The sequence below is a fragment of the Coregonus clupeaformis genome, chromosome 38 (genome assembly GCF_020615455.1).
Source record: "Coregonus clupeaformis isolate EN_2021a chromosome 38, ASM2061545v1, whole genome shotgun sequence".
Taxonomy (NCBI): domain Eukaryota; kingdom Metazoa; phylum Chordata; class Actinopteri; order Salmoniformes; family Salmonidae; genus Coregonus; species Coregonus clupeaformis.
In genome coordinates, this window is record NC_059229.1 from 486,998 (window position 1) to 556,737 (window position 69,740).

At 44.2% G+C, this 69,740-nt stretch overlaps 6 protein-coding genes and 1 long non-coding RNA gene across 10 annotated transcripts in view; 4 read left to right on the top strand and 3 right to left on the bottom strand.

Moving 5' to 3' along the window:
* Positions 1-891: 891 nt before the first annotated feature.
* Positions 892-3,717, bottom strand: wdr83os (WD repeat domain 83 opposite strand). Its single transcript, XM_041867525.2, has 4 exons — positions 3,579-3,717; positions 3,236-3,341; positions 2,408-2,505; positions 892-1,357 (listed from the first exon to the last, which is right to left on the bottom strand). Exons 1-4 carry the CDS (start codon positions 3,626-3,628, stop codon positions 1,291-1,293), a joined length of 321 nt encoding a protein of 106 aa, XP_041723459.1. The 5' UTR covers positions 3,629-3,717; the 3' UTR covers positions 892-1,290.
* Positions 3,307-12,057, top strand: wdr83 (WD repeat domain containing 83). 2 transcript variants are annotated; one of them, XM_041867524.2, is made up of 9 exons: positions 3,307-3,384; positions 4,180-4,295; positions 4,705-4,825; positions 10,077-10,182; positions 10,413-10,461; positions 10,685-10,811; positions 10,905-10,972; positions 11,082-11,305; positions 11,549-12,057. In XM_041867524.2, the coding sequence occupies exons 2-9, from the start codon at positions 4,193-4,195 to the stop codon at positions 11,723-11,725; spliced, it is 975 nt and encodes a 324-aa protein (XP_041723458.1). In that variant the 5' UTR covers positions 3,307-3,384; positions 4,180-4,192; the 3' UTR covers positions 11,726-12,057. The 2 variants fall into 2 exon arrangements, with proteins under 2 accessions (XP_041723458.1, XP_041723457.1); XM_041867523.2 differs by lacking the exon at positions 3,307-3,384 and adding an exon at positions 3,825-4,058.
* A 338-nt stretch (positions 12,058-12,395) lies between these two features.
* On the bottom strand, positions 12,396-13,179 carry LOC121553875 (persephin). Its single transcript, XM_041867264.2, has one exon. The coding sequence runs from the start codon at positions 13,177-13,179 to the stop codon at positions 12,619-12,621; it is 561 nt and encodes a 186-aa protein (XP_041723198.1). The 3' UTR covers positions 12,396-12,618.
* A 2,230-nt stretch (positions 13,180-15,409) lies between these two features.
* LOC121554069 lies at positions 15,410-18,654 on the bottom strand. Its single transcript, XR_005997619.2, has 3 exons — positions 18,271-18,654; positions 17,924-18,015; positions 15,410-17,594 (listed from the first exon to the last, which is right to left on the bottom strand). It is a non-coding gene; the product is annotated as an uncharacterized LOC121554069 (long non-coding RNA).
* Positions 18,655-18,753: 99 nt separating this feature from the next.
* On the top strand, positions 18,754-23,993 carry yju2b (YJU2 splicing factor homolog B). The gene is made up of 10 exons (XM_041867517.2): positions 18,754-19,078; positions 19,665-19,718; positions 19,922-20,004; positions 20,081-20,136; positions 20,254-20,314; positions 20,403-20,545; positions 20,885-21,057; positions 21,589-21,727; positions 21,881-22,073; positions 22,746-23,993. Exons 1-10 carry the CDS (start codon positions 19,076-19,078, stop codon positions 23,119-23,121), a joined length of 1,281 nt encoding a protein of 426 aa, XP_041723451.1. The 5' UTR covers positions 18,754-19,075; the 3' UTR covers positions 23,122-23,993.
* A 354-nt stretch (positions 23,994-24,347) lies between these two features.
* Positions 24,348-48,077, top strand: LOC121554067 (venom factor). 3 transcript variants are annotated; one of them, XM_045211687.1, is made up of 45 exons: positions 24,348-24,462; positions 24,669-24,698; positions 24,882-24,923; positions 25,015-25,053; positions 25,227-25,419; positions 27,756-27,930; positions 28,082-28,152; positions 28,263-28,354; positions 28,791-28,873; positions 29,030-29,117; positions 29,540-29,552; positions 29,701-29,790; positions 29,933-30,047; positions 30,235-30,350; positions 30,692-30,835; positions 31,483-31,698; positions 31,936-32,136; positions 32,504-32,659; positions 32,802-32,931; positions 33,883-33,951; positions 34,143-34,272; positions 34,398-34,546; positions 36,719-36,914; positions 37,678-37,763; positions 38,191-38,330; positions 38,702-38,911; positions 39,159-39,225; positions 39,332-39,418; positions 39,556-39,835; positions 39,985-40,144; positions 40,241-40,357; positions 40,995-41,148; positions 41,308-41,471; positions 41,719-41,874; positions 42,036-42,095; positions 42,234-42,324; positions 42,476-42,527; positions 42,752-42,839; positions 43,676-43,765; positions 44,400-44,505; positions 45,454-45,543; positions 45,696-45,779; positions 46,115-46,195; positions 46,967-47,114; positions 47,260-48,077. In XM_045211687.1, exons 1-45 carry the CDS (start codon positions 24,374-24,376, stop codon positions 47,405-47,407), a joined length of 5,286 nt encoding a protein of 1,761 aa, XP_045067622.1. In that variant the 5' UTR covers positions 24,348-24,373; the 3' UTR covers positions 47,408-48,077. The 3 variants fall into 3 exon arrangements, with proteins under 3 accessions (XP_045067622.1, XP_045067623.1, XP_045067624.1); XM_045211688.1 differs by lacking the exon at positions 29,540-29,552 and having other exon boundaries at positions 29,688-29,790; XM_045211689.1 differs by lacking the exons at positions 24,348-24,462; positions 24,669-24,698; positions 24,882-24,923; ... (4 more) ...; positions 28,263-28,354; positions 29,540-29,552 and having other exon boundaries at positions 29,687-29,790.
* Positions 48,078-68,476: 20,399 nt separating this feature from the next.
* The window catches only part of LOC121553960 (platelet-derived growth factor subunit A), a 14,687-nt gene continuing 13,423 nt past the window's right edge, over positions 68,477-69,740 (top strand). Inside the window, exons 1-2 of the mRNA XM_041867365.2 lie at positions 68,477-69,055; positions 69,471-69,567. Of these exons, the coding sequence (XP_041723299.1) occupies positions 68,990-69,055; positions 69,471-69,567 (163 nt within the window). The 5' untranslated portion in view covers positions 68,477-68,989. The remainder of the gene's footprint in view (positions 69,056-69,470; positions 69,568-69,740) is intronic.

The window sequence follows — 69,740 nt, forward strand, 5'->3', positions numbered from 1 at the left end:
CAAAAACGGGCCAGTTTGCATTTTGAAACCCCACAAAGGCACACATGGGAACAACAAGAGGGGGGGAAACATTACAATAAACTACCAAAGGGGAAAAACTCATTTACACCCTTCCAAAAACAGGCCAGTTGGTGATTCTATCCCCCCACCAAGTCAGTGCAAAATCAGGGGAAAAATCCTGTGGAGTTTGTTGAAACCGGTTGTCTCTGGCATGTGTCCCGAACGCAAAAGTGCCCAATCTGCTGAGGCTGAACAGCCCTAGGCTGGTCGGACGTGAGTTATAAGTCCACTAAATCAGCTTCAGATCCGGCTGACTCCCCACTCTACCTCTCTCTCTCCCTCCCTCTGCTCTGTCATCAGCAGGCACACACACACAGTCTGGAGGGAGAGAGCGTGTGTGTGTGGTGGACAGCAGTGCCTAGATTGCAATTAGACAGGGACAGACTGAGGGCTTGAGTGAGGGTTTATGTCCTGTGTGTGTGTGTGGTGGGGGGAGAGCTTTTAGGACTGAGGTAGCTATTCCCAGAGCTAAACTGCAGAGTGAGATTGTACACGTTACTGACTGCCTAGAGAGGCACACACTCACTTTTATAACAGTTGCTCTATGTAAGCTCTTGCGTCAGATTTTAGAAGGCAGTGGTGTTTGGGCCTAATGATCGAAGACGTTATCAGAATATGCATGTGTAACGGACCTGAATAGGTTAAACAAACTCCTCAGCTTGGTACCTTTTCGGTGGCACAGCTGGCTAAAGGTGTTTAATGAGGGTGGTCACGTGTGTTTGCGAGGCAGAGGCCCGGGTTCTGGTCTCAGTGTGAGCTGCAGCAGGATACAGTGATACAGCTAAGCACAGTGACCCCCGTCACACACATAACAGGACAAACAAAATACAGTGACTTTATAAAACCTATCTTTATTTCCAACTAACAGAGCTCAGCTTACAGCGGGTGAATCAGACAATTAAATAGAAAACGTGCAATATCTCCAGGAAAATAGAGATTTTGGAGAGTAAAGGGAGAGTTATAGCCAGGACCACCTGGTCTTCTTGTTCTTGCCTCATGTCCACCCTCGTGCTTCCTCTCAATCCATCCATCTTTTTCCCTCTCCCCTCTCTCTCTCTATCCCTCTCTCTCCATCCATCTCTTTCTCTCCATCCATCACTTTCTCTCCATCCATCCCCCTATCGCTCTCTCTCTCCCAGATGGTCAGTGGGCGAGTCAGGAGTCTGTCTCCCACTCTCAGTCTGGAACCGCCCCTCTCCTGCAAGGCCCCCCCCTGCCATTGGACCTTGGTTACCACGGCGGCGACATGGGCTGGGGGTTCTGGAGGTATGACATCACCACGGCTGAGATGGACAGCCTGATTGAAAGAAGAAGAGATTGAAGAAAAAAAGGGATGAGAAGAAAATAAAAATAAATTAGCAATAAATATTGAAGAGATTGTTCAGCAGCAGCATCTTTAATATAGCCTCAGTGCCATCAGGTTCAGTGGTTAGACCTTGCCCTTGTTTCACAGATCTAGGATCAGCTTACCATCCCTTAGATCTTAACCATCACTATTAGAAAGAGAAAAACCAAACCGACCTTGGATCAGTATATATAAGCCTAACTGGGCATTGGGCAACTTCATATTCTTCCATTATGATTACATTGCATTTGCTGCATATAACACTTCTACAAGATTTTGCTGATCCAAACAGTTTGTGTTACCAGCCAGGAGCGCATAGAGACTATCTTTAATAAAAACTAATCTAGGTGATGGACTGGGAGGCATCTACTACTGATGTCCTGACACACTCTACTTTACCTGGAGAGCCACACACACACTACTTTCCCTGGAAAAATGCCACACAGACACACACGCTCCCACAAAGTGAGTGGTATTATCTGCTGTAGTAAATTGTTATGGGTAAATGCAACACCTGGAGGTCACTGTTAAAAGCTTTTGGACATTAAAGCTGAGCCCAACTCGTGTCACAATGCCAGGTAGAGCCGAGCGTTGCCAAACTAACTTTACTTTTATTGCCAGGAGTGTATTCATTAGCGCAAACTGTAGCAAAATGTTTTTGCAACAGAAAACGTTTACAAATGAAAACAAGTGTTTTTTATTGGACACATTCAGGTTAGTCCCTCCTCCATTTGGTTCCTAGGGCATACACCACAGGTAGAACACTGTTGCCAAACTAACTTCCTGCTGCGTCCTGGTATTATAGTTAACACATTAACAGTAAGCCATTATGAGCCAGCTAATAGATAACTCTGCATTTTGGCATAACAGCAGACACTTTACTACTGTTACTCTTCATACTTCTCTATCTCTCTCCCTCATAGTCGCATAAAGACCCTGGGTAGGTTGGAAATATGAGACTTGATAAAAGACAGAACACACACACGTATTTGTTCTACTCACATGAAGCTGCTCATCATTTGTTTAGTGTCTTCTGAACTGCGTGAGTTAGCGAAGCTGATGAAGGAGCAGTACACTGCTATCCACGCACACCACTTTAACTGAAACACACAACACAGGAGGACCACTTTAACTAAAACACACAACACAGGAGGACCACTTTAACTGAAACACACAACACAGGAGGTTACTGACCACAAAATGACCTACATACTATACTTTATAATGTGTGTGTCAGCTTTTCTGCATGAAGCTTTAGAAGTGCTGTAGCGTAGACAGACAGTTACTAATATATTGTGTAAGATAATGTGCCTATGTGTAACAGGTTAAGCTCGTACTGCAATTTCAATCCACAGCTTGAAATGTCCCTATTAGCATTGCTGAATAAGTGCCTTTTCGATAACGCAACTGGCTAGTACCTTGTCAAGTGTGCGGTCACGTGTGTTTGCGTAGAAGAGGATCACTAGTTTGAGCTCAGTAAGGAGGACAGGGACAGTGAAGGAAAATACATTACTATGCTAGCACAGGGACCCCGGTTACATACGCCCTACATAACATTTTAGGACTAGACTGATTTCAGTGGCGGCGGCAGCAGTCAGCGCGCGCGCACACACACACACACACACTTCTAGCATGTACCACTCAGTTGAAAGGCTGGAGTTGTCCCCCAGGTGGTTGACTTTAATCCCGTAAATGGGGAGGGTAGGCGGGACAACAGTGGGGCAATTTCTCCTTGGGGAGGTTACACACACAGAGACAGAAATGAGATAATGGGGGAGGGGCGAGGTCATCTGTCTGTGTGTTTTGTATAAACAGATGTATCTGAGTCACCTTCAGCATCAGGCCACACATGCTGAAGATCATGCCGAGTAGGTTCATGTAGTCGGGAGTCGGATCTTCCAGGGTGGGGTTTGCGTCCGTACTGGGGGGCTTGTAACTGTAACAACAACCAATATATTAACGACCCTACCATCAATAACGTAACTAGCTACCTTACTTAGCTATACGTCAGTGTAACAACATCTAGTTAGTTTACAAAATGCTAGCTAGCTAGCTTTTTAGCTAGTCAATAATCGCGTTAGAATAGTGCTGATGACGTGTGCTTTAGCTAAGTAGCTACCTAGTTAGCAATGCTAGCGAGCAAACCCAACGACCTTTACTCAATTGTACTCACCGGATAATTTTGTTTACCCTTTGTGGGCCTGACATGTTGTTTGCGGACATAATGTCCTTCTTGTTGAGATATTTTTAAGGATTAATTTAGTGGCAAAACGGTGTGGAGTGGGACCCGTCAGCTAGCTCGATGAATGAAGGGGCGGGGCCTATCAGTTCCGCCGTGCGAGGGATGCATTTCAAAATAAAAGTTTTAAAGGACCCGAAGGACACTATCAATGCTGAGGGAGAATATTGGGACTTTTAGTTTGACACAAATGTTTTTACCCAGAATGCAACGCGTATCACAGACCGGAAGTAAACTACACTTTGCAAAAATATTAATGTTGTGGAGCATAAACTGGAGAAAAACTATTATTTGGAAGAATACAAAAAAGCATTTGTTCGTTTTTTGTTAGCTAACGTATCTAACAGTAATCAATATGAGTCAGTTTATGATTGCTCTCTCTTCAAACTAAAGCGAAGAAGCGAGGCGTTTCAGGTAGCTAGTTAGCCAAGTTTCATGATGCTCTTTCCATAGCACTTGCTCTTTCCACTACTAACGTGAATTGATGAGTCAGGAGAAAAATAATAGCTAAATGTTTCCATCTCTCATTCTACAGGAAGAAGTGTGAAATGTCGTTTCCCCAGCCCAAACCTGAGGTCCCCCAGCTCCCCCAACACCTTCTCAGGACCATAGACTGCCAGCAAGGGGCTGTAAGAGCTGTGCGATTCAATGGTGAGCACTCAAACAAACACCCATACCATAAGGTGCATTGACTGTTGGTCAACTTGGAGCTGCTTGTGTATGTCATGAGAGAGAATCTATATAATGTGTTTGGGGTGTTTTTTAATGATCACATTCACGCTCTTGTTGCCTCTTGGAGCTGCTTGTGTATGTCATGAGAGTGAATCTATATAATGTGTTTGGGGTGGTTTTTAATGATCACATTCTCGCTCTTGTTGCCTCTTATTTCATTCTCTCTTTTTCTCTCTCGACCAAACCCCCTCACCCCCCCCCTCTTTCTCCCTCCCTCCCACCCCCCTCTTTCTCCCTCCCTCCCACCCCCCTCTTTCTCCCTCCCTCCCTCCCTCCCTGTCTCTCTCTCCCCCACCCCCACCCCTCTTCCTCTCTTTCTCTCTCTCAGCTGATGGTAACTACCTGCTGTCTTGTGGCAGTGACAAGTCTCTGAAGCTGTGGAGTGTGAGTCGAGGGACACTACTGAAGACGTACAGTGGCCATGGATACGAGGTGCTAGATGCTGATGGGTCAGTATCTGTATTATTACACATCACTGTATCAGAAAGTAGGCTGGCCCTCTTTGGAGTCTTGTAGATCGATGCATTGCGCTCTTTTTGGTTATAAAGCCCTCTTGCACAAACTTCCACGGTACGTTACTTCATTGTTAATCTGCAGACGTACGAGCTACCAGACCCAGTCTCAGGGATGGCTTACTCAGGAGATCCCTTTGATCTCCAATGAGTTAGGTAAATCTGAATTTAGTTTTTTAAATCTCCAAAAACGATCTAAAATTGGATGATTTGGTGCCTCTACAGTGGGGGTCTCCAACCTTTTTTAGCATGAGAGCTACTTTTCTTTTTAAATAAACAATTCACAAGCTACTAATTTTTTTGCAACTCTTCCCTGGGCCTAGGTGTACAACAGATGTGTCTTATGTCAATATACACTACCAGTCAAAAGTTTGGACACACCTACTCATTCAAGGGTTTTTCTTTATTTTTACTATTTTTTACATTGTAGAATAATAGTGAAGACATCACTGTCCCCTGTAGCTCAGTTGGTAGAGCATGGCGCTTGCAACACCAGGGTTGTGGGTTCGTTTCCCACGGGGGGCCAGTATGAAAATGTATGCACTCACTAACTGTAAGTCGCTTTGGATAAGAGCATCTGCTAAATGACTAAAATGTAAAAAATATAAAAATCAAAACTATGAAATAACACATATGGAATCATGTAGTAACCAAAAAAGTGTTAAACAAATCAAAATATATTCTATATTTGAGATTCTTCAAATAGCCACCCTTTGCCTTGATGACAGCTTTGCACACTCTTGGCATTCTCTCAACCAGCTTCATGAGGTAGTCACCTGGAATGCATTTAAATGAACGGGTGTGCCTTCTTAAAAGTTACTTTCTGGAATTTCTTTCCTTCTTAATGCGCTTGAGCCAATCAGTTGTGTTGTGACAAGGTAGGGGGGTATACAGAAGAGCCCTATTTGGTAAAAGACCAAGTCCATATTATGGCAAAAACATCTCAAATAAGCAAAGAAAAACGACAGTCCATCATTACTTTAAGACATGAAGGTCAGTCAATACGGAAAATCTCAAGAACTTTGAAAGTTTCTTCAAGTGCAGTCGCAAAACCAATCAAGTGACTCCACGACTCCAACACCATCATTAAGTTTGCCGACGACACAACAGTGGTAGGCCTGATCACCGACAACGATGAGACAGCCTATAGGGAGGAGGTCAGAGACCTGGCCGTGTGGTGCCAGGACAACAACCTCTCCCTCAACGTGACCAAGACAAAGGAGATGATTGTGGACTACAGGAAAAAAAAGAGGACTGAGCACGCCCCCATTCTCATCGACGGGGCTGTAGTGGAACAGGTTGAGAGCTTCAAGTTCCTTGGTGTCCACATCACCAATGAACTATCATGGTCCAAACACACCAAGACAGTCGTGAAGAGGGCACGACAAAGCCTATTCCCCCTCAGGAGACTGAAAAGATTTGGCATGGGTCCTCAGATCCTCAAAAAAATTCTACAGCTGCACCATCGAGAGCATCCTGACTGGTTGCATCACCGCCTGGTATGGCAACTGCTTGGCCTCCGACCGCAAGGCACTACAGAGGGTAGTGCGTACGGCCCAGTACATCACTGGGGCCAAGCTTCCTGCCATCCAGGACCTCTATACCAGGCGGTGTCAGAGGAAGGCCCTCAAAATTGTCAAAGACTCCAGCCACCCTAGTCATAGACTGTTCTCCCTGCTACCGCACGGCAAGCGGTACCGGAGTGCCAAGTCTAGGTCCAAAAGACTTCTCAACAGCTTCTACCCCCAAGCCATAAGACTCCTGAACAGCTAATCATGGCTACCCGGACTATTTGCACTGCCCCCCCACCCCATCCTTTTTACGCTGCTGCTACTCTGTTAATTATTTATGCATAGTCACTTTAACTCTACCCACATGTACATATTACTTCAACTATCTCAACTAGCCGGTGCCCCCGCACATTGACTCTGCACCGGTACCCCCCTGTATATATAGCTCCCTACTGTTATTTTATTTTACTTCTGCTCTTTTTTTCTCAACACTTTTTTTGTTGTTGTTTTATTTTTACTTTTTTTGTTAAAAATAAATGCACTGTTGGTTAAGGGCTGTAAGTAAGCATTTCACTGTAATGTCTGCACCTGTTGTATTCGGCGCATGTGACCAATAAAATTTGATTTGATTTGATTTGATGAAACTGCCGCTCATGAGGACCGCCACAGGAAAGGAAGACCCAAATGTACCTTTGCTGCAGAGGATAAGTTCATTAGAGTTACCAGCCTCAGAAATTGCAGCCCAAATAAATACTTCACAGTGTTCAAGTCACAGACACATCTCAACATCAACTTTTCAGAGGGGACTGTGTGAATCAGGCCTTCATGGTCGAAACCACTACTAAAGGACACCAATAAGAAGAAGAGACCTGCTTGGGCCAAGAAACACGAGCAATGGACATTAGACCGGTGGAAATTTGTCCTTTGGTCTGGAGTCCAAATTGGAGATTGTTGGTTCCAACCGCTGTGTCTTTGTGAGACGCGGTGTGGGTGAACGGATGATCTCCGCATGTGTATTTCCCACCATAAAGCATGGAGGAGGAGGTGTTATGGTGTGGGGGTGCTTTGCTGGTGACACTGTCTGTGATTTATTTAGAATTCAAGGCATTCTGCAGCAATACGCCATCCCATCTGGTTTGGGCTTAGTGGGACAGGCTGTGTAAGGGCTATTTTACCAAGAAGGAGAGTGATGGAGTGCTGCATCAGATGACCTGGCCTCAACCAAATTGAGATGGTTTGGGATGAGTCGGACCGCAGAGTGAAGGAAAAGCAGCCAACAAGTGCTCAGCATATGTGGGAACTCCTGGTTGAGAGAATGCCAAGAGTGTGCAAAGCTGTCATCAAGGCAAAGGGTGGCTACTTTGAAGAATCTCAAATATAAAATATATTTTGATTTGTTTAACACTTTTTGGGTTACTACATGATTCCATATGTGTTATTTCATAGTTTTGATGTCTTCACTATTATTCTACAATGTAGAAAATAGTAAAAATAAAGAAAAACCATTGAATGAGTAGGTGTGTCCAAACTTTTGACTGGTACTGTACCTGGTAAAATAATGGTTAAAACAACTCTAAGGGGGACCCATAAAATTATATTTAGTATTTTCCTGAATTCTGTTTTCTCAGTTTAATTTTCTCCTGGTTTTAGAATTTGTTTCATTTTTTTGTTCTCAATATTATAATTATTCAAAGAGTAATCTAAAATTGATGTTCTGAGTCCATGTCAGTGCTTAAATCACATCAGAAAAAAAGAAATGTAGGTCAGATAAAAAAAAAAAATTGTTTTAGTGTAATTCCCCTTTAATTGCACATCTAGCAAGAGAGGAATGTTTCTGCTGAGCCTGCTGCTGCAGCACGTCATGGCAGGGTTTGCAAAACAATCGCCACCCAATTGATACAAATAATCATGAAATAGTTATGTCAGGTAAGCCTACTTCGCAGTTAACATTTACTTGAGAAGGTTTTTGGGGAAAGTCTTTCTGTCTGTCTACCCACAAGACGGTTATCATCATTGCTAACTGGCTACATACAGAGTGATAGACAAACGTGTGCACCAAATAGATGGGCAATATTGCTGGAAATTAATTGGCAGATATTGTGTTACGTTTGGATTTTGAAGCCAGTAGTGGCTAACCATGGGTGGGATAATGTCACTGAGGCTTTGATTGGATAGTAGCCGGGAGCTTTATGTTTGACAGTTTGCGATAGAACACATGAAGAAAATGCATGTACTTTCTGAATTGATTGGCGAGCTACTCATAGGTGGGCTGAGAGCTACTGGTAGATCGTCCATATATTTATTTATATATTCTACAGTGAGGGAAAAAAGTATTTGATCCCCTGCTGATTTTGTACGTTTGCCCACTGACAAAGAAATGATCAGTATATAATTTTAATGGTAGGTTTATTTGAACAGTGAGAGACAGAATAACAACAACAAAATCCAGAAAAACGCATGTCAAAAATGTTATAAATTGATTTGCATTTTAATGAGGTAAATAAGTATTTGACCCCCTCTCAATCATAGAACATCTGTGGAGGGAGCTGAAGGTTTGAGTTGCCAAACGTCAGCCTCAAAACCTTAATGACTTGGAGAAGATCTGCAAAGAGGAGTGGAACAAAATCCCTCCTGAGATGTGTGCAAACCTGGTGGCCAACTACAAGAAACGTCTGACCTCTGTGATTGCCAACAAGGGTTTTGCCACCAAGTACTAAGTCATGTTTTGCAGAGGGGTCAAATACTTATTTCCCTCATTAAAATGCAAATCAATTTATAACATTTTTGACATGCATTTTTCTGGATTTTTTGTTGTTATTCTGTCTCTCACTGTTCAAATAAACCTACCATTAAAATTATAGACTGATCATGTCTTTGTCAGTGGGCAAATGTACAAAATCAGCAGGGGATCAAATACTTTTTTCCCTCACTGTATATATTCGTCCATATATTTATTTAAATATTCTTAATTCCATTGCTTTACTTAGATTTGTGTGTATTGGGTATATGTTGTGAAATTGTTAGATATTACTTGTTAGATATACTGCACTGTCGGAGCTAGAAACACAAGCATTTCGCTACACCCGCAATAACATCTGCTAAACACATGTATGTGACCAATAAAATGTGATTTGATTTGAGATCTACCTGTTGGAGACCCCTGCTCTAGAGCAATTCAGACAGCTGATTGAGGAACTCTTTATTGAATAACGTTTTTGGTATAGGCCAAATTTGGGTTAAATAAAGCTGATCCTAGATCTGATTGAGTGGGAAGCGCTTAACTTCACTGAGCTTTCTCTTTCAGTGCGATAGCTAGCCAAATGCAGACGCCAATGCCTCTATGTTCCCTTCTATGAAGTAGGAGATATGCATTAGAGATGGACACATATAATATAGTTGCTAGATAAGAAGTAGCACATTTTTTACCCATTCAGTATTCTTGCTTATGTTCCCCTATCCATCCATCTGCCTTCTGTGTCCTTTACTCTCTGTCAGTCTGCTGTCTCTCTTGCCTCTGCGGATCAATCTCTATGTGATCAATCTACATGCTTGCTTGTGTAGTCTTACTCTATCCATCTGCCTGCTTTGTCCTTCACTGTCTCCCTGCTGCCTCTGGGCCCCTGGGGGAATATGATCTGAGATAATGGTGTGTGTCTTACCATTGATTCCTTCCCTAGTTCCTATGACAACAGCCAGCTATGCTCCTGCAGCTCGGACAAGACGGTGATCCTCTGGGACGTCGCCACGGGACAGGTCACCCGGAAACTCAGGGGTCACGCTGGGGTGAAGGAACACAATAAAACTATATTTTCTGTGTCACACAAAGAGAGAGAGTTTTAGAGAAAGGGGGGGAAGAGAAGCGGGTAGGAGAGGTCAGGTGGGTCAGAAAAAAAGATAGAAAGAGATGTTGATGTTGAAGGAATAGAGACAGGAAAGAATACAACAGCAACAACCTCTGACTAGAGCCATTTATATTCATGGATACGGCTCGGCCTCTGTCTCTCTGTTTGCAGAAAGTCAACTGTGTCCAGTTCAATGAAGAAGCTACAGTCATTTTATCTGGTGAGTTTCCTCATTCCTTCATCCCTCCTCAGCAAAGTGCATCTCAGTCACAGCTACAGCCAGGTCTGTGGCTTCAGCATTGTCCTGCTCAGCCACAACAGGACCCATCTCAGTCACAGCTACAGCCAGGTCTGTGGCTTCAGCATTGTCCTGCTCAGCCACAACAGGACCCATCTCAAGTGATTGCTTATGATAATGGTTCTCCGTGTGTGTCGTTCTTTAGGCTCCATAGATGGTACAGTGCGTTGCTGGGACACCAGGTCCAGAAAGTTTGACCCCATCCAGATTCTGGACGAGGCTCAAGATGGTGTCAGCAGTCTGAAGGTGTCTGAACACGAGCTGCTCACTGGGTCAGTACCAAGTCTGCACCTTTCTGTTCAATTCAGTTTCATTCTCATAGAAGAGTCCTCTAACTGTCTTTTCTATCTAATTTCTTTCTCCAGGTCAGTGGATGGGAGAGTGAGGCGGTATGACCTGCGGATGGGCCAGCTGCATGTGGACTTCATCAACAGTCAGTATCTAGTCTTACCAACTAGTTGTTTTACTAACTATCACTAAGTTCTGTACCTAGACCACCCTGAGTAGCATTGATTTGTTATGTGTTTGTCTCTGTGTTCCAGGCCCCATCACGTGTGTGTGTTTCAGTGCGGACGCCCAGTGCACTCTGACCTCCAGCCTGGACTCCACCGTGCGTCTACTGGACAAGAGCACAGGGGAGATGCTGGGAGAGTACACAGGACACAAGATGAAGGGCTACAAGCTAGACTGCTGTCTGTCCAGTAAAGATACTCACGTACTGAGCTGCTCTGAGGACGGACACGTCTACTGCTGGGACCTGGTGGAGGTACGTGGGATGGATAAGTTATTCATTAATAGATAGCTCCCCTACCTATCAAAATCAATTGATTTGATTTATTGATTTTGCTAACTATCTGTTAACAGCTGCAGATTCAAGAACATAGTATGTTCGCTATCAAGGATGAAAACATGAGTAGGTCCGTGTTGCTCGAGTACCGGAATTGTGTGCCTAAAGATTATTGGTGTTAGATTCTTTCAATTTTTTTAACATCTCTTGTTTCTCTCTCAGGGTTCTCTGACGCTGAAGCTGCCAGTCGGGAAGGCTGTCGTCCAATCGCTGTCCTTCCATCCCTCAGAGACCCGCCTCCTCACAGCCATGGAGGGGCGTGTCCAGGTGTGGGGGGCGGAGCCGGAGGAAGCGGAGGAGGACGAGGACGTGGTGGTTGTTAAACAGGAAAAAGTATAGTAGTCACTAGATGGACAAAATAGATAGGACAAGAGTCATGGGTCATGATATCATCAGAACTGATGAGTTCCCTACTGTACATTAACTGTCTGCTCTTGACTCAGGGTCAGGGATCGGATTTTGGTTGAGGGAAATGGTTGAAATCACGTGTGGTTAAAAAGTGACGTACCTCTGCTGTTGCTAGCATGGCTAAAATATGGAATAAATCAGTGAAAATCAATGAAAAGTACAGCTGATGTCCTAGCATTATCAAGACCGTTTTTTAAAATATGCATTGTAAATATTTTGTAAACGATGAGCTTTGAATAAACCCTTCTTGTTTTCCAAATGAATCATATGCTCTAATATTTATTTCTTAGTAGCCATGAGGGAAAATGTAATATCACTCATCAACATTGGTCATAAAACATGTAGATAAGGTTGTCTTTATTAAGAGATGTACATATGAACATTGCACAAGGACAAAATAAATTAAGTAGCATCATACAGGAATCATCTCAAATAAATAAATAATTTATTTTACATAAATACCTTGTTGGTTTGCTGAGGACCTTTTTTTTCCGAATTGTAACAATTTTACTCAACAATCAACCATAGTGTTAACCACCATTAATTAATCTATGCAGCAAAATAAGATCCATTCTTGTCATTGGTCAAAAACCTCCCCAAAGCCACTTTAAATAACTATAAATATACATATGCATATGAATGCATTTCTTTCTAGCAAATAATAGCTACATCTATAATCTCTTTCCTCCTGGATCTCAATTACGCTTTTACAGCACAGCTGAGCTTCTACGCTTCGCCCATTGCATTCTGAACAGCCAATTGCCACGGCCCAAAAGTGAATGTTCAGTCCCTGTCCCTCCCCCTTCACGTCCAGCTCCTCCCCATTAACCCACACAGGTACACCCTGCAGCCGACAGCTTCTCCACCTTGTGCCAGCGATGGGCGTTATCCAAAAAGGCCAGATCTTGGTGGTGGGTGGGCCTGCAGCATGGTCCATTCTGCCACAGCTCCTCATTCTGCTCAGGCAGGGCCCCCCTCAGGAGCAGGTTGGTCAGGGTCAGATCATGGTTGGAGCGGACACGGGGACAGGCTCCGCTGCAGTACTTGAAGAGGACGGTCTCGTCCGCGTCGTAGCCCAGACCCAGGTCTCGTACCTGGAGGAGGATGGAGCGGAGACCACATTGGGTTGAAGAGCGGCGGGACCGGATTGGGATGATTGGGGCTGGGGATGGGACGGAACCCCTTTGGTCTTCTATTCCAAATCCGGAACCTTCTGTGTTCTTATTGTTGTCGTTCTCTTTGTTGGATTCTCCTCCACCTCTCCTCTCCTCTGATGGGGGGGATGATGCTTGCCCTCGCTGCTCTGAAAGATGGAGAGAAAGAGAGAGAAAGAAAGATAGAGGGTTATTAAAACACTCAACACACCAACTTGGACCAGATATCATTACACTATAGACTGCAGTAGACTGATATCTACAGAAAAACTTCAGAACAGAAATCACTTAAAATGCTCTCAAAATTCTCCGGTGACTGTGTATGCCTTGTCACTCCAGTGTCAGACATCATCCTGATGTAAACCAATCTCAAAGCAAACCACATCTTTAAAGTACACAACAATATCTAGATACATATAACCCAGTACAAAACTGATTAAAATAGGAAGAAATTCTATCCTGTCCCATGTGTCTTATCTCTAATGTCAAAGGTCGTGAGTCGTGACACCCATCCGTCCTTACCGAGTAGTGAGCGCAGCCAGTGTCCCTCTCCTCTCTGGACACAGAGCAGCAGAACAACCAGCTTCAGTAGAGACCTCATATCTACCCTCTTCTCTTTTGTTTATCCCTCTTTCTCTCTAAGTAAACGAGTGAACAATGGATGAGTGTCCAGGAGTGATGCTGAGATGCAACAGAGTCACAACCTCCATTATATATCCCTCCGAAAAGAAGGGGGGATGAGACAGGATGGGGGGGATGAAACGGAGGGGGGTACACTAACCCATTCCTCGCTAAAGCGCCAAACCCGTAGACTCACTTGAGTTTCGACGGTTAGCGGTTTGATTGTTGGATGGGTGTTTGACCTAGAAATGTGTCATATTGGGATTATACTTAACAGGTATAAATTTAGTTCTGAGGTCCCCAGCCCAGGTGTTTTCCGATGGATGCAAAGGCTGCTTCATGGGAAAAATGAAATCTGGAGGCTAATAACTTAAAGCTGTTTTGAAGTTGAGTGGCGGGCTAGGCTGGTCAGAGGTTGAGTTGGTTGGCATTGATGCTAGGCAGAACTATCACGAACAGATGGAGAGGGAGAGAGAGAGAGAGAGAGGAAGCAGAGCAAGAGAGAGAGAGAGAGAGGAAGCAGAGAGAGAGAGAAAGAGGAAGCAGAGAGAGAGAGAGAGAGAGAGGAAGCAGAAAGAGAGAGAGAGAGAGAGAGAGTGTGTGTAATAGAAAGAGAAGACTTGGGGGAAGGACATTGACTTGAGGACAAAGAAAAAGAGACAGTTAAGACAAAAGTCCACCAGGTCAATGTTCAAATTAGACACAAAAACGAAGAATGCATTTCTGTCTCTTTCGGGCCAGCAAAGAAAGAGTTAAAATTAAAGAGGGATGGGATGGTCGTAATTAAAAAAGAGAAGGAAAAAAAAACATGACAGGAGATATTTTAATGGACATTCCGAGACTGGCGACTGAGATTCTGAGATCTTCGGTAACTTCTTCCATAAATTCAGGGATTTCGTTGGAAATGTGGGCTTGTCAGGTAACATTATCAGACCTGGGTTCAAAAACTATTTGAAATCATTTGAAATACTTTAGCTGGGCTTGATTGAGATTGCCAATGGAATAGAAACCCCAAACCCTGCCCATCTGGCTCTCTAACACACACACACACACACACACACGTGCAAACACACACACACAAAAGAGAAGGAATGAACGCTGATGTCATCTTGATACAATGTCATATTAGGCCTAGACTACATGCTTTCATCCGCCCATAGGCTTATTTGGTTGTGATTGTGAAAAGACGGTTTGGGCGCCCAGTGTTTTTCCATGTTACAGGTACTGACTGACACACACCTGCCCATAGAGCTCTCTCTCTCTGCTTGTGTGCGTGCGTGCATGCGTGTCAGACTGCAGTTATTCAGAGGGTTTATTCAGTGACCAACTCAGACAATAAGCTTTCAGACTGATAAAAGCTTTCATAATGATTTGATGCTGCTGACCATTGTGTAATGTAAATAAACCACATATAACTGGTGACTAACCCTCCTCTTGGGAAAGTGAAGCTAATAAATTGATGTTTGAGGATATGCGTTCAAGTCTCTTGTCTAAACTCTCAATGAAGTCTTTAATTCCTCACAGACCGTATGACTGATCATTTCTCATTAGGTGAACATCCTGATCATCAACAGTGACAAAACGAGTGAGTCGATTCCACTCTTCACTTTTTCTCTCTTTCCATCATCAGCATCCGCCATCATTTTACCTAACTTACCTGTCCCTGCATCTCTCAGTACGATTCATGTTCTGTATTCATGATGACATACTGTACATAGCAATACATGAGTTTTTATCTCTGTAACAGCAGCTCCAGGTCAGGCTTGATACAGCTCTAAGCCCTCTCCTGCCTCTGAAGAGAGAGACAGACTGTTTAAGGGTTAAACATAGCTCCTGTCAAACCTACACATTATACATCTTCAGTCTTCTCCGCTCCACATCTCTCCATCCTCCTCTACCCGGAGAAATTCTTTACGTGATTTAAGGCGAGGTAAATATATGGCACGCAATTAGTAAGAACGCTTCCGGTCGTATTACCGAAAATAACAGACTTTCTGATAACACCATGCAAGAAATTGCATGCATTGGGCTTCTAAGGTGTGATGCTAGGTCTACTGTATGTAGTGTAGCACTAGGCCAGGGGAGGGAGAATACCTCAGTAACAGCTAAGGTGTGATGGTAGGTCTACTGTATGTAGTGTAGCACTAGGCCAGGGGAGGGAGAATACCTCAGTAACAGCTAAAGTAAGGCAGAAAATCAGAAGTACGATCAGATGCAATCTGATGTATTTATGGTACAGTAAGTTTGGAATCAGTGGCGATAGAATTAGGAAGTCTTGAGAGGCTTTGGGATTGAACATGCTGACCGTGCAGGAATGTGTAGATGTCCACAGCTAGAGAATGGCACATGGTATAGACAGTGACTTGGCCTACAATTCAGAGGGAAAAATTCTGTGAGTGAGCATGGTTACGGAAAACCATGTGTCCACTTTTCTATACTGATAACGAGCACAGACACAGACAACACTCAAAGACATTGTCGTCCGCTGGTTGCTGTCTTTTTACCTTCTGGTATTCAAACAAGCAGCCGAGACATTTGTCAATCAAACCTAGCTGACTCCATGGCCTTCCTGGACTAAAAGTGATCATTTCCAAATACCCTATGTGAAAGATTAAGTGTAATATGCATTTGTTTCATACTATATGCATGATACACCATTGTCTGTACAGGCCTATATGAGTTATTTTTCCATACATGACACTGTTGTCAGATTCTTCCCATCTCTCTCTACCTGAGACAGCTTTAAATTCCAGAGCATATCTTCAAGAGAAATTCCAAGAGGATTGTTCTATCACTGTATCCCTCCTCCTCCTTCTCCTCCCTCTCTCTCTATCCATCTTCATCCCTTTCTCCGGGCGGGAGGTGGAAGGAATGTGTCAGGCCCTTTGCCCTCTCACTCTCCCTGTTTTCCGAGAGGATTAACCGGAAGATGAATGTGTATTCCGATCACTCCGCTCGGAATACCGAGCTTCTTTCTGTATTCCGTCTCTTATCCAGAGTGCTGATGTCTCACCTGGAGAGAGAGCTCTGAGTTAAACGGCGGTCATCCTGATTCGACATGATGCCTTCATCACAAAGCATCTATGATGGCCAGTCACTGCAGTGTCATATCCTTATTCCTTCCACCTGGCCAATGGTTGATGGTGTTACTAATTGTGCACTGTAGAAATGTCTGATAACAATGTTGAGCATTGCGCATTGGCTACCTTGTGTCCAGCCTCTACCTTACGTAGCCCATCAATATCAGATAATGCCACCCTGGATCAGTCTCACTCAGAGAAACATACTTCAACTGATCTCAGAGCAGTCCTTCCCTCTGCAGCTCTACCAGACTGCTGCTTGGCCCAGTTTCAAAACACAACTGGATCAGGCCCTGTAGGGATCAGTGGAAACACATTTGTTTCAAATCTCTTCTCCTAACGTTTGGTGTAGAGCAGTAAATAAAGATTAACTCTCTTGGAAGGGTTCAGAGTCTGCCTGTCTCTGTCTGATGGGCTCACAGTGTTGTTCGATGGTGCAGCAGGCTCTCTAAGCACAGTTCTAGGACCAGCTGAGCTAACACCACCACAACATGGCCTGCTAACTTAGATCGTTAAGGGAAAAAGATGCTAAACTGACCATGACTAGGGGAAACTTATCCTACTCTGTAACGGCTTTTACCGGTTTAGGAGAGAGCTCCAACTATTCCTGAGGTTGCTGTTTGTGTATTCCTGGCAATAGACATATCACTCTCTGAGATGTCCCACTGATACAGTGATAGGCACATCTAGGCCTAGATCAAGGAGGGATCCATTGGACGGACTGTTAGAGTGATAGAGATGTACTGATTGACGGATGAAGGGATGGATCCATGGGACGAGCAGACTGATAGACAGACAGGTCAGATCGATGTCTCTTCCTGAGCATTGCTGGCTTGTGCATTCCTGGCGGTGGTTGGACCGTGGAGAGGGCTGGTCTCTCCGGGTCAGCCCATATAGGGCTTGTCTGTCTGTGCCGGGCAGGAATGTTAGAAGGGAGCAGCGTTCCTGTAACGGGAAGCATTTTAAGGGGATTTATCCACGGAATGTCAAACTCAATGCCACAGAATATCAAACTTCGGAATGCTGTAAATCTGGATCAGACAGACACCTGCCCCGAGCATCTCTTTCTCTGTCTCCATTCCCCCCTCCATCCACCCTGAGCATCTCTTTCTCCATCCATCCTTTTTGAGTCTCGCTCTATCCCTGATCCCTCCCTCCTTCCACCCACAGCATCTCCATCCCTCCCTCCCTCTCACTTTCTCCATCCATCCCTCCCTCCCTCTCTCTCTCCATCCTTCTTGCTGTATCCCTGATCTCGCCCTTCCATTCCTTACCTAATCACCTGATCCTTGATAGACAGTAGCCCATCCCTCTTTTCCCAGACCTCTTCTCTGGCCATGCCTCTTTTCTTCCAATGTAGTCATTGCTTTATTAAAAAGGAAAACAGTGAGAGTGAGGGGCAGATACAAATTGACACAGAAGTCAGTAGCCTAAAAAGCTACTTTTGTAATCATTTTCATATTCAGAGATATGTGCAACTCAAAAAGTTCCGTTCAAAGCTGGAGAGACAGTCCGGTTCAATCATGGTCATGTAAGTAGGGCCTAGGCATACTGTATTTGACCCAGGTCAGACCAAGACCCAGAATAGAATGATTATGGAGAGAATGTATTTTCCCATTACCTGCCAGACCGTTTCTTCTCTCTGTTAAGGGAGACACCTGCAGTGGGTATCCCTCACGCCTCTGGCACATCCATCAGGTCAAAACTCTAGTTCTAACCCCCCTGGCAGACACACACAGTCTGAGGTTGGTCCAGAGTCCAGTACCATGTGTGATAGGCCTATGCTGACTGAGTTATGTTGATATTATCCAGGAGTCTTGGCCTCTCTCCTGACTGCCCATGCTCCTTCACTTTGAGGGGCACTCTGGTTTTCATCATAACACGTTGCAACAGAGGAGGGAGGTAAAAAGGGGAATTGTCATAGTTGTGGACTTTTCCAATGGGTCTTGGGGTACAAAAATAATTATACGAAAATATCTTCACAAAAAGTAAGTCTTTGTACAAGTGCAATTAATCAGAGACGATAAAAAAGCAGACCCCAATGTGTGACGTTCCTAACAAAACGGAAGTGGCGTTTTTGTGTACGCACTGTTGTCCCGCTAGCTAATGCTTTAGAAAACAGTAAGGAGCACGCTACTTTGTGATATCTCAATTGTTTTATTTCGAAAACAGTTATATTAGGTTACAATTCGTTTTAAATATGGGAACACATCTCCTGTTACCTTCCTAAGACGTTTGGTTTGCTTGTTATTCAAGATGGTAGCGTGAGCTAGTTAGCTATGCTAGCAGTTGTCCTAGCAAATAAGCTAGCTATTATTTCGAACGTCTAAGTTAATGGCTAACTTCACGGTGTGCAAACATTTGTAAACGCAAAAACGAAGCTAAGACCCTGTGCTATCCGCTAGTGCGCTGTACAAGCTAACAACATGGTAAGTTGCCAGACTACATCAAAATGTGTTCATCATGCTAGTAACTAACATTAGTTTCTTTGGGAAATTTGCTCTTTTAGTATTTGTCCACCACTGGTGGCGCCAGGTTTCCTCAGTGTGGAAGCCCCACTGGGGCGGCAGGTAGCCTAGCGGTTAAGAGCGTTGGGCCAGCAACCGCAAGGTCGCTGTTTCGAATCCCCTAGCCGGCAAGGTGGAAATATCTGACGTTCTGCCCTTGAGCAAGGCAGTTAACCCCCAACAACAACTGCTCCCCAGGCGCCGATGACGTGGATGTCGGTTAAAGGCAGCACCTCTCTGATTCAGAGGGGTTGGGTTAAATGCGGAGACACATTTCGTTGAATGCATTCAGTTGTACAACTGACTAGTTATTCCCCCTTATCCATGTAGAGAAAACATGGTGCCACCAGTGGTGGACAAAATAGCTAATTTTCCAAGGACATTGTTAGCTACTAGTGTGTTGAATACTGACTAGGTATTTCCCCTTTCCCTTATCCATGTAAGAAAACCAAATATCTTATTGTAACAATGTTCACATTTGCCTCCTTTTCCATGTCTCCTTTCTCAGGGTGAGAGGAAAGGACAAAACCATTACTACCCTCCGGACTTCGACCCACAGAAAGTAAATATGACCACTACCATCATCACATAATAATAGATGAGTGATAGGTTAATACATATAATCCTACACGTGAGCCTCTTTTAACCTGTTCTCTCTCTTTGTCTTCCCCACTCACTCTGACTCTTTTTTCTCACTTTCTCTTTCTCCCTCCCTCTCTCCCTCCCCCCATTTCTTCCCCCATCTCTTCCCCTCCCTCTCTCTAGCATGGCTCCCTCAATGGCTACCATGGAACCCACGCTCTACGAGAGAGGGCCAGGAAACTGTCCCAGGGTATCCTCATCATCCGGTCAGTAACACAGACACACACATCAAAGTCAGTAGTTTGATGGGTTACAGGAAACTGACTCTATGTATTTTCCCAGGTTTGAGATGCCCTATAATATCTGGTGTGATGGCTGCAAGAATCACATCGGCATGGGTAAGCTCTCTCGCTCTCTCTTCCATTCTCAGTTTTCCAGCATGTTGCTATATGTTTTCCTTTTTCATTAACATAATGGATTACAGCCATTTCTTATCATACATTTTGGTCAATCAGGTGTACGTTACAACGCTGAGAAGAAGAAAGTGGGGAACTACTACACCACACCAATCTACAGGTAAGACCAGACACATCTCAATCTCACACACACACACACTGAAGGCCAATAAATACATCTGTGTGTTTGCCTGTGTGCTCCTCTTCAGGTTCCGGATGAAGTGTCACCTGTGTGTGAACTACATTGAGATGCAGACGGACCCGGCCACCTGTGATTACGTCATCGTCTGTGGGGCTCAGAGGAAGGAGGAGAGATGGGACATGGCTGACAATGAACAGATCCTCACTACAGGTAACTAAGTTCCCCTCATTGACCTTACGTTCTGTTAGGTGGGTGTAAGAGGAAGAATGGGACATGGCCGATAACGAACATCCTCACCACTGGCAACTAATGACATTTGACCTCTCAGAGACCTTTTAGTGACCTCTCATTCTTTAATACTTCAAACCCCAAAACAAAAAATGGATGCCTATTCCCTTCCAACAATGGCACAATTGACAAAAAGTTAATTTATTCCTTATTTTCTTCCCTCTCTTTATCTCTCTCTCTTGTTCTTCTTTCTCACCTTACACCTACCCCACTTATTTCCCTCTCTCCCCCCTCCTTTCCCATCCCTCCTCTCCCCCCCAGAGCGTAGTGAGAAGGAGAAGTTAGAGACAGACCCCATGTATAAGCTGGACCACGGTGGTAAGGACAAGGAAAAGCTGAGGAAGGCTCTTCCCTCTCTGTCTGAGCTGCAGGATCACCAGGCTGGATGGAAGGACGACTTCATACTCAACAGCAAGCTCCGCAGGAAGTTCAGGGTAACTGCACTGCATTCAGATCATAACTGTTGCACTCAGAGGCCACATTTAAATTCTCTACTCTACTCTTCTCCTGAAGTGTACACTTGTTCACTTCCCTTCTTGAATTTGACAGGAAATGACAGTTATAAGAACCTCCCTCTAGCCCATGACTACACCAATCCAATGCTTTTACATTTGTGGTGGGTAGTGAACGAGTGCACACTTCAGGAGGAAGGATATATGATTGGGATTCGCCCATGGTATTACTAGTCCTCTTTGTCAAATAGGATATGAGGAATCAAGGAAATACTATCTCCTTGCCTCCTTAAAACGCATTGGAGTAATAGGTCAGTGTGGAGGGACCTTGGAGTTTTTCCCTCCAGTATGGTTTAAAAGGCGGCGAAGATGCGAGAAGCCCGTTTGTAAAAGAGATGTATCTCAATTGGACTCGCATAAATGAATAGCATATAAGTTCTGTAAAAGAGGTGGATAGGTGTAGGTCTGTCTTTAGGCCTCCTAACTAACCGTTAACTCTGATGTAATACGCAGACTGAGAAGAAAGTGATGGCGGAGGAGGAGGAGAAAGACAACGCGGTGAGAAAGAGGACAAATCTGTCCATCCCTCTGCTGCCTGAGAAAGAGGAGGACAAGAAACTAGCAGCACTGCTCACCTACACAGCTCCTGACTGTAAGTGGGCACGTACACACACAGAATAATAATGCACTCTAAACCAGACTTTCTCTCACACACTGTTCATACACACTATATCCCAGGCAAACACACACTACTTTTTCATGAAGAAACACCATCTCTCCTCCTCCCCTCATCCACTTCCTCTAGCCTACGATGACAGACAGAACTACAAGCGGAAGGAGATCTCTAGCCGCTCCTGGTTCAGTTCCCCCACTCTGCCACCAGGGAGCGCTGCAGGCAGCCTACTCCACAAGCTGGGCCTACAGGGGAAAGGCACAGCTGTGGCCAAAGCCCTGGGTCCCCTAGCCTCCTCCCCTAACCCACACAGTCTCATAAGGAGGTAGGTCAATGAATGAAAGAATGGATTCATTAGAATTTCCCCATTAGCTGACGCCAACGACGACAGCTAATCTTCCTTGGGCCCAACACACAACTAAATAGACATCACTGTCAAAAGACTTTACAATTTACATGAATGGTAGTGGGTCTATCAACATCATAAGGTATGAATCAGTTTTCCCTTTTAGATCATAATGAATAAGATGACATGGACAAGGGTGACCCTCCCCACCTTTTTGTTTAGTTTTTACACTGCTGCTATTCACTGTTTATTATCTATGCATAGTCACTTTACCCCTACCTACATGTACAAATTACCTCGACTATCCTGTACCCCTGCATATTGACTCTGTACCGGTACCACCTGTAAATAGCCTCGTTATTTTGTGTTACTTTTTATTACATTATTTTGTTTATTTAGTAAATATTTATTGAACTGCATTGTTGGTTAAGGGCTCGTAAGTAAGCTTTTCACGGTAAAGTCTACACCTGTTGTATTCGGTTCATGTGACAAATAGAATTTGATTTGATTTGAATACTGAAACGCTTTATGAAAACAGGCCCAGTAATGTTTATGTAACCTAAGCCACCTTTTTGTTGTGCTAACCTGTTGCAGTGGGTTCACCATATTTGCTACACAGTTGATTGATAGTGTGTGTTTGGTTATCCACAGGAGGACCGAGGGCTCTGGGAACAAACCAGAGGCCTGCGCTACAGTCACACGCAGGAAATCAGACCCAGGAACCAATGATCTAGGAAACAGTCTGTCGCCGGAAGGGATGGAATTAGATGTTGCACAAACACAAACGACTGGGGGGACAGATTTGGGAGTTGCACAGTCCGAGCAGGGACAGGAAATGGTGGGAACTCACATGAGATCTCTGGAGATGCAGAGTCCTAACACCACCACAGAAGAAGAGGACAGAGGACGATCGAAAGGAGAGGATTCTGGGACAGTGCTGGAGGAACTTGACAGTAGTCGCTCTGGGGTGTTGAGGACGTCGCTGGTTGCGGACTACAGCGACTCCTCCTCCGACTCAGGGGTGTAGGGTGAAGTTGCCCCTAGACACTGATCTTGAGTCAGTTTTGCAATTCCCCCACTAATGGTTAAGGTTGGGGGAGGGGAATCTGATCCTAGATCTGTACCTAGGGCAAACTTCACCCTGAAGCCATACCTAGGTGTATGAGGATGGACTATTGACTTTGTGTTAGAGTAGAGAAACAAGACCTTTAGCCTGGTTAAACCATACTGAAAGCTGTGCTCAATATGACTGGAAAGTGGAGATGTCATAGAACGTCCAAAAGTTACTAGAGACCCCTTCCAGTGTTTGCTAGCAAAATAGATTTTGCGGTGGCTAATTAACAGTACATTTGTGACTTGTTTTGCCCCATAGTTAGCCAAAATTATAAGCTAGCCTGCTAAAATTGTTTACAGTTAGCAATCGCTGCTACACTATTTTGCTAGGTACAGTAGTGCTTCCGTGTCAATAGATTGTATTAAAAATGACTAGGGTGTCTCCAGTTTTGTTTATATTTTACCATTGTGATGCGCATCCATGTGTACCCACTTTCTATGTGTATTGAAGCAATGGTGAGCTCTGCATTCAGTCTGGTGTAACCAGCCTAAAAGTCAGTTTGCTCTATGGGCAAAATGTGTGCGGGACTGAAGGTATGTATTAACAACACAAAGTGTGTGACTGGAATTTTTTCACCATGAATAACCAAGGACAAAGTTATTTTCCAATTGTATTGATTTGTGTAGAAGTCGTGTATTATACAGACGTCACTGTTAGTGATTATGCGAATGTCATTGATGAAGACAGTCCTCTGATATGCAGTGTACGTCCACGTTGCTCTTGGAAATACATGTACATTTCATTTGATAAATATCTGGTCCTCTGTGGGTCTCGCTGTAAATCAATGTCGTTTTTGTATCTTCTTTATAGAAACAATAAGCCATGATCAAGTTAACTTTGACAATAATGAACAGCCATGTATCCCAGTGATGTATGATTCATATTGGAAATGTGAATGTTCTCTATCTTTGCTACACACACAGAGGAGGAATACTTTTGGGGGGTATGTTACAGGATTACAAAGGCAACCGACCTCGTGTGAAGAGTAGCTGCCTTTGGTTAGCAATTGTATTCACCATATAAAAAGAAAGGGATTTGTATTGTTTGAATATAGTCAGCCAAAATATCACACTTTGGGGGTTGGGATCTGAGGGGGAGTGTACTTGTCTCTGTGCGAAAGCGTTCTGTCCCCAATGTCATGAGAGTTTAGCTACATACACTCAGGATGGTGGCAGGAGCACTGCTCCACATTTTGTTGCTTTGCGTTTTCTATAGCTGTTACGCCCAAATATTCAACAACCCATCCCGAGAACGGTAAGTTCTAGAGCCTACTAAGTTGTTGCTCTCTATTAAAAGCACTCTTTCTTAAACTTGACTGCTGACTGGCACGATTTCTTGGGGTTGTATATTACACCGTGGACTAAACGTCAAAATACTAAAATATTTTTTTTATGTACTTCTGGGCTGTTTTAAACTGTACTCCCTTAACTTTATAACAGATCTATTTCTCTACTTTTTAGGGGTCGACTGGGTCCATGGAATCGCCGCCGGTCGGGTCTATGATTATTATCTCTTCAAAATTCTAATTCTATTCATTCTAATTCAGCCCAAATCTAAATATTCACTATATTCATAATTCACAATAACACTTAAATGCAATATGTAATCATAATGATAAATAAGAACAATTGCAGTTTTCTGAAATGTATGTAACACTCAATGTGCCCATTCAGATTTCAATATATGGACCCTGACATGTATTTTGGTCTTCATGAGTAAGTACAGATTTTTTTATACCTTGTTGAACCTCCATGTTGTGCTACCAAATGTTGGCATTAAAGGAAAAAACAACACATTTATTTACAGTGACATAAATCCAATGGACCAAACCAGTCCAGAACCAAGGTACAGTGTTCCCAAAAGTATCCAGATAAACACAAAATCTCCCCCTTTGGTTGCTAAATACTACTCTACTGTATGTATGTCAGTTTGCCTTTCTCTCTCCTCTCCCCTGCCCTCTCATCCCTCCTCTCTTCTCCCCCTCTCCCCCCTTCAATCCCTCCCATCCCTTACCCCAGGTTCATCCTCCTAGCCCCTAACCTCCTGAGAGCAGACAGTGAGGAGGCTATCTACCTAGAGTCCCATGGCCTCAACAGCCCTGTCACCGTCACCATAACAGTCCATGACTTCCCGGCCAGGAGTTACCAGCTCCTGCAGGACACTATCACACTCGGCCCGGGGAACGGCTACCACACCCTCAAGACCATACAGGTGATTCCATTAGATTCAGTTCAATTCACCACACCCTCAAGACCATACAGGTGATTCCATTAGATTCAGTTCAATTCACCACACCCTCAAGACCATACAGGTGATTCCATTAGATTCAGTTCAATTCACCACACCCTCAAGACCATACAGGTGATTCAGTTCAAATCACCACACCCTGAAGACCATAAAGGTGATTTGATTCAATTCAATGTTATTTATCGCCTCGGGAGCAATTCAGGTGGCTGTAGTGCTATAGATAAAAGTGGAGAGGGAATAAGGAACAGCTACCACACCATCAAGACCATGCAGATGATCAGATTTTTTATTTAACCAGGTAAGCCAGTTGAGAACAAGTTCTCATTTACAACTGCGACCTGGCCAAGATAAAGCAAAGCAGTGCGATAAAAACAACAACACAGAGTTACATATGGGGTAAAACAAAACAAAGTCAAAAATACAACAGAAAATATATATACAGTGTGTTCAAATGTAGCAAGTTATGGAGGTAAGGCAATAAATAGGCCATAGTGCAAAATAATTACAATTAGTATTAACACTGGAATGATAGATGTGCAAGAGATGATGTGCAAATAGAGATACTGGGGTGCAAATGAGCAAAATAAATAACAATATTGGGATGAGGTAGTTGGGTGGGCTAATTTGATGGGCTGTGTACAGGTGCAGTGATCAGTAAGCTGCTCTGACAACTGATGCTTAAAGTTAGTGAGGGAAATAAGAGTCTCCAGCTTCAGAGATTCTTGCAATTCGTTCCAGTCATTGGCAGCAGAGAACTGGAAGGAATGGCGGCCAAAGGAGGTGTTGGCTTTGGGGATGACCAGTGAGATATACCTGCTGGAGCGCATACTACGGGTGGGTGTTGCTATGGTGACCAGGTGTTGCTATGGTGACCAATGAGCTAAGATAAGGCGGGGTTTTGCCTAGCAGTGATTTATAGATGGCCTGGAGCCAGTGGGTTTGGCGACGAATATGTAGTGAGGACCAGCCAACAAGAGCGTACAGGTCACAGTGGTGGGTAGTATATGGGGCTTTGGTGACAAAACGGATGGCACTGTGATAGACTACATCCAATTTGCTGAGTAGAGTGTTGGAGGCTATTTTGTAAATGACATCGCCGAAGTCAAGGATCGGTAGGATAGTCAGTTTTACGAGGGCATGTTTGGCAGCATGAATGAAGGAGGCTTTTTTGCGAAATAGGAAGCCGATTCTAGATGTAACTTTGGATTGGAGATGCTTAATGTGAGTCTGGAAGGAGAGTTTACAGTCTAACCAGATACCTAGGTATTTGTAGTTGTCCACATACTCTAGGTCAGACCCGTTGAGAGTAGTGATTCTAGTCAGGTGGGCGGGTGCAAGCAGCGTTCGATTGAAGAGCATGCATTTAGTTTTACTAGTGTTTAAGAGCAGTTGGAGGCTACTGAAGGAGTGTTGTATGGCATTGAAGCTTGTTTGGAGGTTTGTTAACACAGTGTCCAATGAAGGGCCAGATGTATACAAAATGGTGTCGTCTGCGTAGAGGTGGATCTGAGAGTCACCAGCAGCAAGAGCGACATCATTGATATACACGGAGAAAAGAGTCGGCCCAAGAATTGAACCCTGTGGCACCCCCATAGAGACTGCCATAGGTCCAGACAACAGGCCCTCCGATTTGACATATTGAACCCTCTGATAAGGGACAAAGATAAAGATATCATTATTCAGGAGCTCTAGGTCTGATGAGGGATAAAGAGATAATGATTTAGGAGCTCTATACATCTGATAAGGGACAGAGATAATGTTTTAGGAGCTCTGTAGGTTTGATAATGGACAGAGATAATGATTTAGGAGCTCTGTCTGATAAGGGACAGAGATAAAGAGATAATGATTCAGGAGCACTATATATCTGATAAGGGACAGAGATAATGACATAATGATTTAGGAGCTCTGTAGGTCTGATAAGGGACAGAGATAAAGAGATCATGATTTAGGAGCTCTATATATCTGATAAGGGACAGAGATAAAGAGATAATGATTTAGGAGCTCTATATATCTGATAAGGGTCAGAGATAATGATTTAGTAGCTCTATATATCTGATAAGGGACAGAGATAAAGAGATAGTGATTTAGCACTATAGATACGCCCGGAGGAATAATAGAATGCCAACCCTTTTACTTTATGATATACTTGTAAGACTTGTTGTGAGTATGTATGTCCCCCTAATAATACCTTATTATAATCTCTTAATGATCCAGAATAAATAACTGCCATTTTGAGTCAACCTCCAAGACATTGTAAAGGCTCATATCTGCTTATAAAATTCTTATTATTCCCCTCCCAGCTCCCCTCAGAGCGTCTGGACAGGGGGAATGAGGAGTCCTCCAGGAACCAGTATGTGTATGTGAAGGCAGAGTTTGGGGGCTACCACGTAGCTGAACAGGTTGTCATGGTGTCCTTCCACTCTGGATACATCTTCATCCAGACAGACAAGCCCCTCTACAACCCTGGAGAGACTGGTGAGGGGGATGAAGGAGAGAGAGAGGGAGAACATGTTAGGTTCATGTGAATGATGAAGGACCTCTCTCTTTGTATTTGTCTGTCTGATCTCCTCTCCTTTCTCTCTCTCTCTCTCTCTCTCTCTCTTTCTCTTTATCTCTTCCCCCCCAGTACGATGCAGGGCCTTTGTGTCTACACCTGCCTTCCAGGCCTTCAACAGCTCCATCACCATTGAGTTCCAGGTTGCTAAATGTTGCCATTAGCCTACATGTGTTAAATTATATGAAGTAACACTTCATTATGTTTTAGATATAAAAAATTGCGTACGATTTAAGGCGTGTGTGTGTGTCAGAATTCAGACGGCGTTGTAATGAAACAGCTCTCCAGGACCAGAGCCAACAATGGAATCTTTGCTGATACTCACGTTCTGCCTGACATAGTCAAGTAAGTCAAGAACATCATGAAGTTTCTAGCCTGGTATGAGGATTCTAGCCTTGTATGAGGGTTCTAGCCTGGTATGCGGATTCTAGCCTGGTATGAGTATTCTAGCCTGGTATGAGTATTCTAGCCTGGTATGATGATTCTAGCCTAGTATGAGGATTCTAGCCAAGTATGAGGATTCTAGCCTAGTATGAGGATTCTAGCCTGGTATGAGGATTCTAGCCTGGTTTTCAAATATGTAACACTTTGCTTTATAAATCATTATGCCGCCTGGTCATAATGCTCTATGAATGTAGTCATTATGAGCAATTATAACTCATAAGCCGTTATAAATGTGCTTGGATAACCGTATGAAGAGGGTGTTCATAGAAAGTGTTACCGCTATACTTCTGCCGTTTACTAATGCTAATACCTGTGTGTGCGCGTGTGCGTGTCATAGTGAGGGAACGTGGAAGATCATTGCGAAATTTGACAACTGGCAACAGAACAAATTCAGTACTGAGTTTGAGGTGAAGAAATACGGTAGGTAGAAGAGCTTTGTGTGTGTGTGTGTGTGTGTGTGCACGTGCCTGTATGTCATTCAACATGGTTCACTATCCATATTATTATCCATATTATTACTCGTTGAGCTAAAGCCTGGGCAGAAGCCTGGGGAGCTAACACGATGCTCTGTTGCAGTGCTGCCTGCTTTCAATGTCACACTGACTCCCAAGAAATCCTTCCTCAGTCTGGATGATACTGAGCTGGTGGTGGAGATCACAGCCAGGTTAGTAACACAAATGTAAACCTACTGTATTGCTTATTAATGTGTTATGTACGGCTTATGAAACCCTTATGTAGGTACCCTTCAGATATAGTGTTACTAATGCCGCGTTCACGTCATGTCGGAAACTCGGCAACTCCGAGGAAAAATTATTTGCGTAGAGCTTCCTATTGTTTGATTCTGATAGTTCCCAAGTGGGAAACTCAGGTATCATCTTTCTACAACGAGTAAGCAAGTCGAGTTTCCGACGTGAACGCGGCATAAACACTGGAATAATAGTTGTGATAATTGTCACAAAAATAGCGCACCCATCACGGAACGACTGTTGACTTGAATGGAAATGTCTGTTCCAGTAATTCTAGTTCTATGGTAACATCTGCCTATACGGTGAGGCCGTTGTAGTAATTGTGTTTCTATGGTAACAGCTACCTGTATGGTGAGGCCGTTGTAGTAATTGTGTTTCTATGGTAACAGCTACCTGTAAGGTGAGGTCGTTGTAGTAATTGTGTTTCTATGGTAACAGCTACCTGTATGGTGAGGCCGTTGTAGTAATTGTGTTTCTATGGTAACAGACTACTTGTATGGTGAAGATGTCCAGGGAACGGCCTACGTGGTGTTTGGGGTAGAGGTGAACAAGGAGAAGAGGAGGTTACCGTCGGTAAAGCAGGTCACCAATGTGAGTACTAATAGTACACTACATTTTGAAATGCTAGACCCTTTCCCCAACTAAAAGTCATACACACCTCACACAGGAAGATCAGTTCAGCGTAAAGTGTAAACATACAACATCAACTTCCATTTTCCTTCCTTCATTTCAGCTGCAGCAAGGCACCGCCACATTGACCATGGCGGAGATCAGGAAGGCCTACCCCGACCTCAGGTCCCTGGTTGGAAACTCTATATACGTCAAGGCCTCAGTGCTGACCAAATCAGGTAAGGTCAATAAAGTTTTATTGAAATGATTAAAATCGAGATGGATTAAATTACAATGGACCTTTGAATGAAAAAGGTCAGATACAGGCTATCCAAAACCTGATGACTCACGTTAGCTCCCCAAGCTAATGCCTAGACTTTGACTCAGCGGGCTAACACAGTCTTATATCTTTCTACTCCTCTATAGGCAGTGACCTGGTAGAGGCAGAGAAGTCTGGTATTAAGATAGTGGAGTCCCCTTACGTCCTCTCCTTCAGAGACACACCAAAGTACTACAAGCCTGGCATGCCCTTTGACGTCATGGTAACGTCACAACATCAAGGCCTTATAGACACTAAGGATCAACCTTATTTGAATTAATTATAAGTCGTTGGAGATAAGAGCCATAGCGATGCAATATAAAAATAGAATTCTGTAATAAGAACATCTCCTTAATAAGTAAAGTTCAAAATCTAAAGCATTTACTGCTTTAATCTGGTTCAGATCCAGGTATAAAGTGTTTATATCTCTAACAGGTTCTTCTAACGAGCCTCGTTCTACCATCCTGATCTCACATGCTTACATTCTGTTAAAAGAAATGAGAGCACAGCGGTCAGGATGGTGGATCAGGTTACGTTCTAACGTGTTCTAACGGGGTTCTTCAGATCCAGGTGAGTTTCCAGGATGGTTCCCCGGCCAGTAACGTCCCGGTCCAGGTGAGCCTCCTGCCCAACCCCGTCACCAGCCACCCTGGCACTATCAGGACCTCCATCAACATGCCCACTGAGCTAGGCCCTCAGATCATCACTGTGAGTACCGCTAACAGGGCTTATAACCAGCTATAACCTGCTATAACCACCCTCACTAGAGCTAATGGTGCTTATAACCAGCTATAACCTGCTATAACCACCCTCACTAGAGCTAATGATGCTTGTAACCAGCTATAAGTGCTTATAACCAGTTATAATAACATGCTTACTGAGCTGCGCCCGCAGACCATCACAGTAAGCACCCCTAACAGGGCTTATAACCAGCTATAACCTGCTATAACCTTCTATAATCACCCTCAGTAGAGCTAATGGTGCTTATAACCAGGTATAACCAGATATAACCACCCTCAGTAGTGCCCTAAGCAGTTATAACAACTATTGGTTCTTAGTGTTCATAAGCAAAACTTTGCCTGTCTGTTTCTATGTACCTGTATGTGTGTGTGTGTATCTGTGTACGGCTGTGCGTGTGTGTCTTTCTTTTCATGTTTCACTTTTCATAGTGCACGTCCTCTGTAGCTCAATTGGTAGAGCATGGCGCGTGTAACGCCAGGGTAGTGGGTTCGATCCCCGGGACCACCCATACGTAAAAATGTGTGCACACATGACTGTAAGTCGCTTTGGATAAAAGCGTCTGCTAAATATTATATTTTTTATTTATTTTATGTGTCTGTAAATCCTAAACACAGGCTGAGACCAAACAGGCGGGTCTACAGCCAGAGCAGCAGGCCAGACAGCAGATGACCCTTCACCCCTACACACCCTTTGACCAGCAGAGACAGAACTACCTGTATATCTCCACTGGGACCACCACAGCCTCTCTGGGGCAGAGCCTTGGCCTCAGTCTACACATCAACACTGCCGACAAGGCCCACAGGGAACTCATCACTCACCTCACTTACCTGGTGAGTGGATTTAGTACTGGAGAATAGAATAAAAATGAATTGAATAGCTGGTGAGTGCTAACTGAAATGGGCCAGATTTTTTACAATCCAAAATCAAGTATTTTCAAGATACCCCTGTATATTTATATTTTCTACCATGTGGTGGTACCGTATATAGCTTAGACATTTACATAGTTGTAGCTCTGTCTTCAAAATGTACCTTTGTCTGTCACCAAGTGTCTCAAACTCCTCCTACAGGTGTTGAACAAGGGCAAGATCATTGTTGCCAAGAGATTAGAGGTCGGAGGTCAGGATGTGACCAACGTTCTGTTGACCGTTACCACGGAGATGATGCCCTCATTCCGCGTTGTGGCGTTCTACATGCTGCCGTGGGCGGGGAGGTCGGAGGTGGTGGCTGACTCTGTGTGGGTGGATGTGGAGGATGCCTGTGTTGGGGCGGTGAGTGGACTGGACAACCCAGGATAGGTTTAATGTTACTTCCTTCCTTGATACCTTCCCTCCTCCTTTGACATAATCACTGATTAGTGTTGATTGTACAGACGAAAGCAAAGTCTGTCATGTTTGGACAAAGTCATATTTTCTTTCCCCTCTCTCCTATATCCTTCAGTACAGTTGGTATGGAAGGACCTGATTGGTTAGGTCATGGTGATGACAGACCTATGTCGTGTTAGATGAACTAATCCAAAACAAACCCCCCTCTCCCCCAGCTGGCTCCAGGCCCCCAGAGTACTACCACCCAGGGAAAGGGTTCAACTACCAGCTTCTCATGTTGTACCACTATCTTTCCCCCTCCATCTCCCCCCAGTTGAGTGTTGGTCCAGCTGGCTCCAGGCCCCCAGAGTACCACCCAGGGAAAGGGTTTAACTTCCAGGTGAGAGGAGACCCAGGAGCCATGGTCAGTCTGGTGGTGGTGGACAATGCTGTGTTCCTGCTCAACAGACAGAGGCTCACACAGAGGAAGGTGAGGGAGACTGTGTGTGTCTGTAGAAATCAATAGACAGAGACACAGAGAGGACACAGAGAGGACACAGAGAGCCGAACAATCAATCATCTGAAGTTGCCGTCAGGGTAACACACCTCTGACTCCTCTGTGCCCCCGTCAGGTCTGGCAGGTGGTGGAGGGGGGGGACATGGGCTGTACCCACGGTGGGGGCAGCAACAGCATGGGGGTCTTCACTGACGCTGGACTGCTGTTTTACTCCAACACTGGTGGAGCCACCTCTTCTAGACAAGGTAGCACAGACACACACACATATGTACGCACACACATACGTACGCACATATGCAGACACCACACACACACACACACACAGGAAGAGCCACCTTCTACAGACAAGGTAAAGGACCATACCTTACCGCTGATACAGCATCAGATGTGTTTTCTTCCCTCTAATGGTTAATATGAGGAAAGAGGGTAACATCAGTCTTCTAATGGTTAATATGAGGAAAGAGGGTAACATCTGTCCTCTAATGGTTAATATGAGGAAAGAGGGTAACATCAGTCTTCTAATGGTTAATATGAGGAAAGAGGGTAACATCAGTCCTCTAATGGTTAATATGAGGAAAAAGGGTAAACATCAGTCTTCTAATGGTTAATATGAGGAAAGAGGGTAAACATCTGTCTTCTAATGGTTAATATGAGGAAAGAGGGTAAACATCAGTCCTCTAATGGTTAATATGAGGAAAGAGGGTAAACATCAGTCTTCTAATGGTTAATATGAGGAAAGAGGGTAAACATCTGTCTTCTAATGGTTGATATGAGGAAAGAGGGTAAACATCTGTCTTCTAATGGTTAATATGAGGAAAGAGGGTAACATCAGTCTTCTAATGGTTAATATGAGGAAAGAGGGTAACATCAGTCTTCTAATGGTTAATATGAGGAAAGAGCGTAACATCTGTCTTCTAATGGTTAATATGAGGAAAGAGGGTAACATCAGTCCTCTACTGCAGGCATCCAAAGGCCGTGTTTGCAATGTTCTGTTTCCTGTGAGCTAGCAGGGAAGATTAGTAAAAGCAACAAATTCCCAAGTTGCCCAATCATGAGTTTGAGGAAGACAGACCAGTGGGCTTGTATAGACATCTGTGTTTCTTGGTTTGTAGAACACTTTCATTTCGTTGTTTGCCATTCCTGTGTTTTCCTCCCTCCCTCCCTCCCTCCATCCCTCCCTCCCATCTCCTCTGCAGGCATGCAGTGCCCAGGGAGGTCCAGAAGGAGGCGCTCTGCTGAGATGTTGCAACGCAGAACTGAACTGGGTCAGTGACAGAAAAAGTTATATGTAAATTAAGTTTTATATGTTGATGTATGGGTGGATGGATGGATTGATTGATTGATTGATTAGTTGGTTGAAATGATATTTGATTGATTGATTGGGGGGACTGATTTATTGATGGATAGGTGGCTTGGTTGATGGTTCTGAGCTCCCTCTCTTCCCCTCTCCCTACAGAGAACCACTACAGAGAGAAGCTGCTGCGTCAGTGTTGTAAGGACGGCCTGAGAGAGATCCCCATGCCTTACTCCTGCACACGACGCTCCCTCTACATCACTGAGGGATGGGAGTGCATCAAGGCCTTCAGGTACTGAGTTGAGTTGAGTTGAGCAGAGTTTAATTGAGCAGAGTTTAATTGAGCAGAGTTTAATTGAGCTGAGTTGAATTGAGCTGAAGTGAAGTGCACTGAACTGAACTGTTTGGCACTTTCAGGTACTGCTGCTCCAAGTACAGGGGAGAGGAGTTCGACACCAGACTACCTCCTACCACCCCTCTACCCCCTACCACCACAGCTCGACCCATGCCAACTCTGAACAGACACATTTTTCCCAGGCTACATTCCAAAGAATACATTTCAAAAGGTAACAGTGATGATGATGGACTAGCTGGTTAATAAATTGTTAGGTGTTTGCGGCAGCAGTGTTGTAGTACTCGAATCCAGTCTTGAGATACATATTGAGGGTATCGGTCTTGTCTCGGTGTCAGATACACTTTTACTCAGTCTTGAATCGGTCTCGAAACAATGAGGATTCATAATTTCTTCCCGAGACCAGCCCAAACCAGCAGAGTAAAAAACTCATAATTGTCAGCTTCCATTCAGTCAGCGGTAGTGATGGGAAGTTCGACTCTTTTTACTGACTCTGATCTTTTCGACTCATTCAGGCAAAAAGAACAAATCTTTCAACTAATTTCGTTCATTTGAGTCACTAATAGAGTCTCACATTGAAGGTGCCAGAATACCCATAAAACCTAGCTGTCAAACAGGGAAATGGTTCCAATAATTTTTCCACCATTCATTTTTCCCATAGGGGATTTTAGAAACACTTAAAATAAGGGCTTTGTTTTGTGTATGCTTACCCTGGCGTGAAGTTTTGATAACAATGTAAATCTCTCTTGGACAAGGTGACTTTTATCAATTTATTCGGCTCTATTTACTGTCAGATTCTAAAAAGCTAATTAGCATCAAAGTAGACATCATGCAAGACTACAAATTGCTGCAAGTCATTTCTAACATTGTCAATTTATGAATTACTACATTTAGCTAACATTAGATAGTTAATCCAGAGATTCATACCTTTGCCTATATTCGTCAGTCTTGTCCAGATCATCATGTCATTTGTAGTTCTTTATGATAGCCACATTAGTTTCATCTAGTCGGCTTGGGGATTCAAACAGGTGACCTTTTGGTTAATGGCCCAACAGCCTTAACCACTAGGCTGCCTGCCACGCTATGTCGTTCAACAAAGGGGGCTTATTGGAGCTGACATTTGTGACAGACTTGTAAACGTGTGCTTTAAACAATGTACATTTGTTGATTGCTAGGCATACAAATGAGATTATTTCTTAATACATTTGAAACGAGGTCTAGTTGTGGCCGTAACCAGACTAGATTGTGAACGACTCTTGGTGGAATGCGTTGCTTGACTGCCGTGAGGGTGATAAGCACAGCCGTTTGCGAACTGCAGCCCCCCAAAAGATTAGTTCTTGAGGTCGAGTTTGTTGAGCAGAGGCTGTGTATGTTATGGTTTTACAAAGCTGTGTCCATCATAATATTCAATAATCAATTCATTGCAGTCATTCTTGCACCATGCGATTCATTATCAGCTCTAAACATGTATTTTTCTTCTCTATGCTCATTATCTATTTTCCTGCGTTCATATGACAGACAGTTGGTGGTCGATGCACGTCTCTGGAGCCGCTGAGCCGGAAGTGTGTGTATTAACCCTGCTGTAGGACTCATAGCGGCCAGAATTAGATGTTCAAACAAACTGCTAAAATTAACGAGTCGCTCAGAAAAACTAATCATGACTCTCGAGTCAGTCAAAAGAGACGTTCAAAAATAATGAATTGTTCGCAAACTGCACATCACTAGTCAGCACATAAAACTGCTTCTATAAATATCCACACTCCTTTCATGACACATGAATATCGTATCACCTATTAAAACCTGGGCTTCCTACTTTATTCATTACTCTCCTTTACTTTCATTGAAAAATATCCTCAAACTTTGTAGTGCTCAGCATAATTTCCTTGATTCGCTGGTAGGGAATAGTGTGGGAAATTGCTTGAAAGTTGTATGCTCACTATTAGTAAGGGGAGACTGGGGGAAGTTTGTCTTTTTATAGACCTGTTTGGGTTAGTGATAACTTTTGCCCTCAGCATGCATTTTTTCACCATTCTGAATGTCTAAAGAATCCATATGTTATTCCAAAATATGGAAATGTTTAACTTATTATTGTGGTGATCAAAAAATTATAATAATTGTCTTGAATTAGGTTTGCATTTTGAATCGGTGTCGCTTTAGGTGGTCTCGAACACAATACTGCAGGTCTTGTTAATTAAGTCGAGTCTGTCAAGTCTAATTTAATTTAATTCTAACTTCTATCCAGATCGAACTTCTGTCCAAGTATGTTACAGCAGACAACTGAGCTCAAAATGATTGATTTCTCAATTAATCCATCAATCAATCGATTGATCCTTCTATCCATCCATCAAACAGACCAAGTTTAAACATATTTTTTGTTTTGCATCAGGTGAAAGGTTGTTGATGCATTCTGTACCGAGATTGGCATCCCCAGTGGAAGAAGAGAGACAGTCTTTTGTTGAGGAGGAGGAAGAGGAGGATGACTTTATGGAGGAGGGTAAGGTGACAGTGAGGTCTAAGTTCTACGAGTCATGGCTGTGGAGAGATCTGATGCTGCCCAGTGTGCCTGAGGACAGTAGAGACGGGTGAGTACCTCTGACTGTCCTCTCTCCCCCTCATATGAAGGGCCAGCAGTTTCCCTGCTCATAGGCTGACTTGATTTGATTTGATTTGGTTTGAAACTGTGCCAAAGTGCTGAACTGTGCATACAACAGGCTACTTCCTATGAGTAGGGCCAGGAGTTTTTCCTAACCACATGACCTGTCCAGGGAAAACTCTTTCTATAAGGGGTTGACCATTTTTGTGATCCCAATCAAAAGGGGAATAGGCCAAGCTACACCCCTCTCACACTTAAAGGGATACTGCAAGGTTCTGGCAATTAAGCTAGTGTAACTGTAGACTTCCAAGTCATTGCGCTAACGCTAGTTAGCATTGGCTCGCGAAACTACCTCTAACTTCCTTCATACTGCACATAGAGACACAGAAATGGTATCCACGAGTTCATCTGACTCTGGGGAAGTAGAAAACGGCTAATTGCCAGAATCTCGCAGTATCCATTTGAAGTTAAACTACCTGCTCTGTAAATCCCCAGAGTTGCACCACAGTGGACTGTGGACTTCCCCCCAAAAAAATAAACACTGTTGCGCCATCGTGTTCTATCCCAGGGATATTTGTGCGTGTGCATGTCACTGTTAGCATTGTATTAGGCAACGGCATCAATCAATCCACCAGACTCAGTCTTTCTCAATATTTATCTTCAAGCTAATGTTTTACTGTGCTCATGTAACGAGCTTAGCTTACAAGAGGTCAACTAAATGGACTTCATTTGTTTGAGTTTGTTCCTTACAGGTTGGCATCGCTGGCTGTGGAGTCCGTCTTCCCAGACACTATCACCCAGTGGGGGGTACTAGCCATCAGCTCCTCACCTGTCACAGGTAGACCCTTCCCCCTTCCCTTCCCCTGGGTTAGCCATCGACCCAGTTCCTAAGTGCTACGCCCTATGCACTTGTTGGCAAGGTGGAACACCTATCAGAGGGCAAGGTGGAACTGTTACCAATCACTAACACTTGTCAAATCCAATCAGATCACCAATGGTGCGTAGGGTTTAGGATTTAAGGGGTCCATTTGGGATTGGGCCTAAATCTCAGTGCTCTAAAATGGCTTCCTCTCACTGTACCCATATTCAGTCATTTCCCAGGAGGATTCCAAGTAGTATGCTAGTGGGGATATTGGTACGATATTAGGAATACAAAACATTGCTGAACAATTCTAGCATTCTAACTAAGGCATAATGTGCTCAACCACCTGTTGTTGTTGTTTGTTTATTTAAATCATTTTGTTGTTTGTTTGTTTTTATTCCAGGTTTCTGCGTAGCCGAGCCGTGGAACGTGCGTGCGTGGAAGCATTTCTTTGTGGACCTGAAGCTGCCGTACTCAGTGGCGAGGAACGAACACGTGGAGATCAAAGCTGTGCTCCATAACTATGGTGACGAGGACATGGAGGCAAGCTCACCTCTGACGTCTCACCCATGACCTTTAACTAATCCTCAATCCTTACCTTAACCACCAGGCTGATGAATTGAGGCAACCTCTATCTACCTACTACTCCCACTGTCTAGCTCCCCTCTGATCCCTTCCTGTCAGCCATTTTGTGTCTCAACCCTCCTAACCCTCCCATTACTGTCAGCCATTTTGTGTCTTGAACGTCCCCGTTTCCTCCTCTTCTCAGCTTCCCTAGGTTACAGTGGTGCTACTGAAGACGGAGGACATGTGCTGTGTGGCATTCAATGATAAACTCACCCAGTTCTGCTCACTTCCTCTCAGCCATTTTGTGTCTTGACCATCTCCATGTCCTCCTCCTCTACTCAACCCAGGTTAAGGTGGTGCTACTGAAGACAGAGGACATGTGCAGTGTGGCGTTCAATGAGAAACACACCCAGGAGGTGAAGTTGAAGGGCAGCTCATCCCTGGTGGTTCCCTACACCATCATACCGCTCAAGGCCGGAGAGATGATCCTGGAGGTCCTCGCCATGGCCAGAGGGTTTGTGGGTAGCGACGGGGTCAAGAAGACGCTACGCGTGGTGGTGGGTGACTATTTCAGATGTTAGTCACTTCAGAGTATGGTCTAACATGTCACAGAGTTTGCTTCATAAAAACATATATATATATATATTTAAAAAGTATTTATAATTGGTCAAATAAATAATAATACAAAATATTTAAAGAAAGGTTCAATAAATAACACAAATGTATATTGCGACTGTGAATCAGTTTCCTTACCTGAGATATGAGGACTGGTTTCTCTAACCTGTTTTCAAACCCCTCTAACAGGTGGAAGGAGTTCAGAAGACTAAAGTGCAGAGTTTTGTATTGAACCCCTCTGCCAAGGGAGGGAACGGTGAGTAGAGCGAAGACATTCCCAATCTCTAACCCTAATGCTTACCATTTCCATGTTCCCTTTCCAAACAATCTGTACTAAGCCCTCTTACTATGTTTTCCCCCAGATGGGAGGCAGGTGGTGGAGGTTGACAAAGTGGAGCTGGGCTCCCTGGTTCCAAACTCTCTACCAGAGACATTCATCAACATCAGGGGTAGGCCTAACTGAGAAACAAGCTTTAAGTTATTAGACAGAACTGATGGCTGGCTGGTGCCTCCAAACCTTTGGGTTGGTTATGGGCATCTGCTCGCTCCTCTCCCCTACTCTACTCTACTCTACTCCTCCCACCAGGTAACTTGTTGGCTGACACCATAGACAACAGTATCAGCGGTGACTCTCTGGCCTCTTTGATCCGTATGCCTGGTGGCTGTGTGGAACAGAACCTAGCCAGCATCACCCTGCCTCTTATAGCCACTGTCTACCTGGACCGCTCCAACGACTGGGAGACTGTAGGGGTGCAACGCAGGGTGGAGGCCATCAACTACATCCAGAAAGGCTACCAGAAGCAGCTGGTGTATAAGAAGAAAGACGACTCTTACCCCCCCTACAGGAATGAAGGCACAAGCACATGGTATTGTTCAAATACATAGAATAAGAAGAATGTGTATCATGTATTCAATCACAGAGTAATCTAAATAGTACAATGGATTGTATTTGTAACCCTCACACCCTCTCTCTCTACCTCCCCCCTTTTATCTATTTTTATGTCCCCCCTCATAGGATCACAGCGTATGTAGTGAAGGTGTTCTCTATGGCTCGTCAGCTGGCAGGAGTGAGTGAACAGGATGTGTGTGGTCCTCTCCTCTACCTGCTCAACAACAAACAGCAGATCACTGGAGCTTTCAGAGAGGACAACCCTGTCTACACTACTACTATGACCGTAAGAGAGAGACACACACACACACACACACACACACACTGGTCTGGGACTGAACTCTTCTAACAGCTTCTAAACAGGTCTCTCTCTCTTCTCCAGGGTGGTGTACAGGGTACAGAGTCTCAGTCCACTCTGACAGCCTTTGTCCTTATAGCCATGACTGAAGCCACCAAGGATACAGAACTCAACTGCAATGGAGCTGACCAAACCATCAAGGTAAACCGGTCACAGAATCGGCAGAAACGGTTATATTGGGACGGGATGTTGTATTGGGACGGGAGATGAAGTAAGTTAGTAATTGGTGAGTCGGATGCCTTTTTACCTGATTCCCCCGGTGAATCTTGGATTTCGTTGGCCGACCTGTTATCACGCTGCGTTTGCGTGCACCATGGCTGACCATTAATCGAACCAGTGTAAATTGCATGTCGGTGTTGTACTGGCTTTCGTACTGACTCTTTTGTATTAAAATTCAGGTTTATTTCTTATTCTGTTGATTGGCGCACTGATTGCCTTGGTGCGGGACAGCTTATTGGCTGAGACTCTGTAGAGTGACTTAATATAATAATATAATATAATATGCCATTTAGCAGACGCTTTTATCCAAAGCGACTTAGTCATGTGTGCATACATTTTTACATATGGTTGTTCCCTTCACTGTGCCATTACTAGATATGTTTATTTATTTACTTATTTTTAACTGTTAGTTTGTTTTGCCAAAATCTCATTTGTTGTGTCAGGTTAAGGTTTATTTTATTTTCAAATATCAGTTTTACTTCTGCTCATATAACAATGGAGTTAATAACAGCCCACTAAAGGATGGACATTGAAGTTGTATTCTATTGTATTCTACTAGAATGGGATCCAGAAAGCTGCCAACTATCTGAGGAGCATGTATGGTAGTCTGAAGAGGCCCTACTCTCTGGCCATCTCTGCCTACGCTCTGTCTCTGGTTGACAGGACTCTTTCACTGTTCTTAAAAACCCTGCTACTCAAAGCTGCCTCTCCAGGTAGGGAAATGTCTGTCTGTCTCTGTTTCTAGCTCTCTGTGTTTCTGTCTGTCTCTTTTTTTCTCTCTCTCTCTCCCCCTCTCTCTTTTCTGTTGTGCTTCACTGTTATTCTCTCCCCCTCTCCCCCCTCCTTCCTCCCTCCCTCCCTCCCTCCTCCAGACGGTACCCATTGGCCAGACACTGAGAACCGCCTCTTCACTCTGGAGGCGACGGGCTACGCCCTGCTAGCCCTGGTGAAGAGTAGTCACATGACTGAAGCCGCCGCACCCTTCGAGTGGCTCAACGAACAGCGCCGCAGGGGCGGGGGCTACGGATCCACACAGGTACTGAGGGACATCACTGGAAACAAGTATTGCATGATGTTAGTGAGCTGAGTTTATGTCAACGGTGTTATTGCAGGTTGTCACTAGCCAATCCAGTTTGTTGCCCTCCGACATTTTGATCTCCACACTATCTAGTACACATTTGATAATCATCTCTCTGCTTCCTGTCTCTCTTCCCTGTCTCTCTCTCTTCCTCCCCTCCCTCTCTCTCTCTCTCTCTCTCTCTCTCTCTCTCCCCCACCCCCAGCCCACCATGGTAGTTCTGCAGGGTCTGTCTGAGTACCTGATAAAGAAACCTCCTCCCAATGACCTGAGTCTCCAGGTGGACCTGAGCATCCAGGGCCGCAGGGACCAGCGCTTCCACTTCGACCCCAGGACCTCCTACGTGGCACGCTCCTCCAGGGTAGGAGGGATGATGTTCTCTGTTCCTCTCCCTCTCTTTCACCATTTCTTCTCTCCCAGCCTACCTGTATCTTATGTAAAATATGTGGCCTAGGTTTAGTAACCATGATGTATCATGTTCCTCTTTCACCATCTCTTCTCTTCTGTGGGGTTTTCACTCAGGCTCCTATAGACCAGGGATTCAAAGTGGAGGCCAAAGGGAAGGGACAAGGTATACTAGAGGTATGACCACAAAACATGTCTATGGCCATTAATCAATGCATGATAGCAAAGCTTGTCCATGACAATTTTGTCATATTAATGTATGATGTCATATTTGTTTGTTGTCGTCACTTCCTGGTCTAATGACCTTTGACCTAGGTGGTGACCTACTACAACGAGCTCCCTGAGGTGCACGAGAAGAGCAGCTGCAAGAACTTTGATTTGGACGTGACCATTGCAGAATCTAGTGGTAGGTTAATCCAGCTCTCAATCTCAATTTTTATCTTAATCTTAATCTCAATCCAGTCTCAAATCTTAATCTCAGTCTCAATCTCAATCTTATTCTCAATCTCAATGGTTGTCTGGCATGTTTTTTAATGTGTTTTTAACCCCGCTTACAGAAAAGCCTCCACCAGATGCAGAGAAGTCCTACAGGATCACTATTAATGTCAGGTGAGAGATTATACAGTATGTTGAATATCTTGGCTACCTGGCTGTCTTTCTTTTCATATTCGTTCAGTTGTGAATTTCCTCTCTCCGTTCGCCCCCTCTCCGAAACACACTAGGGGACTTACTGTTATTGGATAACAATTGAGAGTCTCATAATTTTAGGAAATGTACTTTTTGATTCTATTTTCCTTTTCATTCAAGTACTATTCTCTCTTTCCAATCCCCAGGGCGCTGGGACCAAGGGAGGTCAGGATGGTTGTTCTGGACATCAGTCTACCCACTGGATTTGTCCCAGAGAATGAAGATCTGGAGATGGTACAGTTCCAGGACAACTACTGCCATACTGGAACCTACGTTAAAGGGATAGTTCACCCTAATTACAAAGTTACACCTTGGTTTCCTTACCCTGGAAGCAGTCTATGGATAAGGTATGACAGCAATCCATGTTTTGGTTTGATTTCCCTGGCACTGTTTCCAAATGCTAACGTTTTAGCATGTGCAGCACCAATCCCAAGTCATGGGAACTATATATTTTTATTTTTTAGCTCAACAAAGTCACTTACAGATGATTTTAAACATGATGCCCAAAAATGCTAATATCAGACCCATTACTTAAAAAAATATGTTTTACCTTTATTTAAGTAGGCAAGTCAGTTAAGAACAAATTCTTATTACACCGGCCAAACCCGGACGACGCTGGGCCAATTGTGCGCCGCCCTATGGGACTCCCAATCACAGCCGGTTGTGATACAGCCTGGAATGACGCCTCAAGCACTGAGATGCAGTGCCTTAGACCGCTGCTCCACTCGGGAGCCCAGTGGCGCAATTTAATGAGATTTGCGCCACAAATGCTAAATGCTAAAGGGGATTTGTGCCACAAATGCATTTGGAAACAGTTCTAGGGAAACTAAACCAAAGCATGGATTACTGTCATACCTTGTCAATAGACTGCTTACAGGGTAAGGAAACCAAAATGTAATTTAACTATCCCTTTAATCCACTTGTAATGTTATTCTGTCTCCACTAGATGGCTCTCTAATTGCATGTCTGGTCTCTGACACAATGTCCAACTTGATTTCAACTGTGTGTTTAAGTGTAGCTTATTGAAAATGTTTGTTTGTTTTTGTGATTGTTTGTTTGTTTGCCTCCAGCTGACCAACTCAGTGGACCGTTACATCAACAACTTCCAGATAGTGGACAACCTGAGTGACAGAGGCTCCCTCATCATCCACCTCTTCAAGGTACCAGAACAGATCTAGGATCAGCTTATCCTCCCCTAAATCCTAACTTGAACCATTAGGTGGGATCTTAGATCAGTGTCAAGGGGTAACTTCCTTCCTGTTCAAGGTACTGGAACCATAGCAATAGAATCTCATTCTATTTCTATGACCTGAACTTAGAGAGACAAGCGTTGCCATGTCAATCCTAGAAGTTGACTGGTCATCATTCTTTCACTCTGTCTGGGTAGAGGTTGTCTGTGGCCTGTAGGCACATATCTAGGATCAGCTTTACCTCCCCAAATCTTAAAGGTGAAAGGCAAACTATTAACTCAAAACTGGCCTTAGATCAGTGTCCGGAGGAAGCTTCATTGTACTCTCCTGTGCCTCCCGAGTGGCGCAGTGGTCTAAGGCTGTGCCACTAGAGATCCTGGTTCGAATCCAGGCTCTGGGCCGGCTGCGACCGGGAGACCCAGGGGCGGATGGCCCAGCGTGTCAGGGGGAATGGCCGGCAGGGATGTAGCTCAGTTGGTAGAGCATGGCATTTGCAACGCCAGGGTTGTGGGAGTATAAAAAAATGATGATCACTAACTGTAAGCTCTAAGGTTGAAAAGACTAAAATGTAAATGTAAATGTAAATGTCTACCTGTGCTACCAGGTGTCCAACAAGGAGACTGAGACCATAATCTTCCGACTGCAGCAGACATTCAAAGTGGGACTCCTCCAGCCTTCATCTGTCACTGTCTACGAGTACTACAACCCAGGTAGATACTGTCACTGTCTACGAGTACTACAACCCAGGTAGATACTGTCACTGTCTGAGTACTACAACCCAGGTAGATACTGTCACTGTCTACGAGTACTACAACCCAGGTAGATACTGTCACTGTCTACGAGTACTACAACCCAGGTAGATACTGTCACTGTCTGAGTACTACAACCCAGGTAGATACTGTCACTGTCTATGAGTACTACAACCCAGGTAGATACTGTCACTGTCTATGAGTACTACAACCCAGGTAGATACTGTCACTGTCTGAGTACTACAACCCAGGTAGATACTGTCACTGTCTGAGTACTACAACCCAGGTAGATACTGTCACTGTCTGAGTACTACAACTCAGGTAAATACTGTCACTGTCTACGAGTACTGCAACCCAGGTAGATACTGTCACTGTCTATGAGTACTACAACCCAGGTAGGACTATGGACGCAGACAAGGTTTGTTTTGTAGATTAGACTGACTAGATTAAAATAAAATGTTATTTGCCACATGCGCCGAATACAACAGGTGTAGACCTTACAGTGAAATGCTTACTTACAAGCCCTTAACCAACAATGCAGTTTTAAGAAAATTAAAAAAGTGTTAAGCAAAAAATAGATAAGTAAAAAATTAAAATAGCAAATAATTAAAGAGCAGCAGTAAAATAAAATAACAGTAGGGAAGCTATATACAGGGGGTACTGGTACAGAGTCAATGTGCGGGGGCACAGGTTAGTCAAGGTAATTGAGGCAATATGTAAATGTGAGTGAGTTAAAGTGACTATGCAAATAGTCCGGGTAGCCATGATTAGCTGTTCAGGAGTCTTATGGCTTCGGGTTAGAAGCTGTTAAGCAGCCGATTACATGTGCCCTCGAACAATAGAAGCTATCTTAAACATTGGAGTCAACCTGGTGGAGAAATGTTACCATAGCATGTCTCTCTCTGTCAGACCACCGCTGCAGTCGCTTCTACAGCCCCAAAGAGGACAAGGACCAACTCACACAGATCTGCAGGAACAATATGTGTCGCTGTACACAGGGTGAGTGTGTGTGTGTGTGTGTGCGTGCGTGTGTGTATCTATATTTGTGTGTATGTCTGTATCTGTGTGTGTGTGCGCTGTGTGTGTGTGTGTGTGTGTTTATGTATGTGCCATACATGAGTGTGTGTGATAATGTGTCTCTCTCCTATTAGGTGACTGCTGTGTGTCTAAGCCCCTAACCCATCCAGTCCCCTATGGAACACGAGAGGACCACGCCTGCAAAGGATTATACCACGGTACGCTATATCTGATTTCACTATAGAGTAATATAGACATGTTATAGACATAGACATTATAGACATGTTATAGACATTATAGACATGTTATAGGTATTGTAAATCTGTCACACTGAGACAATACTATACGATGTACAGTAAATAGTACAGCTATAAATCAATGTTGTCCGTCAGCAGTGAAAAATCATCTAACTCTTCATTCTTTAATTGTCTTTGTCAAATTGTTCCTTGGGGACAATCAAGTGTATCATGTCATGGATCATATCATCAATTGTTCTGATTGAGTAGAGTGTATTTAGCTGTTCTCTGATGCTCCTAACTCTTCTGTCCTCCAGTGTACAAGGCCAAGGTCCTGAGTGTCAGCCAGAGTCAATACGACAGATATGAGATGAAGATCACACAGGTTATAAATATAGGTAAGCCTCCTATGTCATCTAGTCTTTCTCTGTTCTCTCTACTCTCTCCTTTCCCTTATTGTTTCTGAATGGGATGCTGAGTTAGTTCAAACATGGTTAACTCTGTTTCTCTTTCTTTCCCTCTCTCTGTCCATACCTCCCTCTCTCCCCCATCACTCCCTTCCCTCCCCTCTTTCTGTCCATACCTCCCTCTCTCCCCCATCACTCCCTCCCCTCCCCTCCCCTCCCCCTGTCCATACCTCCCTCTCTCCCCATCACTCCCTCCCCTCCCCTCCCCTCTCTCTGTCCATACCTCCCTCTCTCCCCATCACTCCCTTCCCTCCCCTCTTTCTGTCCATACCTCCCTCTCTCCCCCATCACTCCCTTCCCTCCCCTCTCTCTGTCCATACCTCCCTCTCTCCCCATCACTCCCTTCCCTCCCCTCTCTCTGTCCATACCTCCCTCTCTCCCCATCACTCCCTTCCCTCCCCTCTCTCTGTCCATACCTCCCTCTCTCCCCCATCACTCCCTTCCCTCCCCCTCTCTCTGTCCATACCTCCCTCTCTCCCCATCATTCCCTTCCCTCCCCTCTCTCTGTCCATACCTCCCTCTCTCCCCCATCACTCCCTCCCCTCCCCTCTTTCTGTCCATACCTCCCTCTCTCCCCCATCACTCCCTTCCCTCCCCTCTCTCTGTCCATACCTCCCTCTCTCCCCATCACTCCCTTCCCTCCCCTCTCTCTGTCCATACCTCCCTCTCTCCCCCATCAGCCTCCCTCCCCTCTCTCTCTAGGAGTGGAGGAGGGGGTCAGTGTGGGTGACACTAGGGTCTTCCTGTCCCATGCTGGCTGTAGAGGAGGTCTGGACCTGAAGGAGGATACAGACTACCTCATCATGGGGCCAAAAACTGACCTCTGGTACAAGGACAGTGCCACCAACAGGTGAGGAGGGGCAGTGACATATTATAATGGACATATTATAGTACTGGCAAGACAAAGCAAGTCAGAACAATAAAGTTAATGTTAATATCTGCCTAAAGGGGTTATTTTCTCTTTCTCTCTCTCTCTCTTTCTCTCTCTCTCTCAGTGCCACATACATGCTGGGCAAGGATACCTGGGTAGAGCGTTGGCCCACCTCTACAGAGTGTGCTAGTGATGCCAAACTCAAGGTCAGGTGCACAGAGATGGACAACTTCAACAAGGACCTCTCAGAGAAGGGATGTCGGTTTAAATAGCCTCACTCGCTCACACTTTGCCTATCAGCTGCCATTTTGTGTCAAGATTTACGGACAGTTTGTGTCAAGATTTACTGTCATACAGCGCCATTTTGTGCTAAGCTTTACACCTCTGGATGCACTGGTTCAGCAGCAACTGTCACCAATTGAGCCATGCAGTAGACATGTACTGCTCTGTTGTATAATCACGATGGTAACCATCAGAGGAAAACTGACATTAGAATTAAAAAGCGTAAAAACATGACATAGACTGGTGGGTCTAGGATTGTGTTACTGGGAGCTCAGCGATTCGTCACAGCCAGGGCTACATGAAATGGCATACGATCACAACACACACACACACACACACACACACACACGGGCAGCGATGGGAACTCACTCAGGTGGCACTGAGTGCAGTGGAATATTGTCTCACTACCGTGTAGAATGCATTAGTGTTCCGGAACGTTCCACATAGAGGGAAAAACAAAATAAAGAATTCCAGGGAGATTCTCAGGACAAACCCTCTAAGTTTAGAATGATTCACAACCTTCTCTTTCTCATGCATTTGTTTAACTTGTCCATGTTGTAGATTGCAGTACTTTATTCCTCTCATTGCCATAGATTTGCAAACATGATAATGATCAACCCATATCGTTTCTGCTCTAAGCAAATAAATGTGTGGATGGTTGGGTTGACTGAAGTATTCTTGGGGGTATTATATTGTGAATAATGCTGAAGTGTATGAGTTCTTGCTCTCTCTTTCACTGTCTCTCTCTCTCCTCTCTCTCTCTCTCACTCGCACACACACACACACACAGGAACACATGCAGGTCAGGTACTGATATCAATCACATAAGTAGGCCAACAGTATGTAAACTAACTTAAAATAACATAATATCAGTCCACTTATGATATGCTATCGCCATACCAATGACTCATGATTTCCATGTGATTTTCTGCTGCCCGTAAAATGTGTGTGTGTGTGTCTTCCATAATCTAAATAGGAAGGCCTTGTAATGGGCAGCTGGTCACACAGCTGGGCGCACATGTTGGTATAGCGTGGGTAGAGTACACACACACACACACACACTGCGTGCGTAGTGGGTACACACAGAGAGACTTACACACAGTAGCATTTGCTCAGGGGGAGATTTCACTGCTTCTGTTTCAGATGTGATGTAGTCCTGCATTGAGAGAGAGAAAGAGGCCTACAATTAAAGAGAAATAGATAAAGAGAGATGGAGAGGGATAAATACAATAAAACAGAGGGGGAAGGAGAGAGATCTAAAGATAAGCCAATATGGCTCTTAATCCTCGGGCCAAACAGAGTTTAGTTACTGCTTAGTTACTGTAGGCTGCATTAGCACGCTAACTTCCCTGATCTGCTATGCACTGATACTGGAGATGGCAGAACAGCAGCTGTTGTGGGACAGTGGCTGTGTTTCCTTTTCTCTCCACTGTCCTGAAGTGTGCGCTCATATACTCCCTGTCATGATTTTAAAAGGAATGGACTGGTGTAAGGAAACTCACTCTAGCCATGCTTGCACCTTTGCAATGCTTTTAAATGCATTAGGGGGAGTGAACGAAAGCATACTTCTGGGTGAAGGGTGGAGAATCAGAACTTAGCCTCTGGGTGCAATGGCAGATTCCTCGTCTCCTCTATCCTCGTCTCCTTCTCAAAACATCACAGGAAGCGAGGAGAGCATTGGAGGTCAAGACCCCTAGGTTCCTTCTTCTCCAATCTCTGATTTTTCCTACTGAGGTGAGGAGAGAGGAACATGAGAAATGAAGGTCTTTGAGAGACTTACTGACACAGCAGTTGCTTCATGTCTCTCTCACACACAAGAGGTAGAAGCCACACTCTCCTTTGTATTGAGTTATTACCCTCATCCTAGTATGATACATGAGGTGAAGCAGACATATTTGTAAATCAACATGATTTCAGAGTGAAACATTTATGTTCGATAAGAGTTAGAAATGTCAGTGTTGATAACATTTAAAATTCTGTCAGTGAGATCTTCAAGTGTATGATAAAGGAGAAGGACAGAACCCTCCAAATGAAAAGCTTTACTAAGCAGAATCCTGAGAGGGATTGTTATGGGAACAAGTTGTGTTGGAGCCGAACTAGTTCACCTATGCTTTGGCCTCTGTGTGAATGTGTGTGTGTGTGTGTGTGTGTGGTGTGTGTGTTGCTCCTTTAAGCCCAAAGTCAGAAGCATGGAACACTGACTGAATTCTGACCCTGTAGGCCTTACAACATAAGCCAGCCAATCAGGGCTCCTTGCTCCTTGAGACGTCACCCATGGGAACAGATGTGGCCCAGGAAATGAAGAGGATCGGTATCATGGGTATTCGCACAGAAACATTCACTCTCTCTAGTAAATCTTGAAGACACACACACACACAAGACGTCACACACAACATCCTGACTTAACTTCCTGGGTCGTGATATGGGTCGTGACATGGAATACACAAGATACCAATCTTGAGACAATCTCTCCTTTTTTCCCAATCTCTATACTGTCCGTGCTTCTCTATCATCACCTATAGGGGGCGCAGTATGTGTGTTGAAAGGATGTTGGAACCCAGAAACAGGATTTGATCTGTTACCTAGGTAACACTCTCCATAGTCTCCAGTGGGAAACTTCATTAAGACGAGGGAAGTCCCTCAGTCACGGCTAGGCTGCGTCTAAAATAGCACCCTATTTCCTACATAGTGCACTACATTTGACCAGAGCCCTATGGACCCTGGTCAAAAGTAGTTCACTATATAGGGAACAGGGTGCCATTTGGGAAGCAGCCGTAGAGTCCGCTTGATCTTCTTGTTTTCATATCTGACTGTTGACTAATGTGGAAAGAGATGACATGAGATGAACGCTGATGCCCATGGCACGTGCAGAGTGTGTGTGTATGAGAGAGAGGGTTGCCTGGGACCGACCGGGGCTGGCACAGAGGGAGGGGGAGAGAGGGGGACTGTGGGTAAAGAACCCTGGGAGCCTGACGCCCAGCCATAATAACACAGCGAGGAAACAGTAAAGTAAACTCACACAGGGAGAACCAAGGCCACAGTATCTGTGTGAGAGAGAGAGAGAAGGAGAGAAGGAGAGAGAGAGCGATGGGAAGCATAGAATTGGAGCAGAGCTATAAAGAAGATTAGTGTTATATCAGCTGGAATGGTGAATGTTTTATTGTGCTAAGCCTGCTACTGTTTAGACTACTATACTACTGCAGCCTTTCATCCTGCTACTGTTTAGACATTACTATACTACTACAGCCTTCCATCCTGCTACTGTTTAGACTACTATACTACTGCAGCCTTTCATCCTGCTACTGTTTAGACTACTATACTACTGCAGCCTTTCATCCTGCTACTGTTTAGACTACTATACTACTGCAGCCTTTCATCCTGCTACTGTTTAGACTACTATACTACTGCAGCCTTTCATCCTGCTACCGTTTAGACATTACTATACTACTGCAGCCTTTCATCCTGCTACTGTTTAGACTACTATACTACTGCAGCCTTTCATCCTGCTACTGTTTAGACATTACTATACTACTGCAGCCTTTCATCCTGCTACTGTTTAGACTACTATACTACTGCAGCCTTTCATCCTGCTACTGTTTAGACTACTATACTACTGCAGCCTTTCATCCTGCTACTGTTTAGACATTACTATACTACTGCAGCCTTTCATCCTGCTACTGTTTAGACTACTATACTACTGCAGCCTTTCATCCTGCTACTGTTTAGACTACTATACTACTGCAGCCTTTCATCCTGCTACTGTTTAGACTACTATACTACTGCAGCCTTTCATCCTGCTACTGTTTAGACATTACTATACTACTGCAGCCTTTCATCCTGCTACTGTTTAGACTACTATACTACTGCAGCCTTTCATCCTGCTACTGTTTAGACTACTATACTACTGCAGCCTTTCATCCTGCTACTGTTTAGACATTACTATACTACTGCAGCCTTTCATCCTGCTACTGTTTAGACTACTATACTACTGCAGCCTTTCATCCTGCTACTGTTTAGACTACTATACTACTGCAGCCTTTCATCCTGCTACTGTTTAGACTACTATACTACTGCAGCCTTTCATCCTGCTACCGTTTAGACATTACTATACTACTGCAGCCTTTCATCCTGCTACTGTTTAGACTACTATACTACTGCAGCCTTTCATCCTGCTACTGTTTAGACTACTATACTACTGCAGCCTTTCATCCTGCTACTGTTTAGACTACTATACTACTGCAGCCTTTCATCCTGCTACTGTTTAGACTACTATACTACTGCAGCCTTTCATCCTGCTACTGTTTAGACTACTATACTACTGCAGCCTTTCATCCTGCTACTGTTTAGACATTACTATACTACTGCAGCCTTTCATCCTGCTACTGTTTAGACATTACTATACTACTGCAGCCTTTCATCCTGCTACTATTTAGACTACTATACTACTGCAGCCTTTCAGCCTGCTACTGTTTAGACTACTATACTACTGCAGCCTTTCATCCTGCTACTGTTTAGACTACTATACTACTGCAGCCTTTCATCCTGCTACCGTTTAGACATTACTATACTACTGCAGCCTTTCATCCTGCTACTGTTTAGACTACTATACTACTGCAGCCTTTCATCCTGCTACTGTTTAGACATTACTATACTACTGCAGCCTTTCATCCTGCTACTGTTTAGACATTACTATACTACTGCAGCCTTTCATCCTGCTACTGTTTAGACTACTATACTACTGCAGCCTTTCATCCTGCTACTGTTTAGACTACTATACTACTGCAGCCTTTCAGCCTGCTACTGTTTAGACTACTATACTACTGCAGCCTTTCATCCTGCTACTGTTTAGACATTACTATACTACTGCAGCCTTTCATCCTGCTACTGTTTAGACATTACTATACTACTGCAGCCTTTCATCCTGCTACTGTTTAGACATTACTATACTACTGCAGCCTTTCATCCTGCTACTGTTTAGACTACTATACTACTGCAGCCTTTCATCCTGCTACTGTTTAGACTACTATACTACTGCAGCCTTTCATCCTGCTACTGTTTAGACTACTATACTACTGCAGCCTTTCATCCTGCTACTGTTTAGACATTACTATACTACTGCAGCCTTTCATCCTGCTACTGTTTAGACATTACTATACTACTGCAGCATATTTTTGGGCTTCTTGTGGTCAATTTGGAGTCTACAAATTATTTGTAATTATATTTTGGCCCCCTGAACATCCGATCAAGAAAAAAAATCGTCCTGCGGCTGAATCTAGTTGATGATCCCTGTACAATAGCCTTTCAGTTGTGGCAAGTCTGTCTGACCAATTCAATCCTAGTTACAATGCTTTACAATTTATTGCACAACTCAGTACATTAAACAGCAAATGACACCAACTCCCCCTTCTGTAATACCCACCTACCTGCCTACTCAACTTCACCTGTATTCTTATCAACAGGTGTGAGATCAGTTCAAAGCAAACCTAGCAAACTAATGCAGTACCATTTGCATCATTTCGGTAGGTGGCTGTTTGTGTTTGACTCGAGATAAGCTTGACTTTGCCAATGTCAAGGCCATAACACACTTGTCTTGAGTTTTATCTTAGTGTATGAGTGTTCTGACTCACTCAGAGGAGGCTGGTGGGAGGAGCTATAGGAGGGCGGGCTCATTGTAGTGGCTGGAATAAAATAAATGGAATGGTATCAAACAATTCGTTTGACCCCGTTCCATTGATTCCATTCCAGCCATTACAATGAGCCCGTCCTCCTAAAGCTCCCACCAGCCTCCTCTGTATGACTAATTCCACACACACTACCTATCTGAAGTTCATCCATTATAGTCAACATCTCAAGGTAAACCTTTAATCATAACAGTTAGTGACATTAGTTGTTTTAGTATTGCACATAACCATTATCTAACTAACTCCCACGCATCCAAGTTAGAGAAAAACACATGCCAACATAATTTAGTAATTGCCTTAAAGGGACAAATAAAGTTATTTGAATTGAATTGACTTCACTCATACTGCACCGTCTAAGTGTGCACTTCTTCTAAACACACTTGATTTATCCTTTGCTTTGATAAAGCCAGGTAACATCATGCCAAACAAACACACTTTATGGTCAATTTATGCCAGGCAGATTAACAGATATAATAGTATAATAACTCCATGAACACACATGTAGATATTACCTCAACTACCTGGACTAGCTGGTGCCCCCGCATATTGACTCTGTACCGGTACCCCCTGTATATAGTTTTTACTGATCTATTTCTTTACTTTACACTTATTTTTCTTTAAACTGCATTGGAAGAAGTTTGGAACCACCATGACACTTCCTAGAGCTGGCCGCCCAGCCAAACTGAGCAATCGGGGGAGAAGGGCCTTGGTCAGGGAGGTGACCAAGAACCTGATGGTCACTCTGACAGAGCTCTAGAGTTCCTCTGTGGAGATGGGAGAACCTTCCAGAAGGACAACCATCTCTGCAGCACTCTACCAATCAGGCCTTTATGGTAGAGTGGCCAGACGGAAGCCACTCTTCAGTAAAAGGCACATGACAGCCCGCTTGGAGTTTGCCAAAGGGCACCTAAAGGACTCTCAGACCATGAGAAACAAGATTCTCTGGTCTGATGAAACCAAGATTCAACTCTTTGGCCTGAATGCCAGGTGTCATGTCCAGAGGAAACCTGGCACCATCCCTACGGTGAAGCATGGTGGCGGCAGCATCATGCTGTAGGGATGTTTTTCAGTGGCAGGGACTGGGAGACTACTCAGGATCGAGGGAAAGATGAACGGGGCAAAGTACAGAGAGATCCTTGATGAAAACCTGCTCCAGAGCGCTCAGGACCTCAGACTGGGGCGAAGGTTCACCTTCCAACAGGACAACGACCCTAAGCACACAGCCAAGAGAACGCAGGAGTGGCTTCGGGACAAGTCTCTGAATGTCCTTGAGTGGCCCAGCCAGAGCCTGAACTTGAACCCGATCAAACATCTCTGGAGAGACCTAAAAATAGCTGTGCAGCGACGCTCCCCATCCAACCTGACAGAGCTTGAGAGGATCCGCAGAGAAGAATGGAAGAAACTCCCCAAATACAGCTGTGCCAAGCTTGTAGCGTCATACCCAAGAAGACTTGAGGCTGTAATCGCTGCCAAAGGTGCTTAAACAAAGTACTGAGAAAAGGGTCTGAATACTTATGTAAATGTGATATTTCCGTTTTATTTTACTTTATACATTTGCAAAAATTTCTAAAAACCTGTTTTTGCTTTGTCAGTATGGGGTATAGTGTGCAGAATGATGAGGGGGGGAAAAACAATTTAATCAATTTTAGAACAATGCTGTAACGTAAATATTTTTGGAAAAGGTCAAGGGGTCTGAATACTTTCCCAATGCACTGTATAGTCTCAGTAATGTGTGTGTGTGTGTGTGTGTGTTATTCAGTGTGTGTGTGTGTGTGTTATTCAGTGTGTGTGTGTGTGTGTGTGTGTTATTCAGTGTGTGTGTGTGTCTTATTCATAACTTTTAATGAGTTCTCAGAAGAGATACTATGCGTAAATGCGGCATTGGAAAAATATGATGCTGCCAGGTTTCAAGTCCCAACACATGACTGTTTCTGCTTCTCTGTTTCCCGCCATCACCTGCTAGACAGTTGGCCTGTGTACAGCAATAATAACTGTCTCATTAACACACACACACAAGCATGTACGCACACACACATCCTTTAACACCTGCCATGACAGAGGAGTTTGCTACCCTGGGTGCCTTGTTTGATCCTACAGTAAAGGTGTGAACGTGTATGACAGGACCCTCTCCTTTATGGACCAATCATCACATACTCCATAACTATCCTTCCCCTTTCCATTCTACAGTACCAGCTGTGGAATTGCACTACAGGTGTGTTGGAGTAGTTTGGTAAACAGTTGGCAAGGTTGTTTGAAATACTGTGAAAGCCAGCTCCTCTGTTTGTAACCCTGTTGTCTTGACCACACACTCCTATCTATCTATCTATATATATATATATATATATCTGCTGCATTAACGAGATTAAGAGAGGGCAGTTAGCAAACCACTCACGACCACTTATATCACTCTGGGAAAGAACGACAGAAAATCTCCCTCTCTCCTCTTCCAAAAGAAGGGATTTCCTCTGGTCTATGTGTTGTGAAGTAAAGGCTTTTAGTGTCTGATCTGATGTGCTAATGTTGGCCCCAGTAACAATGGTCTAGTGTATAGAGGGAGTTTATTTTGGGGGTCTGGTTAATGGTGGGAAGTGGAAGGTATTGTTTTCTCTCTCTGTGTGTGTGTGTGTGTGTGTCAGACTAAGGTCTTTTGTGTCTGTGTTCCAAATCGCACCCTAATCCCTATATAGTGCACTACTTTTGACCAGAGCCCTATCTAACGTAGTGCACGATATAGCGAATAGAGTGCCATTTGGCACGCTGCCTGTGTCAAGGTCTGGACACACTGGGAGAGAGGTGACATCATTGGCACTAGCTGCTGCCCAGATACAGAGGCTTGAAGGAGGAAGCATCGTATTATCGCCAAATTAGGTGACAATAGATGTGTGTTTGTGGATGTGTGTGTGTGTGTGTGTCTGTGTGTGTGTGTGTCAGTGCATGCATGCATTTGTGTGTGTGTGTTGGTGGGGTTTACGAACACACACCGATTAATCAATCCAGAACAGAATGATCTCTCTCATAGCCTCTCAGTTAGACTAAAAGAAAGGCTCTGGAAAAACAGAGACAGCAACTCTCATCGAAGCCAACAATGTAAAGGATGACCGGACTGTTTAATCAAAATGTTCCAATGTTTTTCACACTTTGTAATCATGTTCCAAAACAGCTGCCAGCTGCATCGTACGACAACTGTGTGTGTGTATGTGTGTGTTTGTGTGTGTGTGTGACTGTGTGTGTTTGTGTTTTACAGAAACTCAACCTCAGCCCCAGCTGTGGACAGTAATGTCAGTCGTCAACCTGATTACAAATCAAATATGGAAAAGGGAGTGACTAGTATCAAAATAGGGGGAAAGGAAGAGCTATTCAAAGAGGGATGTCAGCCTTGGTGCTGCAGCTGGTTGATTTGAGAGGCATTGTGAGGGTGTGAGAAAAAGACAGAGAGAACGAGTACAGAGAGACAGAGAGAGAAAGAGACAAAGACAGAGACAGAGAGTGAAAGAGACAAAGACAGAGAAAGAGAGACAGTGAGACAAAGGCAGAGAGAAACAGTTGATTGAGAAATAGAGAAAGATTGAGAGAGATTTCTCTAGGAAGCAGCCATCCACATCCATTGCTCTGCGTATATCTGTGATTCCAGAAGCACCCAGGACCAGATTCAGTGACATGCTGGTATATAGACCCTTAGATGTGACCAGAGAAGGTTTACATATAGAGAAATAAAGTAGAGTATTCTTGCAGAATGGGGTCATGTCCCAAATGCCACCTGCTCCCAATATAGTGCACTACTTTCGGCCAGGCCACATAGATCTCTGGTCAAAAGTAGTGCACTATATAGGGAATAGGGTGACATTTTGGATGCCCATTGGATCTTTGTATTTAGATTAGAGAAGAAGAGGAAACACATACACAAGAGAAGTAGGCTATCCTCAGATACGATATATAATGAGATAGAGCCACAACTGTTTGCTATATTGTCACTATCTTCTGTTGAACTTACATCTGAAATGTTTTGTCTTAGCAGGACTGATAAGGGCGGAATATGATGTTCCATCTTTTGGTGCATTCTTCTGTTTTGTTTTGATGCTTTTGTGATACTCTAACAGGCAATGCATGAAATCTCATCTCCTCAAGAAAGACAAAATAACCTTGTTACGACCTATTGCTTAGGATGCTGGTTTAGAAGTGGGTAAAGCATATGGTGCAGGAGCATGTTTCCATGCATGCATGTGTGTGACTTTTTGGTAAACCTCTCACAAGCCTATGCTTAAACAGATGGAGCCATTGCATTAACTAACCATATACTGTAGGTAAACCAAACACTAGCATATTCAAGATGTTTATCCAGGATAAGTCTTCTGTTGGCCGCATCTCAAACATTCATCCGTCACACAATCGTTTTTGGGAAGTGGCCAACCATGGGCTTACCGTGGATTTAATGGTTGAAATTGTGAAATCCATTCTGACTGACTTTTTTGGCATGGGTTCTTATAATGAATGTGTAGAGCGATTAAAAAAGTAAACTAAAATCTGACCTGGGTTCAAATACTATGTTAAATCATTTAAAATACTTTATCTGGGATTGATTGAGCTTGGCTGTCACTACATAACCAATACAATAGTCACAAAAATGCAAATGCCACCCATCTAGCGCTCCAGGAAAACTACAGATGTATGATCTTAATTTGATCACTCTTTTGTTGCTAAGAATTTTCCTGCCCAGCAGGAATGTTTTTTTATTTTTTATTTTATTTCACCTTTATTTAACCAGGTAGGCCAGTTGAGAACAAGTTCTCATTTACAACTGCAACCTGGCCAAGATAAAGCAAAGCAGTGCGATAAAAACAACAACAACACAGAGTTACACATGGGATAAACAAAACATACAGTCAATAACACAATAGAAAATATATATACAGTGTGTGCAAATGTAGTAAGTTATGGAGGTAAGGCAATAAATAGGCCATAGTGCAAAATAATTACAATTTAGTATTAACACTGGAGTGATAGATGTGCAGAAGATGATGTGCAAAAAGAGATACTTGGGTGCAAATGAGCAAAATAAATAACAATATGGGGATGAGGTAGTTGGGTGGGCTAATTACAGATGGGCTGTGTACAGGTGCAGTGATCGGTAAGCTGCTCTGACAACTGATGCTTAAAGTTAGTGAGGGAGATAAGAGTCTCCAGCTTCAGAGATTTTTGCAGTTCGTTCCAGTCATTAGCAGCAGAGAACTGGAAGGAATGGTGGCCAAAGGAGGTGTTGGCTTTGGGGATGACCAGTGAGATATACCTGCTGGAGTGCATACTACGGGTGAGTGTTACTATAGTGACCAATGAGCTAAGATAAGGCGGGGATTTGCCTAGCAGTGATTTATAGATGACCTGGAGCCAGTGGGTTTGGCAACGAATATGTAGTGAGGGCCAGCCAACGACAGCGTACAGGTCACAATGGTGGGTAGTATATGGGGCTTTGGTGACAAAACAGATGGCACTGTGATAGACTACATCCAATTTGCTGAGTAGAGTGTTGGAGGCTATTTTGTAAATGACATCGCCGAAGTCAAGGATCGGTAGGATAGTCAGTTTTATGAGGGCATGTTTGGCAGCATGAGTGAAGGAGGCTTTGTTGCGAAATAGGAAGCCGATTCTAGATTTAACTTTGGATTGGAGATGCTTAATGTGAGTCTGGAAGGAGAGTTTACGGTCTAACCAGACTCCTAGGTATTTGTAGTTGTCCACACATTCTAAGTCAGACCCGCCGAGAGTAGTGATTCTAGTCGGGCGGGCGGGTGCAAGCAGCGTTAGATTGAAGAGCATGCATTTAGTTTTACTAGCGTTTAAGAGCAGTTGGAGGCTACGGAAGGAGTGTTGTATGGCATTGAAGCTCGTTTGGAGGTTTGTTAACACAGTGTCCAATGAAGGGCCAGATGTATACAAAATGGTGTCGTCTGCGTAGAGGTGGATCTGAGAGTCACCAGCAGCAAGAGCGACATCATTGATATACATAGAGAAAAGAGTCGGCCCAAGAATTTAACCCTGTGGCACCCCCATAAAGACTACCATAGGTCCAGACAACAGGCCCTCTGATTTGACACATTGAACTCTATCTGAGAAGTAGTTGGTGTACCAGGCGAGGCAGTCATTTGAGAAACCAAGGCTATTTAGTCTGCCGATAAGAATGAGGTGATTGACAGAGTCGAAAGCCTTGGCCAGGTCGATGAAGACGGCTGCACAGTACTGTCTTTTATCGATCGCGGTTATAATATCGTTTAGGACCTTGAGCGTGGCTGAGGTGCACCCATGACCAGCTCAGAAACCAGATTGCATTGCGGAGAAGGTACGGTGGGATTTGAAATGGTCGGTGATCTGTTTGTTAACTTGGCTTTCAAATACTTTCAAAAGGCAGGGCAGGATGGATATAGGTCTGTAACAGTTTGGATCTAGAGTGTCACCCCCTTTGAAGAGGGGGATGACCGCGGCAGCTTTCCAATCTCTGGGGATGGGCATGGGCAAGTTGCAGCAGAGGGTGCAGAGCTGGTGGACAGGGTAGGGGTAGCCAGGTGGAAAGCATGGCCAGCCGTAGCAAAAAAAAAAAAATTGTATGCACTCACTAACTGTAATGTAAAATGTAAAAGTTTAGCAAAATGCTTATTGAAATTCTCGATTATCGTAGATTTATCGGTGGTGACAGTGTTTCCTAGCCTCAGTGCAGTGGGCAGCTGGGAGGAGGTGCTCTTATTCTCCATGGACTTTACAGTGTCCCAAATCTTTTTGGAGTTAGTGTTACAGGATGCAAATTTCTGTTTGAAAAAGCTAGCCTTTGCTTTCCTAACTGATTGTGTATATTGGTTCCTGACTTCCCTGAAAAGTTGCATATCGCGGGGGCTGTTCGATGCTAATGCAGTACGCAGGATGTTTTTGTGCTGGTCAAGGGCAGTCAAGTCTGGGGTGAACCAGAGGCTATATCTGTTCTTAGTTCTGAATTTTTTGAATGGGGCATGCTTATTTAACATTTAACATTTAAGTCATTTAGCAGACGCTCTTATCCAGAGCGACTTACAGTTAGTGAATGATTACATGTTTATTTTTTATTTTTAACAAAAACAAATTCATACTGGCCCCCCGTGGGAAACAAACCCACATCCCTGCTGGCCAAACCCTCCCCTACCTTGGACGACGCTGGACCAATTGTGCCCCTGCCCATGGGTCTCCCGGTCGCGGCCGGCTGCGACAGAGCCTGGACTCGAACCAGGATCTCTAGCGGCACAGCTAGCACTGTGATGCAGTGCCTTAGACCACTGTGCCACTCGGGAGTCGAGAGGATGGAGAGGAAAACACTTTTAAAGAACAACCAGGCATCCTCTACTGACGGAATGAGGTCAATATCCATCCAGGATACCCGGGCCAGGTCAATTAGAAAGGCCTGCTTGCTGAAGTGTTTTAGGGAGCGCTTGACAGTGATGAGGGGTGGTTGTTTGACTGCGGACCCATTACGGACGCAGGCAATGAGGCAGTGATCGCTGAGATCCTGGTTGAAGACAGCGGAGACAGCGGAGGGTAAATGAGTCAGGATGATATCTATGAGGGTGCCCATGTTTACGGATTTAGGGTTGTACCTGGTAGGTTCCTTGATAATTTGTGTGAGATTGAGGGCATCTAGTTTAGATTGTAGGACGGCCGGGGTGTTAAGCATATCCCAGTTTAGGTCACCAAGCAGTACGAACTCTGAGGATAGATGGGGGGCAATCAATTCACATATGGTGTCCAGGGCACAGCTGGGGGCTGAGGGGGATCTGTAGCAAGCGGCAACAGTGATAGACTTATTTCTGGAAAGGTGGATTTTTAGAAGTAGAAGCTCAAACTGTTTGGGCACAGACCTGGATAGTATGATAGAGCTCTGCAGGCTATCTCTACAGTAGATTGCAACTCCGCCCCCTTTGGCAGTTCTATCTAGACGGAAAGTGTTGTAGTTGGGGATGGAAATGTCAGAGTTTTTGGTGGCCTTCCTAAGCCAGGATTCAGACACTGCTAGAACATCAGGGTTGGTGTGCTAACGCAGTGAATAACTCAAACTTAGGGAGGAGGCTTCTGATGTTAATATGCAAGAAACCAAGGCTTTTATGGTTATAGAAGTCAGCAAATGATAGCGCCTGGGGAGTAGGAGTGATACTGGGGGCTACAGGGCCTGGGTTAACCTCTACATCACCAGAGGAACAGAGGAGGAGTAGAATAAGGATACGGCTAAAGGCTTTAAGAACTGGTCTTCTAGTGCGTTGGGTACAGAGAATAAAAGGGGCAGATTTCCAGGCGTTGTAGAATAGATTCAGGGCATTATGTACAGACAAGGATATGGAAGGATATGAGTACAGTGGAGGTAAACCTAAGCGTTGGGTAACGATGAAAGAGATAGCATCACTGGAGGCACCGATTGAGCTATCTGAGGCAGGGTGAGCGGGACTGGGGGCTCTACTATGAAATAGTACAACAAGAACTAACCGAAAAAGCAATAGGCAAGGCATATTGACATGGGAGAGAGGCATAAAGCAATCACAGGTGTTATTCGAGAGAGCTAAGACAACAACTGGTAATGGCGATGAAAGTTTTGGCTGAGGCTAAACAGATAAACAGGACAGATAAACAGGATGGGGTACCGTGTAAAGGAACAGTCTAGCAGGCATCAGCTGTGTAGCTGTGTAGCTGAGTGATCATAAGGTCCAGTGAACAGCACTAGGTGAGTCCGGGAGCAGTTCGATGGCTGCTACGGCACAGGCGAGCAGGAGGCACGGCTATTGATTGCGTGTGCTAGCGGGCCGGGGCTAGCAGATGGATCTTCGTGGTCGTCGCAATGGGAAGCCTGTTGAAACCACATCAGACGATCACATCGGCAGACCAGTCGTGATGGATCGGCGGGGCTCCGTGTCGACACTAGGAGGTCCCGTCCGGTTGACAGAGAGGTAGATGGCCGGGAGATATGCCTGGCTCGAGGCTAGCTCAAGGCTAACTGGTGCTTGCTTCGGGAAAGGGGTTGATTAGCCAACAACAACATCCATTTGGTAGCAGCTAGCTAGTTGCGATGATCCGGTGTTAAGGTCCAGTGACTCAGTGATTCCGGCAGAAAATCCGATATGTTCTGGGTCGATAGCGCGCTGTGCAGACTGGCCGATAATTGTCCAGGCTAGAGCTGGCTGGTAGGTAGTGCAGGCCACGGACAATGGTGAAAACCGCTAACGGTGGCTAATAGCAAGTAGCTAGTTAGCTGGCTAGCTGGCTAGTTTCAGCCGGAGGTTCTAGATAAAAGGTATAAGAAATAATAGAATCCGTTCCACATTGGGTGAGGCGGGTTGCAGGAAAGTATATTTAGTTGAAGGATGAAAAGTGAGATTGAGAAATATATACGAAAAAGACCAAAAACAAAAAACAGGCTATTTACACGAGCACACTACAGAATACACGACCACACTGCTACGCCATCTTGGGATACACTTATGCAAACTTGCAGTGTATTAAAGATTTTAAAATGCTTCTAAAGTTTGTAATTTCCACTTTAAACTGTCAGACTTGATTTGCCCTTACAAAGAAGTATCAAACCCTACAGAAAATGGCCATTCATTATAATCCAGTTAATAATTCACATTTTCTGTTGCTGCAGAATTATTTTCCTGCTATAGCAAACTGGCTCAAATTAAGATCCTACATCTGTAGAGCAAGCGTTAAAGTATATGAAAAGAGTTCAAATACTATTTGATCTCAGGTCTGACACATATGAAGGGTTTTTCCATTAAGCACTACACATAGGGTTTTTAATAGAATTAGGGATAGACCGTTATCCACACCCTGCTTGTAAAACTCTCATCCCTCCACAGATTAAAGTTTAACTGTATTCAATCCGTATCGTGGAAGTATCACGGTAAATCTGCGTTAAAATTTAAAAGTCATTTACAATTGAGCCGATATATGCAGCATTTACCGTGAATGCAGTCTCTGTGGACATTGGAACATTGTCTTTAAATTTCAATCGAGCTATAACGCAGATCTTCCGCGATACTTCTGCGATACGGATTGAATCCAGTCCTAGTTCTCCCTCTCTCTTCTCTCTCCTCTCTCTATTTTACTGGGTCTATCCTGTTGTCTGGGTCTGAGTCTAGACTTTAGGGAAACACCCGTTGGGATCTTTTCCCTCTATCCTCTCTGTCGGCATGACAACATGCATGCTTCTGCCCCTGCCATAGCAGGAGGTATGTCCCACTTCTATCCCACAGAGGAAGAAAGAAAGGATGAAAGAGACAGAGAGAGAGAGAGTAAGAGATAGAAAGAGAATGAGAGAAGAATAGAAAGAAAGTAAGAGAAAAAAAAGTGAGAGAAGAGGAAGAAAAGAGAGGGATACAGAAGATGAGGGTCCAGAGGAAGAAAGAAAAGAGGGATACAGAGAGGTTAAGGGTCCAGATCATTGCCCTTTGGCATCACTCTCTCCGGATCCAGTGATGTCACAGTGGAATGTTCAGGTTCTGGATCGGTTCGGTTCTAACCCAGTTGTCTCCCTAATTCGGACTTGCATGTGTTTCTGGCGCCTTGCAGGAGTCAAGTACACCAGACCAGAGCGGCCCAAAGCAAAGGCATTCAGGGTTGATGGAGGGAGAGACAGAGTCACTGAGTCTCTGTCTGGCTAAAGAGGTCTTAATTGGGGTTGTGTCGCCCCAACAAACCTTGTTTCTCTTCCTCCTTCCCTTCATTTTTGCTCTCCGCTTCCTTCTCTCCCGCCTTCCCCTCCTCCTTGGCCCCTTTACCCCTTCATTCTTCTTCCTCCTCTCCCCGTCTCCTTCACTTCCTCTTCCTCAATGTTCACCTCTCCCTCCTCCTCTTTTTCATCCCTAAGAAACCTATGGAGAGCAGCATTAGGAGAAACAGAGAGCCAAACAGGCCCTCTATTGAACAGGCCTTTACTCCTCTATTGAACAGGCCTTTACTACTCTATTGAACAGGCCTTTACTCCTCTATTGAACAGGCCTTTACTCCTCTATTGAACAGGCCTTTACTCCTCTATTGAACGGGCCTTTACTCCTCTATTGAACAGGCCTTTACTACTCTATTGAACGGGCCTTTACTCCTCTATTGAACAGGCCTTTACTCCGCTATTGAACGGGCCTTTACTCCTCTATTGAACAGGCCTTTACTCCTCTATTGAACGGGTCTTTACTCCTCTATTGAACGGGCCTTTACTCCTCTATTGAACAGGCCTTTACTCCTCTATTGAACGGGCCTTTACTCCTTTATTGAACAGGCCTTTACTCCTCTATTGAACAGGCCTTTACTCCTCTATTGAACAGGCCTTTACTCCTCTATTGAACAGGCCTTTACTCCTCTATTGAACGGGCCTTTACTCCTCTATTGAACAGGCCTTTACTCCTCTATTGAACAGGTCTTTACTCCTCTATTGAACAGGCCTTTACTCCTCTATTGAACAGGCCTTTACTCCTTTATTGAACAGGCATTTACTCCTCTATTGAACAGGCTTTTACTCCTCTATTGAACAGGCCTTTACTACTCTATTGAACAGGCCTTTACTCCTCTATTGAACAGGCCTTTACTCCTCTATTGAACAGGCCTTTACTCCTCTATTGAACAGGCCTTTACTCCTCTATTGAACAGGCCTTTACTACTCTATTGAACAGGCCTTTACTCCTCTATTGAACTGGCTTTTACTCCTCTATTGAACAGGCCTTTACTACTCTATTGAACAGGCCTTTACTCCTCTATTGAACAGGCCTTTACTCCTCTATTGAACAGGCCTTTACTACTCTATTGAACAGGCCTTTACTCCTCTATTGAACAGGCCTTTACTACTCTATTGAACAGGCCTTTACTCCTCTATTGAACAGGCCTTTACTCCTCTATTGAACCGACCTTTACTACTCTATTGAACAGGCCTTTACTCCTCTATTGAACAGGCCTTTACTACTCTATTGAACAGGCCTTTACTCCTCTATTGAACAGGCCTTTACTCCTCTATTGAACAGGCCTTTACTCCTCTATTGAACAGGCCTTTACTCCTCTATTGAACAGGCCTTTACTACTCTATTGAACAGGCCTTTACTACTCTATTGAACAGGCCTTTACTACTCTATTGAACGGGCCTTTACTCCTCTATTGAACAGGCCGTGATGTGTGTGTGTGTTAGTGTAGAAGGGGTGTATGTAGGAGGGGTGTGTGTTGAAGGATACAAAAACATGACACACACACACCCCTCCTACATACACCCCTTCCACACTAACATACACACACATTACCACGCAAGCAAGCACACACACATTAATGTTCTCTTAGAAAGTGAGCCAAGCCTGCTAGAGCTCCAGGACTGATTGCAATGTACTTAGCAAATGTGAAATTGGCTTTTTACCAAATTACCGTACAACAGACCACGTATTCACCCTGCACACCCTAACCAAAACAAAGGCAAAGTCTTCTCATGCTTTGTTAATTTCAAAAAAGCTTTTGACTCAATTTGGCATGAGGATCCGCTATACAAATTGATGGAAAGTGGTGTTGGGAGGAAAACATATGACATTATAAAATCCATGTACACAAACATCAAGTGTGCGGTTAAATTTGGCAAAAAAACTGGGATGCAGTTTGAGCCCCACACTCTTCAAAATATATATCAACGAATTGGCAAGGGGCACTAGAACAGTCTGCAGCACCCGGCCTCACCCTACTAGAATCTGAAGTCAAATGTCTACTGTTTGCTGATGATCTGGTGCTTCTGTCCCCAACCAAGGAGGGCCTACAGCAGCACCTAGATCTTCTGCACAGATTCTGTCAGACCTGGGCCCTGACAGTAAATCTCAGTAAGACAAAAATAATTGTGTTCCAAAGAAGGTCCAGTTGCCAGGACCACAAATACAAATTCCATCTAGACACCGTTGCCCTAGAGCACACAAAAAACGATACCTACCTCAGCCTAAACATCAGCACCACAGCTAACTTCCACAAAGCTTTGAACGATCTGAGAGACAAGGCAAGAAGGGCCATCTACGCCATCAAAAGGAACAGAAAATTTGACATACCAATTAGGGTCTAGCTAAAATAATTTAATCAGTTATAGAACCCATTGCCCTTTATGGTTGTGAGGTCTGGGGTCCGCTCAACAACCAAGAATTCACAAAATGGGACAAACACCAAATTGAGACTCTGCATGCAGAATTCAGAAAAAATATCCTCAGTGTACAACACAAAATAATGCATGCAGAGCAGAATTAGGCTGATACCCGCTAATTATCAAAATCCAGAAAATTGCAGTTAAATTCTACAACCACCTAAAAGGAAACGATTCCCAAACCTTCCATAACAAAGCCATCACCTACAGAGAGATGAACCTGGACAAGAGCTCCATAAGCAAGCTGGTCCTGGGGCTCTGTTCACAAACACAAACAGACCCCTCAGAGTCCCTAGAATGCTATTTGGCCCTAAACAGAGAGTGCACAGTGGCAGAATACCGGACCACTGTGACTGACCCAAAATTAAGGAAGGCTTTGACTATGTACAGACTCACTGAGCATAGCCTTGCTATTGAGAGAGGCAGACCTGGCTCTCAAGAGAAGACAGGCTATGTGCACACTGCCCACAAAATGAGGTGGAAACTGAGCTGCACTTACTAACCTCCTGCCAAATATATTACCATAATAGAGAAACATATTTCCCTTAGATTACACAGACCCACAAAGAATTTGAAAACAAATCCAATTTTGATAAACTCCCATATCTATTGGGTGAAATACAACAGTGTGCCATCACAGCAGCAAGATTTGTGACCTGTTGCCACAAGAAAAGGGCAACCAGTGAAGAACAAACACCATTGTAAATACAACCCATATTTATGTTTATTTATTTTCCCTTTTGTACTTGAACTATTTGTACATCATTATAACACTGTATATCGCCATAATATGACATCTGAAATGTCTCTATTCCTTTTGAACTTTTGTGAGTGTAATGTTTACTGTTCATTTTTTATAGTTTATTTCACTTTTGTTTATTATGTATTTCACTTGCTTTGGCAACGTCAACATATGTTTCCCATGCCAATAAAGCCCTTAAATTAGAGAGGGAGAGAGAGAGAGCGCCTGAGTGTTGAGGGGTCTGCTAGGGCACAAAGTCCCTAACTATCTCAGGTGTGACACTGTGTCTGGTCACAAGGCACATAGTCAATGTGTGTGTGGGTCCGTGTGAACCGTGTGTTTTGTTATCCAAAGTTGTTTTTAGCTCCTGGACACTGTGTCCCCCCTACCTCTGACATCCATCCCCACTTTCTCTCACCCCTTTATCGTGGAGGTCAGTTGTGTCTCTGGTCTGGCCACTTATTAATGAAGTTAATTAAACACCAATTAAAAACAGACACATTCAGCCATCTGTGGCTGACCTGGAAGGGAGGGAGAAGGGTGGAGGAATGAAGGGAGGGAGGGCGGGAGGGGGGAAGGGGTGTGAGGGACTCGAGGTGGGAACAGATGAAAAGAGGGAGGGTTGGAGGTGGTAGAGGGGTGAAGTGAGGGAGGAATGGAGGTGTGAGGGGGCTGGAGAAGGAGGGAGTGAATTGAAGAAAAGGTGAAAGAGGGTGAAGAGAGAGAGAGAGAGGTGAAAAGCCTCCAGCGACTTTTTAGGTTCTAAACTCCCTAAACTACTCACCCATGGGTGGGTACTTTGTTATAAATTAGCTCAGTCCCTTAAAATGTAATGATTAGTGCTTTAGAGGGGATCAAATGTGGCTTTAATGTGTTAACTAGTAACCTGCCATTGTGTAGTAAAAAAAAAACAGGGCATTTAGGGACAGTTACAGGCTATGATGTTTATAGAGATCATCACCATCATCAACACAATCATCATCACCGTCATCATCACCAGCATCATCACCATCATCACTATCATCACCAGCATCATCATCAACATCGCCACTATCATCATCGCCATCATCATCCCCATAATTGCATTGATCTGCAACGCACCTGAATTTGACAAATGATGCACGAAAGATGTCTGGTGCGTTGAATGGACTGATGTGAGCGAGCCCACAGTCAAAAGCCAATGGACTCCTTTATAGGCTATCTATCCGTCTGTAGTTACCGAGCGCGCACCCGGAGAGCGGAGCGGAGTTGCATCGTGACCGCGCCCCAGCAGCGCGTAGCTATATCATATGACTCAAAGCGTTCCGACTTCATTCACTACGGAGATCACACGACAAGGATACAGCGTGCGGGGCCCGCTTTGAAGGGATCTAATAGGCTACAAAAACCGTTTGATGAGAACAACCGGGACATGCGGACTGCGTGACATTATTGTTTTACCTTATCTCCATTTGAAGATATAAACGGGACATCAAGTTTATATTTTTAAAATTTTAATGGATAGTGAAATAGTATTTTCTCAGAGCATTGTGCCAAAATGCATAAGGGATTAAGACACTCAAATGTGTCACTACTAGATGTCTTCACTTCAAGTGGATTATAGCCTAATCAGCAAAATTATTATATTTCTCACATCTGGAAGTTCTTATAAGCATAGATAGTTCTTCTCTCAGGTGCCGTAACTCCGACCCATCTATTGCTCCTGTGTTGCTTCTGTGGTCAAAAGAGGAGTAGGAAACCCAACTGACTTCAATAAACGTCCGTCTTAAATGTAAACCTAAATGAATACCCAAGAAGTCACACTTTTAAACCTCGCCAAATTGCCTATAATAGCCAAATAATTCGGACTACTGGCTGTAGCGTCGTGGAGGTAGCGGCTCCACCCGAGGGATGGTACTGGATTCCCGGGGTTTGGGAGCGACGCCTCGGCTCCTGGTTCTGGAACGGTGTTGGTGGAACTATTGGAACTTTCTCTCGTTCTGGAGCCCAACGGACGTGAAAGGAGATGAGAGCCGCTTTTCTGAGCTTCCTCCTCGCCTGCTTATTGTGCCTGTTACGCACCACCGCTGAGGTATATAAATAACTTTTATGCGAGTTCTGGTTTGTATGGGCCAATTTAGTTCAAATTATGCCGTTTTTAGTGCAACGCTTACTTCGTTGGCAGGTGCAACGTTTGTCCACTCATGCTCCATTTATGCGTATTTACGAGAAAAACTCCAGAGTAGCTTTGCTGTAACTCCTTCCATAAATTATATGACAATTGGGGGAATGTATGGCTTCTCAGCAACAAGTGCAAACTAAGTGTGCATGAGTGCATTATACCACCCCCTAACATGTGCGCAGATTTGTCCTTAAAACACTTCTTCAGCGCTATATAGTCACACTCACACCACCTCTATAGCCGCACTATCCATTACGGTACAATGACGTCTGTGTAGTTAATAAAGTGCTGTTATTTTCCTTTGAATGTTTTCCTTTTCTTCCAGGAGGCCCAGCTCCCCCGGGAGCTGTTGGAGCGGCTGTCCCGCAGTGAGATCCGCAGCATCAGCGACCTCCAGCGGCTCCTGGAGCTAGACTCCGTAGGTAGGCCTAAAGCCTCTTATATCAGGCTTCATTCAATACTTTTATTACACAGCCTAGGGCTAGGCTTCAGTAAAGACACTGAATTGAGCTCAACACAACATGCCAGAAGCAGCCTACACTCTTAGATAAAAAGGTTCTGGATAGAACCAAAAAGGGTTATATTGCTTGCTTCA

Bases quoted from the DNA above. Each gene is read 5' to 3' on its own strand.
- yju2b (XM_041867517.2), top strand. The intron at 20,315-20,402 runs GTAAGACCAGAC...GCTCCTCTTCAG, and splicing joins TACACCACACCAATCTACAG to GTTCCGGATGAAGTGTCACC. The intron at 22,074-22,745 runs GTAGGTCAATGA...GGTTATCCACAG, and splicing joins CCACACAGTCTCATAAGGAG to GAGGACCGAGGGCTCTGGGA.
- wdr83os (XM_041867525.2), bottom strand. From the start codon at position 3,628: ATGTCCGCAAACAACATGTCAGGCCCACAAAGGGTAAACAAAATTATC. The intron at 3,342-3,578 runs GTGAGTACAATT...TTGTTGTTACAG, and splicing joins AGGGTAAACAAAATTATCCG to TTACAAGCCCCCCAGTACGG. The intron at 2,506-3,235 runs GTGACTCAGATA...TGTGTGTTTCAG, and splicing joins TGTGTGGCCTGATGCTGAAG to TTAAAGTGGTGTGCGTGGAT.
- LOC121553875 (XM_041867264.2), bottom strand. From the start codon at position 13,179: ATGATATCTGGTCCAAGTTGGTGTGTTGAGTGTTTTAATAACCCTCTA.
- wdr83 (XM_041867524.2), top strand. From the start codon at position 4,193: ATGTCGTTTCCCCAGCCCAAACCTGAGGTCCCCCAGCTCCCCCAACAC. The intron at 4,296-4,704 runs GTGAGCACTCAA...TCTCTCTCTCAG, and splicing joins AAGAGCTGTGCGATTCAATG to CTGATGGTAACTACCTGCTG. The intron at 10,183-10,412 runs GTGAAGGAACAC...CTCTGTTTGCAG, and splicing joins AACTCAGGGGTCACGCTGGG to AAAGTCAACTGTGTCCAGTT.
- LOC121554067 (XM_045211687.1), top strand. From the start codon at position 24,374: ATGGTGGCAGGAGCACTGCTCCACATTTTGTTGCTTTGCGTTTTCTAT. The intron at 39,419-39,555 runs GTAGGCCTAACT...TCCTCCCACCAG, and splicing joins GACATTCATCAACATCAGGG to GTAACTTGTTGGCTGACACC. The intron at 42,325-42,475 runs GTAGGTTAATCC...CCCCGCTTACAG, and splicing joins GACCATTGCAGAATCTAGTG to AAAAGCCTCCACCAGATGCA.